This window comes from Siphateles boraxobius, unplaced genomic scaffold (genome assembly GCF_051911475.1).
Source record: "Siphateles boraxobius isolate OS27281-9 unplaced genomic scaffold, OSU_SipBor_1 117, whole genome shotgun sequence".
In the NCBI taxonomy this organism is placed as follows: domain Eukaryota; kingdom Metazoa; phylum Chordata; class Actinopteri; order Cypriniformes; family Leuciscidae; genus Siphateles; species Siphateles boraxobius.
This window is the reverse complement of record NW_027508719.1, coordinates 151,612-223,700: the sequence shown is the minus strand read 5'-3', so window position 1 is coordinate 223,700 and position 72,089 is coordinate 151,612. Positions and strand designations below refer to the sequence as shown.

At 42.9% G+C, this 72,089-nt stretch overlaps 1 protein-coding gene, 1 long non-coding RNA gene, 1 other non-coding gene and 1 pseudogene across 5 annotated transcripts; 1 reads left to right on the top strand and 3 right to left on the bottom strand.

The window, feature by feature from the left end:
- The first annotated feature begins 26,856 nt into the window (after nt 1-26,856).
- On the top strand, nt 26,857-42,273 carry LOC143710631 (zinc-binding protein A33-like; annotated as a pseudogene). Its single transcript, XR_013194612.1, has 6 exons — nt 26,857-27,418; nt 39,129-39,224; nt 39,428-39,658; nt 39,776-39,798; nt 39,880-39,998; nt 40,241-42,273. The product of XR_013194612.1 is annotated as a zinc-binding protein A33-like (transcript).
- A 139-nt stretch (nt 42,274-42,412) lies between these two features.
- LOC143710640 (uncharacterized) lies at nt 42,413-47,035 on the bottom strand. Its single transcript, XR_013194613.1, has 4 exons — nt 46,898-47,035; nt 46,566-46,617; nt 45,953-46,006; nt 42,413-42,858 (listed from the first exon to the last, which is right to left on the bottom strand). It is a non-coding gene; the product is annotated as an uncharacterized LOC143710640 (long non-coding RNA).
- On the bottom strand, nt 46,070-46,269 carry LOC143710687 (small nucleolar RNA SNORA74). Its single transcript, XR_013194621.1, has one exon. It is a non-coding gene; the product is annotated as a small nucleolar RNA SNORA74 (small nucleolar RNA).
- Nucleotides 47,036-51,495: 4,460 nt separating the features above from the next.
- fhdc2 (FH2 domain containing 2) lies at nt 51,496-71,683 on the bottom strand. Of its 2 annotated transcripts, XM_077201663.1 has the most exons (13): nt 71,481-71,683; nt 71,202-71,319; nt 67,176-67,596; nt 65,012-65,073; nt 62,302-62,404; nt 62,079-62,164; nt 60,209-60,309; nt 59,293-59,363; nt 59,106-59,213; nt 58,877-58,947; nt 56,989-57,106; nt 56,739-56,903; nt 51,496-54,388 (listed from the first exon to the last, which is right to left on the bottom strand). In XM_077201663.1, exons 3-13 carry the CDS (start codon nt 67,473-67,475, stop codon nt 52,979-52,981), a joined length of 2,595 nt encoding a protein of 864 aa, XP_077057778.1. In that variant the 5' UTR covers nt 67,476-67,596; nt 71,202-71,319; nt 71,481-71,683; the 3' UTR covers nt 51,496-52,978. The 2 variants fall into 2 exon arrangements, with proteins under 2 accessions (XP_077057778.1, XP_077057768.1); XM_077201653.1 differs by lacking the exon at nt 71,202-71,319 and having other exon boundaries at nt 71,481-71,677.
- Between the last annotated feature and the right edge of the window lie 406 nt (nt 71,684-72,089).

Genomic DNA, 72,089 nt, shown 5'->3' with positions numbered 1-72,089 from the left:
CACTCACTGACAACCAGTTACTCAGAACACGACATGACACCTAGCACATGCTGCGTGCACAGAGCTACATTCTATGTGTGCACCGTCTGACACCACAACGCAAAGACGTGTAATGCAACGGCGCAAAGGGGGGATAAGGCCAATGTACGTCCATGACGCATCATGCGCTGCAAACCACAGCACCAGAGCCACTGACAATACACTGAAGCAAGCGACATGCCAGCAGCAAGATGTGGCAAAACATGGGCCAAGGTTGCTGCTGTGGTTTGCCATGCCGTGCTGTCAGCCATCCAGAGGACAGCTGCCACCGAGATAACGACTGAGACTCCTGATCACCGACTGCAGGACCTACACCCATCAAGCGCATGTTCGACTCATCCAGCCCCACAAGGCCTACAGAGCACACTACCCCAGCACCGTAGCCAAATACAGCTGGGCAAGTGCCCGATGGACAGAGGACTCCCTCTCTCACGCCAAGGCCAAGGTCGAACACATGTCCAACCAACTTGGGAAAGTGACTGTTACACAATCAGGACTCTAAAGCACCAACTAACACTCAAAACGGTTCCTGGGAGCGTTGCTCGGAGCCGTAGCTGCCGCCAGAACTCTGTTCGACACTGGTATGCCAAGTGTCCAGACAGCAAACATAGCCACTGTGAAACAGCATGTGGTTGAAATCCAGACTGAACTTTCACAGCTAAAAGAGCAACTCACCACGCAGAGTGCATCTTTCCAAACCATCGGCAAGACATTGAGAAGAACATGGTCATTCTCAACATTCACAGCGTCCTGCTGAATCAGACCATGAACTGCATGAAACCGCTGTTTACTGTCTTCCAGAATAACTTTGCCCAAACTCAGCTGGTTACAGCCCTGATAACAGACATGCTTGGGAGGTTAACTCCTCAAATGACAGCCCAACCACGGGTAGAATCCCACCGTACTTGAAACCCTTAAGCCTTGTGTTAACTATGCTGGTTTCCGCCATCACCAGGCCAACTGATCCTCTACAAATACACCTGGCCTACTCTCTGGGTAGCGCCATCCTACTCTACGTCGATCACGAGCAGAGGGAAGTGGATGTGCTCTTGAACCAATCCATCAGCGAGTCAAACCAAGTCTACAGACTTAAAGACATTGCCAATGTCAGGTTTTTGAAAAGCAACACCCACAACAAGGCACACATTCCAGATGTGGTGGCCTACCACGACAGCTGCACCTGGCCCCAAACCTGCACATGTGTACCTCACCAAATTCATTCACTATCTCTGCCCTAGCAAACCCTTCCTCAGAGACAACACTTAAGGAACCTGCGGGGTTGCAACCCCTGGTCAGCGACACACGCTGCCCAGCCAAAGCTAAGCCTCGAGCAAAAGTCACAGAGATGCAAGCAGAGATTGTAGGTGACAGGTGGCTCGTTAACACACCTGTGCGTACAGCTACTCTCACTTACGACCAGCATGACACAACCAGCCGTGTCAACATGCTCAACCACAGTACGTGGATTCAAGCCCCGAAAGGTGCCATATTCCACCTGAATGATCTGGCATTGTACCATCTTTCGAGCAAAGAGTACCAGACAGCACTGGAACTCCCATCCTTCAAGAACTACAACTTCACCTTAGATCCAGAACTGGAACTCTGTATCGAGGAAAGGGGGTCCCAATTCATTGACATTTCTCCGGTCAACACAGCCATCCAAGCACTGTCTCGACTGCCCGTTCTGAACACTTCATCTGCGGTCCTAGGCTGGACCTCAGCCGACATTGTGCTGTGCATCTCTACAGGTAATCAGCCACACTCTGACACTATGCGTGGCATTCATTCTGTACAGAAGTCTCCACCAGATGCGACACAGCCGAGCTCACGAAAGCCGTGCCTGGAGGTCTCAGACGGAATCCCCGGAAAGGGGGTGCCAAGTCAGAGACCCCGCCAAACCTCATCGAGCTGAATCCTCAGCTTTAGGTTCCACCTGCCATCCTACCATCAGGTTCCACCTGCTACCCTACTACCATGGTCCACCTGCTACATGACCATCAGGATTCACCTGCCAGTCGGCCATTGTGATGATTGTCGTCCGATGATATTCACACAGGGAATTCATCCGACGAAAAGGGGGAATATGTAGCGACTGACCGAATCCTGTTTTCCTTTCACTACTGAACAAATATGAACACATATATGTTTAATTCACAAAACCTTGAATCATGTGAAATGGTGCCCCAATGTCTGCCAGCCGGTCATTGATTAACTCCATTTATGACGCATTGCGCAATCAAGAAACAGGTCCCCGTTGTTCTCGAAACCCTCACGTGGTGCACACCACGGATGGACAATATGCCCTAAGGATACACACACACACCACACATACCCGCACACAAACGTCCTTTGTGTGCAACTTGGGATAGGAATGTCCTTAATGTATATAACACAGAATTGTATCTAACCTTCCTGTATGCATGCATATCTAATTAGTTTTGTCTTATTCTATAGATGTAATTGGAGACTGGTCTGTAACTTCAAATCTTAAGTGTATTTCTAAAGAAAGATTACCTAACAGTATCATCTTCTGTAACTCGCCCTCTTGCTAGGTCATAAAACTTTATGACCCCCAAAAGGAATTCCAAGGGAATCACAGCTCCCACTTGAATTCTGATAAAGAAAGAGGAATAGACTCTGCAATTATATATTTTCTATAAGTATAACCACTTAAGAAATGTATAAACATGAATTTGATCTTTCCTAGGTCATGGTAGCCGGTATTATGGCTTTATAGTCGTGTGAGTGAACATTAAATGTGTGTAATTCTGCATATGAATGTAACTTTATGTTTCTTCTAATCTTTCCGGCAATTCTTGGTACCTGTTTGACCGTCTTGTTTTGACTAAACCAGTCATACATAGGATATTACAGTAAAATGTATTGTTCTGTGTGTACATGGCTCCTTAGGGAGCATTACACCGCGTTTCTTTTCTTTTCCTTTCTTTACTAAGTTTTATTTTCATTCTTCGCCTCTCTCTCCCGAGGGAGATGAACTCTGAACTATTTCCTTGGTAACTTCACGTTCGGTGAACCTTTAAAACTTCCCGCGAGTCTGCTCGCCCCGGAAGACACGAGATAACAAGCCTATAGCGCCGAAGGACAAACACGCATACGACTCTGCGTTCTTCAGCTCACACAAAGAGAACCATACGCATTCGCAAGTATAGGTTATTGATTTGATTTGATTGATGTGATTTCCTGTTGCCTCTCTAAGGGTTATTGTCTGTGATTTTTGCCATGCTGCGATCACCCCGGTGATCTCTCTCATCCTGACCGTTAGTTTCACTTTCTCATCCTCTATCTCTCTCTCTCTCTCTCTCTCTCTCAATATATATATATATATATATATATATATATTTCACTCTCTCTCTCTCTCTCTCTCTCACTCAATCTCTCTCTCTCTCTCACTCCCGTTGTTATTCGTTTGTCTCGTTAGTTTTACTGTTTATTGTACATACATGTATCCCGGGTTTAAATGTAGAATTCTGTATCCGTAGTTTCATTTTATTAAAACCATTATATTCTTGATTGCTAATTGTCTAAAGTTCTCATTTTTACAAAGTCAATGAAGTGTTCGACCATTTTGCTACAAAGCTTTACAATTCGTTACTATTTCAGTAACCTAAATTTTATAATAACAAGAAGGTGATTTTTCATGGCCAGAAAATAGCTTTTTTTGGAATTATAAGAAAGAGATAATTTTTGTTGAAAATTGATAAGTTAATCTTACGGCCGTTTGCTGGACAAACAGATTGTTCGATAACTAAATTAATTCCATTTAAGGTTATCTCATATAATCGATCTGTAGACTATTGATATATTAATGACGAACCATAACCCATTATGGTGATCATTCATATATACAATCGATCTATTTTCAGGTTCGATAATTTAACTGTAATATGCAATATATTAATCATTCATGATTAATTATTACATTCCCTATATATAATTTGAGCTAATTTAATGTAAGACTCATTGTCGCTACAGTTTGGTGGAGGATGCGGGCATTTCAAACTTTGTTTTATGAGCAAATTCAGTTTCAATCTATGAGTATATTGTGTATTAATATATATATATATATTTTTTATGCGCGCTCCAGTGAAAGTCGCGCAACGCAGTTCATATTATACCTGTCCCTGTAAAGACGAAGCAAACTCTTTGCAGCTGGTACATGTTAATATTATTTAAACGCCTGATTAAGACGAGAAGCAAGACGTAAATCTGATCGAGAGCGAGTTTCCTCTCTTCAGTGGTAAAAGGCCTTCCATAATGTCGTTATTGAATTCGTGGTTAACCCAGTGATATTCAACAAAAACGGTAAACTCCTGGTCAAAATTGGTTTAGCTACCCAATTAAAGATCTGAAACATTTAAATATAAATCTAATACATAAAAATGTTTATGTGGGTAACAACAGACGGAAATTCCTGTTGTTTCAAATCTGCGTGTTTTCACAGCGAAAAAATCCTGTTTCACGCTCTTGTGCAGTACAGCACCGAAAGATCCACAGAGATCTGCTTGTTTATTTGTGATTTATTGCAGGAATTCAGCGCACGACGCGAGCTGAAAGCTCTTAGTTTGAATCACATTAAAGTCGGTTGTAATTCCGCTTGCTAAACACCAGAGGGCGGCCTTTAAGTGTTTTGAAGTCTCGAATTACGCCCCGCCTTCTGACTTCAGCCTGCATGAGCGCAATTACGCCATCTTGTGGCCGTTTCAGATAATGCTCTCTTTACTGCTGAATTCATTTCCCTGTGAATTAAGGGAATTCATTTCCCTGTCTAAATTCTCAATAATTATTTGCATTTAGAGCTTTGCACGTGCGAATATTATTTTGTGTTAGACAAATTTTTCTGCTTTTGACTGGTACATTTACTTTGAGTTTGATTCAAGACAAGATTTGAATTAAAACTTAAACTAAATCCCAGCACAGCCAGAGAGAGCCCAAGTCGGCTCACTGAACTCTCCTTGTCTCTCTGTCCAATTCTGTTTGAATTGCCTATTTCTACTTTTCTCTTTTTATAGTTATTGACGATACTTTACTGTTGTTGTTAATTATTATAAAATTTTATCCTGATTTCTCAATCTCCTTTCACGCTTATTTTAATTTGGTTTTAAACCAGTTTAAATTTACATCGTGTTTGCCTGTCAGTCACTGATATCCATGTGGAGGGAACAGCGCCACCCTGTGGCCTTTCCCCCTAAGTCGGTATCACGTTTTTCCTCCTTTCACTCTGTTTTGAATTGTGCATTATTGAATTGAATTATTTTATAGTTATTAATGATACTTTACGGTGTTATTAGCTATTATAGGATATCATTCTGATTTCCCTTTTAATTCTTTCCTGCTTGTTTTAAGTTTTAAATTTAAACAAGTTTTGAATTTTGAATTTGAATCAAGTGTTCTGTTTACCCAGGCAAAGCACAGAGAAGGAATACGCCCCCTCGTGGTGAAAACCCACTACTGCGGCCTGCTTCTTCTATCTACAGTGTTTCAATCCTGTCTCTTTATATTTTGATTTTAATTATTTTTCCTCTCTTTTGGGTTAGGTTATTTTGATAATTACCAACATTATCATAATTCCCTCTTTTTATTATTATTTAGTAAAACCTTCGACTCTTATTGCTACATAAATAATTACTCAATTTGGTTTAAACAAACAAGCCTTAATTCACTTTAAGCTTCCCTTGTTCATCCTTTTGTGTATCTATTGTAGTACTCCCTTGGTGATTTGAAGTCATCTCTGGTGGTGTTCCGGCCAGCAGGGTTGTCCGACCAGCGTTACCAACACCCTACTGTGCGTGAATCTCGGTTTCTTTTATCTCTGTCCGTCGTTGCGGCCCGCAGTGCTGACATCAGCAATTTGGCACTCCAAAGGTAGTCAACCAGTCCAGCCGACACAAAAAGGCAATTTCTGGGACCAGTACCTAAACCGGGGCCTAAAAAGAGGCCACTCCTCCGGGAGGGTTCTGGGGAACAGCCCAATTTTGTAGTGTTGTCTGGCGGTTGACATCTTGGCTTTGCCGAGTTGTGTTTAAAGTCACAAAGGCTGTTTGGGAGGGCGCAACGCGACACAGAGTAACGGAGGGCCGAGGACACCGCGGTTGAGTGTTTGGGAAGCGCCAGGGAGGTTGACCATGCCACTGGTTCTCACCGGAGTGGATTCAATTCACCGCAGGTAAACTAAATTTAATAAAAACCCATTCCACCTACTATGAGCCACAAAATACTAGATATCTCCCGGATATTTTAAGTGTTTGGCCCATCTCTTCTCCAAGCCACACTTTCTTAGGTTGCTATCTCGACAACCCCACTCACCCGTAGGCCCTATCTTAAACCCTATCAGCGGTAGTCGGCTTAGGCCTCCTTATTCTCCCTAACACTTCCGGTGTTAGTATTTATTCCAGTTCATTTCAGACCTATTCATTTTCATTGTTTCCTTTCACTCTGATCTCTTCGATCTCTGTGTTCTGTTGTGATTTGTTTCTTTCATTTCACTTAGAGACAGTAACCTGTGAGAGCCACCAAGGAAGCTAAATAATAGAATAGAGTGACAATTACGCAGCCGGTGTCATCACGTGACCCGCTAGGCTACTGCCTGTCAAATCCCTAGTTCGGGTCCTTCGTCGACCCAAATCAATTGGCTTCGCTAACTGTTTACATCAGTTAGCCCCCAAATTCTCATGAACGGCATAGCCCGTATGAGTATAGCTTGTTAAGCTTAGAACGGACTTGCATTGGTCTCTTTGTTTGTGTATGTTGTGTTCCTCTCGCCCACAGTGAGCCAGTATGTTCCTGTCCTACAGTCATGGTCGAGAGCCATGACGACCCCCTTCCTGCCCAAGGACGCCAGTGACCTGCAGCATCTGAGCCAAACGCAGCTGGACACCGCGCTGGACAAGCTGATAGCCCTGGATCCAACCCTGAGCTACAACTACAAAAACTGGGCCAGAATCGTCGGAGGCATCGCACACAACCTCGTCCCCCATGCAAGGCTCAGCGAACGGAGTAACATCGACCTGGAGCAACAAGCAGCAGCGCTTCTGCTTCAAGCGGAGGAGGCACGGAAGGACCAGGCCCGAACCCAGAGTCGCCTTGATCAGCTCCTCCTCGAGACCCAGAACCAGCGCGAGAAAGAGGACGACACAGATCCAGAGCTACAGAAAGAAGTAGAAAGACTTCAATATGCCCTGCAAGATCGCCTCGACACAGACTACCGAGAACAGTTGGAAAGAAACGCCAGAGAGGAACTCAACGAGAAACTCCGACAAGGTGAAGTTCTCCTTGTAAGAGCAGAGACTGAACTAAAAGAAAGAGACGCTAAAGCCAAGGCCTGCAAAAACCACTTGCACGCAGCCCGAGCTGAAATCCACGAGCTTACTCAGCAGAGACACGATCTAAAAAAAAACGAACTTGACATTGTTCACAGAGAGCTGAAACACTCTTATAGACTGCAGAATGACCGGGAAGGGGAAACGCACACCACAAAGTTTCCCCTAACCAGCCGGTCCGTACCTTTCAGCCACAAACTCAAAGCTGAAAGGGGGGGTTAAAAGCCCATTGCTCAAGATGTCACCAGCCAGCTTCCAGACAACCCCTGCCGCTAACCACGGCATGGCCCCCAAAGAACTCGACAAGCTGGCCAGAAACATCCCTACGTTCAATCCAGACCCTGCAGGAGGTGATGACATTCACTCTTATCTACAGGACATTGACTTTCACTTGCAAACTGTCGCCAACTTGACAGCTTGGGACAATTTGTATCTGTTAAGAATCACATCCAGCGGTGATGTGCGCAGCTTCCTAGACCGTCAAACAAAGACTGTCAAAACTGACTACCAGCAGCTGCGACAAGCTTTGATCCGAGCATTCTCTGATCCAGAATCAGACCAAGCCATCGCCATGGACCTCAAGCAGACAAGACTTGAAACATCACAGACCTACTACGGCCGATTCCGACAAGCCTACTTCGGAGCACGGAACAAGCCAGGTATGGAAGAGGATTTCAACTTCAGAACTCTGTTTCTCCGAAATCTGCATCCCACAGTGAGTCATCACCTGGCCTGTTCACGGACCATGTCTGCCCAACAGCTACGAGACTTGGCCCACAAAGCTTATGTCAAGCAAAAGACTGTGTCCAACCAGACTGTAAAAAACCACACATCTATGTCTAAGCATAAGAACCGAAACCAACGCCCGGTCTGACTACCAACTGACTGAGCCAAGCACCCCGAACACTGCTCGTCAGCCAAAGACCACAGAGCTAACTGTCACATCACAAGGTGACAGCATCACCCAAGCTCCACAGCTGACAGCTGCACACCCTGAATGAGACAGCACACTTCCTCATATCAGGTACCACTATCCCAAGGTACCAGAAAATGCTGTTTTGGCTATCTGCACCCGCAGACAGCCACACAAAACCGGTCCTAACCACCCATTGATCGTCACACCTGCCCCAATGACAACATTCCTGGGCAACCTGGTCGAAAAGGGGGTGGGCCGGTAACTCCTCCTGAACATCACGTTGGAAAAGGAAGTGAGCAGGGAACACACAGCATCACATCTTACGGTGATCTCATCTCACCTTTTCAAAAAGACTCCAATTTCAAGCTAAGAGACAAGATCGAACTCTTACACCTCAAACTTGTGAACTGAACGTGCAATCCCACAGCCAGAACGACATCCGGCTCAAACAGGTAGCTCCCATCCACCTGACAATTGATTCTATGAGTCTGATCCACCCAGTGCACACCTAAAAAATGAACACTTACCCACTTCTAATTGGCAAAGACGTGCTAGATCGCTTTGAACCGTTACTGGACTTGAAACAGCTCAAAGTCTGGGCTCAAGTACGAGAACTTGACCCCCTCCAGACACAGCCAGACGGTCGATCACAAAGGTCACGGGAACTCCAGCAAAACCAGACTTTCAAGTCACAGAGTTCACGGAAACTCCCACAGCCAGCCATGAAGACACAGACTCAACACCAACTGTAGGTTCGAATCCGCTACCATGCACCTTACAGCTCACCAAAGACTCTGATTCCTTCTGCCCCAAGGTCACAACTGACCTGCAGTTGAATGATGTAACCACTACTGACTTTGTACTTGTACTATGGGCAGACAACTCAGCCATCAGTGTCTCACTATTCAATGCTCTCATTAAGACACACCAGACCTTCCTTCTGCCAGCAAGCGCACCCATTTTCCTTTAAACACGTACCCATCAACCATGATGACGGCCAAAGGTGTCTTCGCTTTGAACCTGAACTGGAACCACCGGTGTCTGACCCATTACTTCCTGGTCCTTCCGGACCCGCCCCATGATTTCTACATTGAGGTAGACATCCTGACTCACCTCAAGGCTCATGTGGACATCATTAATGAGTTAGTGTGGGCCCCATTGACTTTACAGCCCCCTGTTGTTCCAACCAACACTGAGAACCTCCTGTCAGGTCAAACCATTCCTGAGGTTGGCACCCTAATCAACGAATAGGACACTGAATACCAGCTTACACCAAAGGGTTCGCCGTCCGGCTCAACATGCGTTGTGGTCAAACCCTAAAACCACACGCTGGGCTTCTTTCAACCTTCACCCGAATGTGTTGAACTTGGACTCACGCTGGAAGCCACACCCCTTACTGAAGTGTCATCGCGTGTAGTCTACATCCTTTTCAACAACTGTGTGGCGATGGACACCACCATTCCAAAAGTCTATCGGGTGGGATGGCTAGTGAGCCACGACTTCCATGACTTTGAACTCACACTACCAATCATTGGGCCCATCCCATCTTCAATGATACCCGAAGGGAGCACAAACCACACAGTGTTCACAGCAACCTTCAAACTCATCTCCATCACTTCGGTCATGCCAATGGACAAAGACCAGGTATGCAGAACAGCACTGACAGAGGACCAATACCTTGCAGTATACAAAGTCTCCAGACAGCTTGCTTGCGAGACTGACGACACTGCTGCACCTCCTTCTGCCAACACGACAGACGACACACCAACAGAGGAGCCGTACCCAGGATTTGAGTCTCAAGTTCAGCAAATTCTAAAAGACGCTGACGCAATTAAAAATGATGCAGATCTACAAAGACTCAGACAAGTCCTTTACAAGTTCAAAGCATCCTTTGCCAAAGACTCTTTAGATTGTGGTCTCACTGAACCCCACACTGTGCGCATCCCAACGCACCCTAATGCTCCTCCCACTTTTGTCAGGCAGTCAGGCAAGATCCCCATCGCTTCACACGAACCGGTGCGAGAGATCATCGAATCCAGGCTTGAAAAAGGTGTCATCCGTCCATGCAACAGCACCCATTCTGCCCCCATCTGGCCCGTCCTCAAACCAAACGGCAAGTGGCGACCCACCATTGACTGCAGGAAACTGAATCAACAGGTGCCACTGTCCCGATGGCCCATGACCCAGCTGGAGCAAGAAATACCCAGAATCAGAAAAGCCAGAATCTTCTCAACACTTGATGTGGCCTCTGGATTCTGGACCATACCTGTGCATCCAGAAGACCAGCACAAGCTAGCATTCACGTTCGGCAACAGACAATTCACTTTCACCAGGTACCCATTGGGCTATGCCAACTCACCTGCTGAGTTCAACATCTTCCTGAACAAGGCATGCCCAGATGCCTGAATGAGAGGTAACCTTATGTGCGTTGATGATGTTCTCATGAAAAGCACAACAGTGGCTGACCACCTGAAAGAGCTAGACTATGTTTTCAACCAATTATCCACTGCCGGTGCCAAGAACACCCTCCACAAAGGACAGTGGTGTCGAACCAAAGTCAACTATGTGGCCCCACTCATCGGATCACAGGGCATCGAACCGCAGTCCAGCCGTATTCAAGCTGTTCAAAACATCAAGCCACCCACCAACATCTCAAGCTACAAGCTTTCTATGGGTGCGCAATTACTCACGGCAGTTCAGCGAAAGCTACTCAGACATTGCGAAACCTCTAACTGCCCTTCTGAAAACAGACTGCCCATTTGTATGGACAGAAGTTAAAGACAATGCCTTGAATGAGCTAAAACGACACTTATGCACAGCTCCATGTCCGGCTTACTCTGACCAACAAAAAGAGTTCTATCTAGAAGCTGGGTTCTCCAACCACTGTCTCAGTACTGGCCTGTACCAAAGGCATGATCAAGACAAAGGAGTCGTTACATATGTCAGCAGGACACTTCTCCCACCAGAGACTAAATTCTCAGACTGTGAAAAAGCCCTGCTCTGCACTGTATGGGCCATCCAGAGATTCTCCAACTACATTGGAGCCAGTGCATCCGAGATGGCGTGGTCACCAATTCACGCATAGCCACATGGTTAATGGCCCTCCAGGGGCGCAATGTTGAGGCACTTATGCTCAAAATCACAAGTGTGCGCTAGGCCACGGCCTGGCAGCCTGCCAAAACTGCTCTGATAACACACCAGCTGCGACGGTGAATGTAGAAGAACCCCAACAACAACAACTGACCTGTCACAGGTACTTTAAAGAGAATGCGTGTCAAGGTATGCCCACACCCTACATCGATGGATATTCCTACCACCATGAGGGCACCCGTCAATCAGGTGCGGGCATGCTGTAGGTAAATGACATACCGTGCCAACCACAATACTTCAAATTGGGCCCGCAGTCATCACAATATGCTGAGGTAGCAGCCATCCTCATAACGCTGCACATCGCGTTGACGCATAACATCACAGAACTCCTTATGGGCACAGACTTTAACTATGCCAGACTCAGTTTCCCATACCAACTTCCAGGCTGGAAACAAAATGGCTGTAAGACTTCAAACCACATGCCTGTCACACACCAACACCGGTTCCAGGCATGCGATGACATCACAAGAACAAACAACATGATTGTCTACTGGAAAAAGGTGAAAGGACACTCAAGGCAACCGGGCCTTGACAAAGACTTGAATGACCAAACCCATACCCTCACCAAGCCTGGCGCACTTAACGACTAGCTGTGGTCACTTCAAACCCGCCCACCCACCCTGAAGTTTGAAGTGATTACACACAGCATAAGAACTTTACAACCTAAACTGTCTACCTCACAGCAGTTTACGCTAGCTCCGCTGTTTACAAACACAAACATAACGAACATGCGGGCTTCTGACACAATAAAGACTTTGCTTCACCACCTCTCAGACCCCTCCAACCAACCCTTGATTGCCGTCTACACTCACTGACAACCAGTTACTCAGAACACGACATGACACCTAGCACATGCTGCGTGCACAGAGCTACATTCTATGTGTGCACCGTCTGACACCACAACGCAAAGACGTGTAATGCAACGGCGCAAAGGGGGGATAAGGCCAATGTACGTCCATGACGCATCATGCGCTGCAAACCACAGCACCAGAGCCACTGACAATACACTGAAGCAAGCGACATGCCAGCAGCAAGATGTGGCAAAACATGGGCCAAGGTTGCTGCTGTGGTTTGCCATGCCGTGCTGTCAGCCATCCAGAGGACAGCTGCCACCGAGATAACGACTGAGACTCCTGATCACCGACTGCAGGACCTACACCCATCAAGCGCATGTTCGACTCATCCAGCCCCACAAGGCCTACAGAGCACACTACCCCAGCACCGTAGCCAAATACAGCTGGGCAAGTGCCCGATGGACAGAGGACTCCCTCTCTCACGCCAAGGCCAAGGTCGAACACATGTCCAACCAACTTGGGAAAGTGACTGTTACACAATCAGGACTCTAAAGCACCAACTAACACTCAAAACGGTTCCTGGGAGCGTTGCTCGGAGCCGTAGCTGCCGCCAGAACTCTGTTCGAAACTGGTATGCCAAGTGTCCAGACAGCAAACATAGCCACTGTGAAACAGCATGTGGTTGAAATCCAGACTGAACTTTCACAGCTAAAAGAGCAACTCACCACGCAGAGTGCATCTTTCCAAACCATCGGCAAGACATTGAGAAGAACATGGTCATTCTCAACATTCACAGCGTCCTGCTGAATCAGACCATGAACTGCATGAAACCGCTGTTTACTGTCTTCCAGAATAACTTTGCCCAAACTCAGCTGGTTACAGCCCTGATAACAGACATGCTTGGGAGGTTAACTCCTCAAATGACAGCCCAACCACGGGTAGAATCCCACCGTACTTGAAACCCTTAAGCCTTGTGTTAACTATGCTGGTTTCCGCCATCACCAGGCCAACTGATCCTCTACAAATACACCTGGCCTACTCTCTGGGTAGCGCCATCCTACTCTACGTCGATCACGAGCAGAGGGAAGTGGATGTGCTCTTGAACCAATCCATCAGCGAGTCAAACCAAGTCTACAGACTTAAAGACATTGCCAATGTCAGGTTTTTGAAAAGCAACACCCACAACAAGGCACACATTCCAGATGTGGTGGCCTACCACGACAGCTGCACCTGGCCCCAAACCTGCACATGTGTACCTCACCAAATTCATTCACTATCTCTGCCCTAGCAAACCCTTCCTCAGAGACAACACTTAAGGAACCTGCGGGGTTGCAACCCCTGGTCAGCGACACACGCTGCCCAGCCAAAGCTAAGCCTCGAGCAAAAGTCACAGAGATGCAAGCAGAGATTGTAGGTGACAGGTGGCTCGTTAACACACCTGTGCGTACAGCTACTCTCACTTACGACCAGCATGACACAACCAGCCGTGTCAACATGCTCAACCACAGTACGTGGATTCAAGCCCCGAAAGGTGCCATATTCCACCTGAATGATCTGGCATTGTACCATCTTTCGAGCAAAGAGTACCAGACAGCACTGGAACTCCCATCCTTCAAGAACTACAACTTCACCTTAGATCCAGAACTGGAACTCTGTATCGAGGAAAGGGGGTCCCAATTCATTGACATTTCTCCGGTCAACACAGCCATCCAAGCACTGTCTCGACTGCCCGTTCTGAACACTTCATCTGCGGTCCTAGGCTGGACCTCAGCCGACATTGTGCTGTGCATCTCTACAGGTAATCAGCCACACTCTGACACTATGCGTGGCATTCATTCTGTACAGAAGTCTCCACCAGATGCGACACAGCCGAGCTCACGAAAGCCGTGCCTGGAGGTCTCAGACGGAATCCCCGGAAAGGGGGTGCCAAGTCAGAGACCCCGCCAAACCTCATCGAGCTGAATCCTCAGCTTTAGGTTCCACCTGCCATCCTACCATCAGGTTCCACCTGCTACCCTACTACCATGGTCCACCTGCTACATGACCATCAGGATTCACCTGCCAGTCGGCCATTGTGATGATTGTCGTCCGATGATATTCACACAGGGAATTCATCCGACGAAAAGGGGGAATATGTAGCGACTGACCGAATCCTGTTTTCCTTTCACTACTGAACAAATATGAACACATATATGTTTAATTCACAAAACCTTGAATCATGTGAAATGGTGCCCCAATGTCTGCCAGCCGGTCATTGATTAACTCCATTTATGACGCATTGCGCAATCAAGAAACAGGTCCCCGTTGTTCTCGAAACCCTCACGTGGTGCACACCACGGATGGACAATATGCCCTAAGGATACACACACACACCACACATACCCGCACACAAACGTCCTTTGTGTGCAACTTGGGATAGGAATGTCCTTAATGTATATAACACAGAATTGTATCTAACCTTCCTGTATGCATGCATATCTAATTAGTTTTGTCTTATTCTATAGATGTAATTGGAGACTGGTCTGTAACTTCAAATCTTAAGTGTATTTCTAAAGAAAGATTACCTAACAGTATCATCTTCTGTAACTCGCCCTCTTGCTAGGTCATAAAACTTTATGACCCCCAAAAGGAATTCCAAGGGAATCACAGCTCCCACTTGAATTCTGATAAAGAAAGAGGAATAGACTCTGCAATTATATATTTTCTATAAGTATAACCACTTAAGAAATGTATAAACATGAATTTGATCTTTCCTAGGTCATGGTAGCCGGTATTATGGCTTTATAGTCGTGTGAGTGAACATTAAATGTGTGTAATTCTGCATATGAATGTAACTTTATGTTTCTTCTAATCTTTCCGGCAATTCTTGGTACCTGTTTGACCGTCTTGTTTTGACTAAACCAGTCATACATAGGATATTACAGTAAAATGTATTGTTCTGTGTGTACATGGCTCCCTAGGGAGCATTACACCGCGTTTCTTTTCTTTTCCTTTCTTTACTAAGTTTTATTTTCATTCTTCGCCTCTCTCTCCCGAGGGAGATGAACTCTGAACTATTTCCTTGGTAACTTCACGTTCGGTGAACCTTTAAAACTTCCCGCGAGTCTGCTCGCCCCGGAAGACACGAGAGAACAAGCCTATAGCGCCGAAGGACAAACACGCATACGACTCTGCGTTCTTCAGCTCACACAAAGAGAACCATACGCATTCGCAAGTATAGGTTATTGATTTGATTTGATTGATGTGATTTCCTGTTGCCTCTCTAAGGGTTATTGTCTGTGATTTTTGCCATGCTGCGATCACCCCGGTGATCTCTCTCATCCTGACCGTTAGTTTCACTTTCTCATCCTCTATCTCTCTCTCTCTCTCTCTCTCTCTCTCTCTCTCAATATATATATATATATATTTCACTCTCTCTCTCTCTCTCTCACTCAATCTCTCTCTCTCTCTCACTCCCGTTGTTATTCGTTTGTCTCGTTAGTTTTACTGTTTATTGTACATACATGTATCCCGGGTTTAAATGTAGAATTCTGTATCCGTAGTTTCATTTTATTAAAACCATTATATTCTTGATTGCTAATTGTCTAAAGTTCTCATTTTTACAAAGTCAATGAAGTGTTCGACCATTTTGCTACAAAGCTTTACAATTCGTTACTATTTCAGTAACCTAAATTTTATAATAACAAGAAGGTGATTTTTCATGGCCAGAAAATAGCTTTTTTTGGAATTATAAGAAAGAGATACTTTTTGTTGAAAATTGATAAGTTAATCTTACGGCCGTTTGCTGGACAAACAGATTGTTCGATAACTAAATTAATTCCATTTAAGGTTATCTCATATAATCGATCTGTAGACTATTGATATATTAATGACGAACCATAACCCATTATGGTGATCATTCATATATACAATCGATCTATTTTCAGCTTCGATAATTTAACTGTAATATGCAATATATTAATCATTCATGATTAATTATTAAATTCCCTATATATAATTTGAGCTAATTTAATGTAAGACTCATTGTCGCTACATGATGAATAGCTCTGAACAGAAACTGAAAGTATTTTAAGTGATTGTTTAAAAACCATAGCGACGCCACCACCCCTACCAGCAGACCTAGGGGTACTAATGAAACAACAGTTCGGCGGACAAAGTTCCTCAAAAACTGACAACTCACCAGCACTGGCCCAGGTCTCTGTCAGAAATAAAATATCCAAGTCATGTCTGGTTAAAAAGTCATTGAGGATAAAAGTTTTGTTGCATATGGATCTAGCGTTAACTAGGGCCATATTCAAAGGAGGCTGTGATGACAGAGGCAAATCCAAATGAACAAAATCCAGTTGACGTAGATTTTGACAGTTCACTCCTCTCCGGCGAATCCGTACTTGCGGAGAAGCAGAGTATGTAGATGACTGAGAAAAGTCCGGGAAAACAGAAATATGAAAAACATATCTATATTCCCATGAGCGCCGGATCAGGTGAAGACCCTCAAAGTTCATGGTATCCAAGGCACGCTCCGTCGAAGAATTGATTGCCCGTCTGATTCTCACTCGAACACCACCACGGCAACCTCTCTTCCTGAGGCACTTCCTAAGAGCTGGAACGCAGCAAGGAGGCCGGCGAGCGCACTCCACCTCAGGTTGGCTGAACGAGGATCGACAACGAGAATGCATTAATTCTATATTTACAATGTGAATTAATGTGAAGTATTATAAATATATAAGAATGAAAGGCATCTCACTTTATAATCCAGATATATTGCATTATTTTCATGTTTTGCACTTGTTTACAGTTCTTTATTAATATTTAGTCTTGTGCAAAGTAATCGACTTCTAGCTCATGCTAACATTACATTTTTACTGAAATGTAAAGATTGAACTCAGTCTAAACTCATCCATTGACATGTAACTATCCGACCAAAGACACTGACAAACTGATTTCAAGATACACACTTACAAAGAGCAACAATCACTTCAGCCTTTATTTCATATTCATCTTATTTACAAACAGTATAAAAAACGTCTCGGTTACATATGTAACCCTCGTTCCCTGAGTAGGGAACGGAGACGTTACGTCGGATGATGACGAATGGGGGTTTACCAACAGGTTTCGCTTAGAACACCTATCGACTTCGAGTATTACAAAATGAGCCAATGGCGATGAAATGCCATGGGTCAGCGGAATTTGCATAGCGTATCTCCGCCCCACCTCGTGGGTATAATGGAGGACGCCGGCAACATGCAGATATGTCTTCGCTGAGGAGCCGAGACTGAACTCAGGCGTCTACCCAGCGGTACAGCGGAAGTGGCAGGGAGTGGTAACGTCTCCGTTCCCTACTCAGGGAACGAGGGTTACATATGTAACCGAGACGTTCCCTTTCGTAGTCACTCCGAGTTACGTCGGATGACGACGAAGGGGGTCCCCGTGAAATCACGCCACCTTCACAGCTGTCTTCCAGTGCCCTGCGAAAGTCTGATCCCCCTGTCGTGATACTGGCACGGACGAAGGAGTCCTACTTAACACAGGAATACCAAGGTACACTGGGAAGCATATCTCAGAGGAGATATGCCGCAGCATGCCTACCCGTAGGGAGGACTTAAGAAACACATATGGCCGGAGGCTTCATATGGAGGAACACTGGAGTGACCAGCCCGAGGGGTGGCAACTTTCAACTCCAGGAGTGGCAAGGTGGCTTGCCAAGGGAAAGACACATGCTCAAGGAGGCTTACAGTGGAAATACACATGTGGGGGTTACTCAGGGAGGAACCATGCACACGGAGGCACCTAGCCGACGCCCAGGCAATAGACACTGGCGCCAGCGTCAACAGTGCTGGAGGAACTCAGGGCTTCAGAGAGGAAGGCTCACCTGAGGAATAATCGCAAGTATCCAGTCCGTGGAGTGGAATGTCTGCCAGCAAATGCCTACAAATGTCTGCCAGCGAGGCGCCATGCGCTAGAGACCAAGAGGAAGCCACACTCCGGGTGGAGTGGGCTGTCACACCAAGGGGGCACGGTCGGCCTTGCTTTTGGTAAGCCAAAGCAATGGCGTCCACTATCCAGTGAGACAACCTCTGCTTTGAGAGAGCCTTTCCCTTCAGTCTCCCACCATAACAGACAAAGAGCTGGTCTGAGGTCCTGAAACACTGCATTCTGTCTACGTAAGCACGGAGAGCGCGTACTGGACAGAGCAGTGCCAAGGCTGGGTCTGCCTCCTCCCGGGGCAGCGCTTGCAGGTTCACCACCTGGTCCCGGAAGGGAGTGGTGGGAACCTTGGGCACATATCCAGGCCGGGGTCTCAGGAACACGTGAGAGTGACCGGGCCCGAACTCCAGGCACGCTTCGTCAACGGAGAATGCGTGCAGGTCCCCTACCCTCTTGATAGAGGCCAAAGCAACCAGGAGCGCTGTCTTCATAGACAGGACTTAAGCTCAACTGATTGCAGAGGCTCAAAGGGAGCCCTCTGCAGGGCATTTAACACCACTGAGAGGTCCAAAGAGGGAACGAGAGGAGGGCGAGGAGGATTCAGTCTCCTCGCTCCTCTCAGGAATCTGACGATCAAGTCGTGCTTCCCCAGAGACTTACCTTGAACTGCTTCGTGATATGCGGCGATAGCGGCCACATACACCTTAGGGTGGAGGGAGACAGCCTTCGCTCCAGCCCATCTTGCAGGAAGGAAAGCACGACACTGATCGAGCATCTCCTGGGGTCTTCTCGGCGAGAAGAGCACCAGTTGACGAAGAGGTTCTACTTCAACGCATAGACATGTCTCGTGGACGATGCTCTAGCGGAAGTGATGGTAGCCGCCACCGCTGGTGGCAGGGTACTCAACCTGCCTCGTCCCGTCCAAGAGCCACACGTGGAGCTTCCAAAGATCGGGACGAGGGTGCCAAGGGGTGCCCCGTCTCTGAGAAAGGAGATCCTTCCTCAGAGGGATTGGCCAAGGAGGTGCTGTCGCGAGGAGTATCAGTTCGGAGAACCAGGTCCGGGTGGGCCAGTACGGCGCAACCAGAATGACCTGCTCCTCGTCCTCCTTGATCTTGCACAAGGTCCGTGCGAGAAGGCTCACTGGGGGTCGAAGGCCCCGCGGCCAGCTGTGCGCCAGTGCATCCGTGCCGAGGGAGCCCTCGGACAGGGAGTAATACAGGGCGCAATGGGATGAGTCGTGGGAGGCAAACAGATCTATCAGTGCGTCCCCGAACTGGTCCCAATCAGCTGAACCGCTGGGGATGGAGTCGCCAATCTCCAGGGAGGGCTGGGAGCTCGTCGGCTGCACAGTTCAGGAGTCCGGGATGAAAATGGCTCGAAGCGACCCCAGATGCTTCTGACTCCATAAGAGGAGGTGGGGGCGAGTTGCGACATACGGCACGAGCGTAGACCACCTTAACGGTAGATGTACGCTACTGAGGCGGTATTGTCTGATCGGACTAGTACGTGTTGACCCCTGAGCAACGCTCGGAGCGGTGCAGGGCAAGGCGTACTGTCAGCAACTCGAGGCAATAGACATGCCAAACTGCTCAACACTACATGCGAGAATCACTGAGCTTCAGGAGTAACCTTGCTCAACACCTAAATGTGAAGAAATTCACTGAACTTCAGGAGCATTTTGCGAAACATTAGAGTGTGACAGCATGTCCATTGCGCATGGCGCCCCAGCCCGTGGAGGCATCTGTTTAGACAACAACATGCCGGGAAGCTCGTTCCAGGGGCACTCAGGCCCGTAGAAAACTGAGGTTCGACCACGGCGTTGAGTACTGACGGCAGGTCGGAGTAACTGGTACTCGGAGGTTGCCGGTTGCCATGCCCTCCTCGGGACTCGGTCGCGAAGCCAAAGCTGAAGCGGTTTCATATGAAGCAATCTGAGCGGCGGACCGCAGCTGCAGATGCCATATGCCCCAGGAGCCTCTGAAGAAATTTCAGTGGAACCGCACTCTTGCTTGATGGCTGAGTGGAGAAGGTGACCAAGTCCATACCGAGAAAAGAGCACCTCTGCACGGGGCAAAGTTGCTCCTTTCCCAGTTGACCCGAAGGCCCAGACGAGCTAGGTGCCGGAGCACTGGGTCCCTGTATTCGCAAATCTGGTCTCAGGAGTGAGCTTAAGACAGCCAGTCACCGAGATAGTTCAGGATCCGAACCCCGTGTTCCCATGGAGGAACAAGGGCTGCCTCAACAACCTTGTGAAGGCACGAGGAGACAGGGCTAGCCCGAATGGGAGAACAGCGTACTGATATGCGCGCGCCCTGACAGCAGAACGTAGGTACGATCTGAGTCGAAGGAGAACAGAGACATAGGTAGGCGTCCTTCAGGTCGATCGCTGCAAATCAATCCTGTGGCCGCACACATCCAGAAATGCGTTTGGCCAGGAGCGTCTTGAACGGCAGCCTGTGAAGGGAGCGGTTCAGATGCATAGGTCCAGGATTGGCCGTAACCCACCAGACTTCTCCGGGACAAAGAGGTAGGGGCTGTAAACCCGGACCTCATTTCGGCTGGAGGGACAGTCTCAATCGCACCCATCGCCAGTAGGGAGCAACCTCCGCTCTCATGATAGGGGCATAGCCACCGACCAAAGTGGAGCGGTCTCCCGTGAAGCAGGGAGGAGACCGTGCGAAGTGAATCGCATAGCCGAGCCGATGGTTCGCACGACCCAGCGGAACAGATAGGGAAGCTCTAGTGCAGGCTCCCAACTGTGCCAGCGGAGTGAAGAACCACAGACGTCCCCCCGGTGGTGCAGCGAAGCGGAATGACCAGCCCAGACGAGGACGGCATAGCGGCCCGGTGTGGGGGCAAGGTCATAACCGCACCCTGACAGAGGAGGCCAGGGAAGGACCAGCGTTCCACGGGAGCCTGCTCTGTCAGGGGTCTGGCGACAGAGGGGGACAGGGGCGAAGCTGTCCGTGGACGGCACGCCGTGTCAACCACCTCTGGGACAGAGGGGGACGAGGAGAGCACGGCTTGTGGGCGGCGCTCTGTGTCGTCCGAGAACTGCGGGGTGCGGGGCTGGTGAGGGCTGTGGCATCCCCCTACGGTCTTCCAGAGCCAGGCCCGGGTGAACGGGCGGGGTTGGAACCGTGGGAGGGAGCCTTCGGCGGTGGGCAGACTGAGGGATTTGAGCAGACGGCGGGGCCGTCGGGCAGAATAATCTCAATCTGCTCACGGGCGGTTGAGAACTGTTGGGCAGAAGCACTCAACCGCACCGCCGAAGAGGCCGACCTGGGAGATGGGGGTGTCGAGCAGACGGGTCCGCCCGACATCGTGCACATCAGACCGGTCAGCCCCAAACTGGTGAACATCACCTGACTCCGAGAGCGTACGGCCACTTTCGTCGCGCGGAGAGCAAGGTCAGTGGCGGCGCGCAGCTCACTGAAGAGCCTCGGGTCAGTCCCGCCCTCCTGCATGTCCATGAGCATCTGGGTCAGGTAGACCAGCAGAACGGTCATGGGATGCAGTGAGGCAGCTGCCTGTCCTGTGGCACTATAGGATTTCACCAAAGATTACTGTAGACGAAAAGAACTACAGGCTTTGGACGGGTGCTTAGGATTGCGCCGGGAAGCACTCTGAGGACACAGTAGCATGGCAACAGAGCGTTCAACCGGGGGAACCCCAGTGTACCCATGGGCAGCGGCCCCCTGAGGGGAGGAAAGGCGGATGAGATCTACGAGAGGACCCGTGATCTCATCATGCACGTCCGGGAGGAAAGATATTGGGGTTTGCCGTGGACGCGTCGGCGGCCTCAGCCAAAAACCAATCGTCCCGGGAAAGCATGGCCGTCATCTCCGGATCAGACTCAGGCACAGCCGTATGCACACCAGAGGGTGGCAGCTGTGAAGAGTCGTCATTTCCAGAAGAATCAAGCCCACCTAGTGATGCTGCTACAGACACAGCATCATCCTCTGTAGCTTCAAATGAAAACACACGGGCCACCCGAGGGTAGACTCGTGGAATAATCAGTTCGCTAGCGGGCACCGTCATTAAAGAGGGGGGGCTGGGGCGTGGACACAGAGTCGGCGCCTTGTTCCAGACCAACACCCTCAGGTCACCCTGTCCACCAGCCGAAGATCGGGTAGTGGATGAGGGGACTCTCACTCTTGCGAGTTCACCGAGTCTCGACCTATATATGACGTGATGATCACGTTCCCAGAGAGAACATGAGTCATCTACGAGCGCTGTTCAAGCATGATCAAAGCCCAAACACACTAGACAGCTTTCGTGCCCATCAGAGTCCGATACCAGTCCGCTGCAACCAGAAATGCACGGGCGAGCCGTCTTTAAAAAGACGTGCCGCGTGCGAGCTCTTTTATGAGGGGAGAAAAAACTCCGCGATGTTGAAGCGCACAGGGAGACACACACACACACTGGCAGATCACTGCACAGATCAGCAGGCACTGTGAGCTCGCTGCAGATCGCCGTCACACCAACACCGGAGAGAGAGCTCGTCTCGTAGAGCGAAGTCAGAGATGATTGTGGAGTGAAGAAATACTCTTGGCTCCGAAGCGAAAACATATCTGCATGTTGCCGGCGTCCTCTTTTATACCCACGAGGTGGAGCGGAGATACGCTGTGCAAATTCCGCAGACCCATGGCATTTCATCGCCATTGGCTCGTTTTGTAATACTCGAAGTCGATAGGTGTTCTAAGCGAAACCCCCATTCGTCGTCATCCGACGTAACTCGGAGTGACTACGAAAGGGAACATCCGTTCAGTTTATTTAACATTTCATATACTGAAAACACAAATACAGTGATTATCTCAAGTAAATGTGTGTTAACAGCACTGATCATTTAAATAGTCAAAATAGTACAAAGAAAAAAAGGGGGTCAGGACCAGATCTTATTCCTTTAGATCTTCACACACACACACTTCCTATAACGAAAGGAAACACCGTCAAACACACAACATTAATAGTAAATGAATAGAAGTGTAGCAGGCTTCTTTGTCAGATTTTTGTAGACAATCTCAACAAAAATCAGTGCCAACCCTGCAGATGCTCTTCCAAGATTACAGACACCACAGCAGAGGAGCGCTTCTGCTATGATGGTATCAGCTTGGGTCAACACTGAAGAGCAGAGTAAAGGTTATACCTGTGCTAGATCTCCATGGGCCGGTGAATCCGTGTTCATCATCTCTTCCTGCAGAGAAGAGGAAAAGCTGACGTTCTCCAACGGGACAGCTATATGTTGTGCATTAACACTTGTGCTGTGTTGAAAACCCTTAAACACTTCTGATGTTCCCGGCAATGGTCACCAGTTGGGAGTGAGTCAGAGACTGGGATGAGGGAACAGGGGCTTCGAGTGCAACCGAGGGCCACCGAAAGACGAGGACTGCAGAATAACAGGAGGATTCGGGAGCCTGTGCTTCAGTTCCCATCCTCACCTTAAAGATTTGCCACAAGCTTTTGATAGAGTGAGAAGAGAAGCACACATATAGCTGGCGTATTATTACCAACACCATCAAACTTCACAAAATCAGCTTTTTATTAAGGCAGCGATAGTGCAAAAAGTTGTTAGATTTTATATTTATACTTGTATACAGTCAAACCAAAATGTATTCAGACAGCTACAATATTTCTCACATTATCACAGTTTATTCGCTATAGTTTAGAAAATGGTAATAAAATATGACAAGAACTCGGAGTTATCATATCTGTTGATATTTCACTGGTTTTGTCCATCCTTCTGTTAGACTGTCTCACACATGAATTATGTTGAATATCTGTCAGCTGTTAAATTTAACTACACAATTAGATAATACCAGTTTAGCTCAACCAATCACCAAGCAATGCTTCATGTTGTTCAGTCTGTGTTTTACTGGTAGTCACTGTATGAAGAATTTCTGGGTATGTCACAGTTTGGATGGATTAATGGATGCCGCCTTATAATGACATTACCCAGTCCTTAAAGCTCTTCTTGCACCTATAAACACTTTATCCTCATTATTAAATACCTTTTAGGCAGTTCATTTCAACTTTTCATTTTCATTTTTAAATAAACGCCTCTCTGAGCTGATGTGCAATGGGAAAAGGGAGAAGAATGAGTTCGGAAAAGGCAGATTCGTGTCAAAAGCCTTTTCCAGGTTTCGGCCCATTGGCACAAACGCCGGAAGTAGTAGATGATCCGGGTACTTTTAGTTTTATGACTGTTTTATGAATGCAAGCATAAGTTGCATCCTAAATGACAAATTATATACTATGTACTTATATATGTGTATATAATAATACTTTTTATTTAAAGGCGCCTTTCTCTGCACTCAAGGACACCATACAGGGATACATAAAACATTTAAAAGCACAAGAAATAAATAGAACAACATTAAAAAAACAACAGAAAGAGGCAAAGCAATTCGAGTTATGATGCGGGCAGCAGATTTCTGGACCAGTTGAAGTTTATGAAGGGATTTGTAAGGGAGGCCGAAAAGGAAAGAGTTGCAGTAGTCCAAACGGGAAGTGTCAAGACTGTGGACAAGGACGACAGCAGTGTGGGGGGTAAGGGAGGGGCGGAGGCGATTAATGTTTTGTAGATGGAAGTAGGCAGACCGGGTAATGTTATTGATGTGGGGCTGAAAAGATAATGTGCTGTAGAGGATGACACCCAGACTCCTAACCTGGGGAGGGTGAAACGGAGGAGTTATCAATAGTGAGAGAAAAACTGTCGGTTTTGGATAAAGTGGATTTAGTGCCAATGAGGAGAACCTCTGTTTTATTACTGTTTAATTTGAGGAAATTTTGGGTAAACCAGGTTTTTATTTCAGAGATACAGTCAGTAGGGAGGTGGGTGGGAGAGTGGACGAGGGTTTGGTCGAGAGGTTTGGTGTCATCAGCATAACAGCCGAATTGAATGTTAAATTTGCAGAAGATATTGCCCAGGGGACGGAGATAAATGATGAAAAGTAGCGGCCCCACGACAGAGCCTTTAGACACTTCTCATTTTAAATTTGTAATTAATTTACTACTTCCTGCCAACTTTTCTATTCACAAATGTTAATTTTCAAAGAAAAATCCATCCTTCCTTTTAATGTTTAAGAAAGAGTTTGCTCATGGCCGGTACCATCATTCCTTCCTCCTCCCCCGCCGGTGCAGGATTTTTCTTTGTGAAAAAGAAAGACGGCTCCTGTGACACTTGGATATGAGCCTATTCCGCCTAATAACAGCAAACATTTATCTAGGTTAACATTAGAGCGAGTGGCCATACCAAACGGATAAGTCTTCTTATTTGACAAATAAACTCATGCATTTTCTGCCGACCGCGAGTAAGCGCTGCTCCAGTTTGAAAAAGGCTGCTGAGGCGAGATTGTAAAAGCATAACCAGCGTAATGAGAGAGGGGGCCCCACTAACGGAGATGCAGAGATGTTGCTGCATCTTTATATGAACATTTCCGATTGTGTGAATGATCAGCCCTCGGGGGCCCCCTTAAAATGCGGGGCCCCAGGCTATTGCCTGGCTTGCCTGCTCTATTGCGTCGCCTCTGGTCGTTCCCCGGGGTGCCCTGAGGGGAAGCTATTTCTCGTTAAGGTTGCTTGTCCGGCTGTTCTTCGTTGGAGTCCCTCCTCTAAATTGGTCGCTCACCCGGGGGTGGGGCGTATTCTGGCAGCTGTCCGTCAGCGATTCTGGTGGCCTTCCATGGAACGTGAGGTGCATTGATTTGCTGCGTTGTGTTCTGTCTGTGCCCAGCAGAAGTCCGGTAATTCGCCTGCTTCGTCCCCTCTCTATTCCCTCCCGCCCTTGGTCCCATTTTGCCCTGGACTTCGTCCTCACTTTGGCCCCATACGCAGCAGAATGTGATGCACTGTGTCTTGTGACAAATTCCTCCCATGTAAAGCGACCTTGAGCTATGGAAAGGCACTATATGAATAAAACTTCTTCTTCCCATAACATCATTAAAGTTGTGTGTAACTTATGCCACACTAGACCTTCTGTTGGCTCGGACCAGACGGGATAGCCTTCATTGTCCTCGTCCATCGATGAGTCTTGTGTGTCCAACACCTTGTCACCGGTGTGTGTTCGTCCCTCCTCGGACACTGTTGGTAAATCCTCACCGCTGCTGACCGGGAGCGACACACAAACCTTGAGTTTCAGAGATACTCTGAGCCAGTCACCTTGCCGTAACAAAAGTCGCTCAGATCTTTATTCCTGCCCATTACACTGACAAAGATTTTAGCATGACAGAAAAATAATGTTGAATTTTCTAATTGGTGTTTTTGATGTAAACTCCCTTTGCGCTCTTTTTTTGTTCTTTAGATATTTATTCTGTTGTACAGCACAATGGGCAACTACTGTTGTTTTTGTTGTGCTACATAAATACAATTTGATTTGATTTTATCATGACAGACCCTGGAGAAACTCTCTGACAAATAAAGGGCAATAAATAAAACATGTATAAGCATTTGAGGTTGTTTGTAATTAATAGTTTTGTATTTTAATTGTTCTTTTGTGTTTTATTCAAAGTTTCACAGCATTATTTTTTAACATTTCAATGCCAGGTTCAGTTTGAATACATTTTACCTGAAGAAATCCTGACGTTCCTGTTTGAACTGTTTGTACACCCAAAGATTATTATAAACTCCTCCTCCTTACAACACTAACCAGGAAGAGACTGACTTGTTATTTCTCCTTTCTGTCACACCGACTTTGTCTCAACAAAAGCAATAAAGAACAAGCAATCAATGGAGAAAAACTTTACAGAAGGATTTTTGTGATGTTCATTTCTGAACCGACAGCAGATCTTTGATTCTCATTGTGATCCATTTGTGAAAACCGTCGTTCAGAAAGTGAAAGTAAAGTTTAGTTTGCAGGACTCAAACGGTGAAAATGGCTTCAGCAGCAGAAGATGATTATATTTGTCCTGTTTGCTGTGAAATCTTCAAGGTTCCTGTTTTTCTGTCCTGTAGTCACAGTATTTGTAAAGAGTGTCTACAACAGTTCTGGAAAATTAAGGGAACTCAGGAGTGTCCTGTCTGCCGGAGAAGATCCTCCAGTTAATCTCACATTAAAAAACTTGTGTGAGTCGTTCCTGAAGGAGAGAAATGAGAAACGTTCATCAGGATCTGAGGAGATCTGCAGTTTACACAGTGAGAAACTCAAACTCTTCTGTCTGGAGGACAAACAGCCTGTGTGTTTAGTGTGTATTAATTCACAAAAACATGACAATCATAAATTCAGACCCATCAGTGAAGTGGTTTCATTATATAAGGTAAGACATATGTTTCTTGTTTCACATGTAAAGAACAATAATTAATCAGTGGTGGGCGTCAGGGCCAGCAATGTCTTCTCTGCTGGCCTAAACTTAATTTCATAGCTTTTCTCTTGGTTTTGCTACTTCCAGTAGTGTATGTTTATGTTAGAGCTTTTATCCAATTATATTTCTGCCATCATGTGTTGCCATGGCCAAAGAAATCTGCCTTGAGGCCTTCAGAAATAGTGCGGGCGCCTGTAGCTTACAATGAATGGCAATGAAACTGTTGCTTTAACCAATCAGATAATCAATCAGATTTAATCAGCCAATCAGATTTCGCTTTAACTACACTGGGGCCATCTAGCACATCTAGCAGGCGTACAATAACGTCAGCATTTTCTCATGCTTTGATTGGATGGTCAGAGCGCAGTACACGTATTACTGTATTGAAAACTATCTAACCGCATCTGTAGCGAACTGCATAAACTAAAATATATTCCTGTAGATTTAATAGTTTCTTTCCCTCCTCGACCCCCAGCAGGTTCAAACGTACCGGAAAAAATCCCTTATTCACTATTATCGAGCTTAACGCATAATTACTGCACACTATTCGATCTGTCCAGGTAATAACAGAACTGAATATCTGTAATGTATGCTTCAAATCTCAGTGTGAGAGCATGGGTCAGCTGTACACATCGTCATGTGTGTGTGTGTGTGAGCATGGGTCAGCTGTACACATCGTCATGTGTGTGTGTGAGAGCATGGGTCAGCTGTACACATCGTCATGTGTGTGAGAGCATGGGTCAGCTGTACACATCTGTCATGTGTGTGAGAGCATGGGTCAGCTGTACACATCTGTCATGTGTGTGAGAGCATGGGTCAGCTGTACACATCGTCATGTGTGTGTGTGAGAGCATGGGTCAGCTGTACACATCGTCATGTGTGTCTGTGAGAGCATGGGTCAGCTGTACACATCATCATGTGTGTGAGAGCATGGGTCAGCTGTACACATCTGTCATGTGTGTGAGAGCATGGGTCAGCTGTACACATCTGTCATGTGTGTGAGAGCATGGGTCAGCTGTACACATCGTCATGTGTGTGAGAGCATGGGTCAGCTGTACACATCTGTCATGTGTGTGAGAGCATGGGTCAGCTGTACACATCTGTCATGTGTGTGTGTGAGAGCATGGGTCAGCTGTACACATCTGTCATGTGTGTGTGTGAGAGCATGGGTCAGCTGTACACATCTGTCATGTGTGTGAGAGCATGGGTCAGCTGTACACATCTGTCATGTGTGTGTGTGAGAGCATGGGTCAGCTGTACACATCTGTCATGTGTGTGAGAGCATGGGTCAGCTGTACACATCGTCATGTGTGTGTGTGAGAGCATGGGTCAGCTGTACACATTGTCATGTGTGTGTGTGAGAGCATGGGTCAGCTGTACTCATCGTCATGTGTGTGTGTGAGAGCATGGGTCAGCTGTACACATCGTCATGTGTGTGAGAGCATGGGTCAGCTGTACACATCGTCATGTGTGTGAGAGCATGGGTCAGCTGTACACATCTGTCATGTGTGTGAGAGCATGGGTCAGCTGTACACATCTGTCATGTGTGTGAGAGCATGGGTCAGCTGTACACATCGTCATGTGTGTGTGTGAAAGCATGGGTCAGCTGTACACATCTGTCATGTGTGTGTGTGAGAGCATGGGTCAGCTGTACACATCATCATGTGTGTGAAAGCATGGGTCAGCTGTACACATCTGTCATGTGTGTGAGAGCATGGGTCAGCTGTACAAATCGTCATGTGTGTGTGTGAGAGCATGGGTCAGCTGTACACATCGTCATGTGTGTGAGAGCATGGGTCAGCTGTACACATCGTCATGTGTGTGAGAGCATGGGTCAGCTGTACACATCGTCATGTGTGTGAGAGCATGGGTCAGCTGTACACATCTGTCATGTGTGTGAGAGCATGGGTCAGCTGTACACATCGTCATGTGTGTGTGTGAGAGCATGGGTCAGCTGTACACATCTGTCATGTGTGTGAGCATGGGTCAGCTGTACACATCTGTCATGTGTGTGAGAGCATGGGTCAGCTGTACACATCGTCATGTGTGTGTTTGAGAGCATGGGTCAGCTGTACACATCTGTCATGTGTGTGTGTGAGAGCATGGGTCAGCTGTACACATCGTCATGTGTGTGAGAGCATGGGTCAGCTGTACACATCTGTCATGTGTGTGAGAGCATGGGTCAGCTGTACACATCTGTCATGTGTGTGAGAGCATGGGTCAGCTGTACACATCGTCATGTGTGTGAGAGCATGGGTCAGCTGTACACATCTGTCATGTGTGTGAGAGCATGGGTCAGCTGTACACATCTGTTATGTGTGTGAGAGCATGGGTCAGCTGTACACATCGTCATGTGTGTGTGAGCATGGGTCAGCTGTAAACATCTGTCATGTGTGTGTGAGAGCATGGGTTAGCTGTAAACATCTGTCATGTGTGTGTGAGAGCATGGGTTAGCTGTACACATCTGTCATGTGTGTGAGAGCATGGGTCAGCTGTACACATCTGTCATGTGTGTGTGTGAGAGCATGGGTCAGCTGTAAACATCTGTCATGTGTGTGAGAGCATGGGTCAGCTGTAAACATCTGTCATGTGTGTGTGAGAGCATGGGTCAGCTGTACACATCTGTCATGTGTGTGAGAGCATGGGTCAGCTGTACACATCTGTCATGTGTGTGTGTGAGAGCATGGGTCAGCTGTACACATCGTCATGTGTGTGTGAGAGAGCATGGTCAGCTGTACACATCGTCATGTGTGTGTGTGAGAGCATGGGTCAGCTGTACACATCGTCATGTGTGTGTGTGAGAGCATGGGTCAGCTGTACACATCGTCATGTGTGTGTGTGAGAGCATGGGTCAGCTGTACACATCGTCATGTGTGTGTGTGAGAGCATGGGTCAGCTGTACACATCGTCATGTGTGTGTGTGAGAGCATGGGTCAGCTGTACACATCGTCATGTGTTGTGTGTGAGAGCATGGGTCAGCTGTACACATCGTCATGTGTGTGTGTGAGAGCATGGGTCAGCTGTACACATCGTCATGTGTGTGTGTGAGAGCATGGGTCACTTGTACACATCGTCATGTGTGTGTGTGAGAGCATGGGTCAGCTGTACACATCGTCATGTGTGTGTGTGAGAGCATGGGTCAGCTGTACACATCGTCATGTGTGTGTGTGAGAGCATGGGTCAGCTGTACACATCATCATGTGTGTGAGAGCATGGGTCAGCTGTACACATCGTCATGTGTGTGTGTGAGAGCATGGGTCAGCTGTACACATCGTCATGTGTTGTGTGTGAGAGCATGGGTCAGCTGTACACATCGTCATGTGTGTGTGTGAGAGCATGGGTCATTTGTACACATCGTCATGTGTGTGTGTGAGAGCATGGGTCAGCTGTACACATCGTCATGTGTGTGTGAGAGAGCATGGGTCAGCTGTACACATCGTCATGTGTGTGTGTGAGAGCATGGGTCACTTGTACACATCGTCATGTGTGTGTGTGAGAGCATGGGTCAGCTGTACACATCGTCATGTGTGTGTGTGAGAGCATGGGTCAGCTGTACACATCGTCATGTGTGTGTGTGAGAGCATGGGTCAGCTGTACACACCGTCATTTGTGTGTGTGAGAGCATGGGTCACTTGTACACATCGTCATGTGTGTGTGTGAGAGCATGGGTCAGCTGTACACATCGTCATGTGTGTGTGTGAGAGCATGGGTCAGCTGTACACATCGTCATGTGTGTGTGTGAGAGCATGGGTCAGCTGTACACATCATCATGTGTTGTGTGTGAGAGCATGGGTCAGCTGTACACATCGTCATGTGTGTGTGTGAGAGCATGGGTCAGCTGTACACATCGTCATGTGTGTGTGTGAGAGCATGGGTCAGCTGTACACATCGTCATGTGTTGTGTGTGAGAGCATGGGTCAGCTGTACACATCGTCATGTGTGTGTGTGAGAGCATGGGTCATTTGTACACATCGTCATGTGTGTGTGTGAGAGCATGGGTCAGCTGTACACATCGTCATGTGTGTGTGAGAGAGCATGGGTCAGCTGTACACATCGTCATGTGTGTGTGTGAGAGCATGGGTCACTTGTACACATCGTCATGTGTGTGTGTGAGAGCATGGGTCAGCTGTACACATCGTCATGTGTGTGTGTGAGAGCATGGGTCAGCTGTACACATCGTCATGTGTGTGTGTGAGAGCATGGGTCAGCTGTACACACCGTCATTTGTGTGTGTGAGAGCATGGGTCACTTGTACACATCGTCATGTGTGTGTGTGAGAGCATGGGTCAGCTGTACACATCGTCATGTGTGTGTGTGAGAGCATGGGTCAGCTGTACACATCGTCATGTGTGTGTGTGAGAGCATGGGTCAGCTGTACACATCGTCATGTGTGTGTGTGAGAGCATGGGTCAGCTGTACACATCGTCATGTGTGTGTGTGAGAGCATGGGTCAGCTGTACACATCGTCATGTGTTGTGTGTGAGAGCATGGGTCAGCTGTACACATCGTCATGTGTTGTGTGTGAGAGCATGGGTCAGCTGTACACATCGTCATGTGTGTGTGTGAGAGCATGGGTCAGCTGTACACACCGTCATTTGTGTGTGTGAGAGCATGGGTCACTTGTACACATCGTCATGTGTGTGTGTGAGAGCATGGGTCAGCTGTACACATCGTCATGTGTGTGTGTGAGAGCATGGGTCAGCTGTACACATCGTCATGTGTGTGTGTGAGAGCATGGGTCAGCTGTACACATCATCATGTGTGTGAGAGCATGGGTCAGTTGTACACATCGTCATGTGTGTGTGTGAGAGCATGGGTCAGCTGTACACATCGTCATGTGTTGTGTGTGAGAGCATGGGTCAGCTGTACACATCGTCATGTGTGTGTGTGAGAGCATGGGTCAGCTGTACACATCGTCATGTGTGTGTGAGAGAGCATGGGTCATTTGTACACATCGTCATGTGTGTGTGTGAGAGCATGGGTCAGCTGTACACATCGTCATGTGTGTGTGTGAGAGCATGGGTCAGCTGTACACATCGTCATGTGTGTGTGTGAGAGCATGGGTCAGCTGTACACATCATCATGTGTGTGAGAGCATGGGTCAGCTGTACACATCGTCATGTGTGTGTGTGAGAGCATGGGTCAGCTGTACACATCGTCATGTGTGTGTGTGAGAGCATGGGTCAGCTGTACACATCATCATGTGTGTGAGAGCATGGGTCAGCTGTACACATCGTCATGTGTGTGCGTGAGAGCATGGGTCAGCTGTACACATCGTCATGTGTGTGTGTGAGAGCATGGGTCAGCTGTACACATCGTCATGTGTGTGTGTGAGAGCATGGGTCAGCTGTACACATGGTCATGTGTGTGTGTGAGAGCATGGGTCAGCTGTACACATCGTCATGTGTGTGTGTGAGAGCATGGGTCAGCTGTACACATCATCATGTGTGTGAGAGCATGGGTCAGCTGTACACATCGTCATGTGTGTGTGTGAGAGCATGGGTCAGCTGTACACATCGTCATGTGTTGTGTGTGAGAGCATGGGTCAGCTGTACACATCGTCATGTGTGTGTGTGAGAGCATGGGTCAGCTGTACACATCGTCATGTGTGTGTGTGAGAGCATGGGTCATTTGTACACATCGTCATGTGTGTGTGTGAGAGCATGGGTCAGCTGTACACATCGTCGTGTGTGTGTGAGAGCATGGGTCAGCTGTACACATCGTCATGTGTGTGTGTGAGAGCATGGGTCAGCTGTACACATCGTCATGTGTGTGTGTGAGAGCATGGGTCAGCTGTACACATCATCATGTGTGTGAGAGCATGGGTCAGCTGTACACATCGTCATGTGTGTGTGTGAGAGCATGGGTCAGCTTTACACATCGTCATGTGTTGTGTGTGAGAGCATGGGTCAGCTGTACACATCGTCATGTGTGTGTGTGAGAGCATGGGTCAGCTGTACACATCGTCATGTGTGTGTGTGAGAGCATGGGTCAGCTGTACACATCGTCATGTGTGTGTGTGAGAGCATGGGTCATTTGTACACATCGTCATGTGTGTGTGTGAGAGCATGGGTCAGCTGTACACATCGTCATGTGTGTGTGTGAGAGCATGGGTCAGCTGTACACATCGTCATGTGTGTGTGTGAGAGCATGGGTCAGCTGTACACATCGTCATGTGTGTGTGTGAGAGCATGGGTCAGCTGTACACATCGTCATGTGTGTGTGTGAGAGCATGGGTCATTTGTACACATCGTCATGTGTGTGTGTGAGAGCATGGGTCATTTGTACACATCGTCATGTGTGTGTGTGAGAGCATGGGTCAGCTGTACACATCGTCATGTGTGTGTGTGAGAGCATGGGTCAGCTGTACACATCGTCATGTGTGTGTGTGAGAGCATGGGTCAGCTGTACACATCGTCATGTGTGTGTGTGAGAGCATGGGTCAGCTGTACACATCATCATGTGTGTGTGTGAGAGCATGGGTCAGCTGTACACATCGTCATGTGTGTGTGTGAGAGCATGGGTCAGCTGTACACATCATCATGTGTGTGTGTGAGAGCATGGGTCAGCTGTACACATCGTCATGTGTGTGTGTGAGAGCATGGGTCAGCTGTACACATCGTCATGTGTGTGTGTGAGAGCATGGGTCAGCTGTACAGATCGTCATGTGTTGTGTGTGAGAGCATGGGTCAGCTGTACACATCGTCATGTGTGTGTGTGAGAGCATGGGTCAGCTGTACACATCGTCATGTGTGTGTGTGAGAGCATGGGTCAGCTGTACACATCGTCATGTGTGTGTGTGAGAGCATGGGTCAGCTGTACACATCGTCATGTGTGTGTGTGAGAGCATGGGTCATTTGTACACATCGTCATGTGTGTGTGTGAGAGCATGGGTCAGCTGTACAGATCGTCATGTGTTGTGTGTGAGAGCATGGGTCAGCTGTACACATCGTCATGTGTGTGTGTGAGAGCATGGGTCAGCTGTACACATCGTCATGTGTGTGTGTGAGAGCATGGGTCAGCTGTACACATCGTCATGTGTGTGTGTGAGAGCATGGGTCAGCTGTACACATCGTCATGTGTGTGTGTGAGAGCATGGGTCAGCTGTACACATCATCATGTGTGTGTGTGAGAGCATGGGTCAGCTGTACACATCGTCATGTGTGTGTGTGAGAGCATGGGTCAGCTGTACACATCGTCATGTGTGTGTGTGAGAGCATGGGTCAGCTGTACAGATCGTCATGTGTTGTGTGTGAGAGCATGGGTCAGCTGTACACATCGTCATGTGTGTGTGTGAGAGCATGGGTCAGCTGTACAGATCGTCATGTGTGTGTGTGAGAGCATGGGTCAGCTGTACACATCGTCATGTGTGTGTGTGAGAGCATGGGTCAGCTGTACACATCGTCATGTGTGTGTGTGAGAGCATGGGTCAGCTGTACACATCGTCATGTGTGTGTGTGAGAGCATGGGTCATTTGTACACATCGTCATGTGTGTGTGTGAGAGCATGGGTCAGCTGTACACATCGTCATGTGTGTGTGTGAGAGCATGGGTCAGCTGTACACATCGTCATGTGTGTGTGTGAGAGCATGGGTCAGCTGTACACATCGTCATGTGTGTGTGTGAGAGCATGGGTCAGCTGTACACATCGTCATGTGTGTGTGTGAGAGCATGGGTCATTTGTACACATCGTCATGTGTGTGTGTGAGAGCATGGGTCATTTGTACACATCGTCATGTGTGTGTGTGAGAGCATGGGTCAGCTGTACACATCGTCATGTGTGTGTGTGAGAGCATGGGTCAGCTGTACACATCGTCATGTGTGTGTGTGAGAGCATGGGTCAGCTGTACACATCATCATGTGTGTGTGTGAGAGCATGGGTCAGCTGTACACATCGTCATGTGTGTGTGTGAGAGCATGGGTCAGCTGTACACATCGTCATGTGTGTGTGTGAGAGCATGGGTCAGCTGTACACATCGTCATGTGTGTGTGTGAGAGCATGGGTCAGCTGTACACATCGTCATGTGTGTGTGTGAGAGCATGGGTCAGCTGTACACATCGTCATGTGTGTGTGTGAGAGCATGGGTCAGCTGTACACATCGTCATGTGTGTGTGTGAGAGCATGGGTCAGCTGTACACATCGTCATGTGTGTGTGTGAGAGCATGGGTCAGCTGTACACATCGTCATGTGTGTGTGTGAGAGCATGGGTCAGCTGTACACATCGTCATGTGTGTGTGTGAGAGCATGGGTCAGCTGTACACATCGTCATGTGTGTGTGTGAGAGCATGGGTCAGCTGTACACATCGTCATGTGTGTGTGTGAGAGCATGGGTCAGCTGTACACATCGTCATGTGTGTGTGTGAGAGCATGGGTCAGCTGTACACATCGTCATGTGTGTGTGTGAGAGCATGGGTCAGCTGTACAGATCGTCATGTGTTGTGTGTGAGAGCATGGGTCAGCTGTACAGATCGTCATGTGTTGTGTGTGAGAGCATGGGTCAGCTGTACAGATCGTCATGTGTGTGTGTGAGAGCATGGGTCAGCTGTACACATCGTCATGTGTTGTGTTGACTGTCCCTGTGTCCACTGCTTCTGTCGAGTGGACACTCTCAGCACTAAAGCCAAGTAAAACTGATGCCAGAAATGCGACGGGACAGACTCAGCATTAGCCTCGATGGCGATAGAAAAGGTTGTTGGGACTGAAACGCACAGATAAGCTGTACAACAGAGTAATTGAAGTCTTTTTGAGGAAAGAAATTAGGATGGATTTTGTGTAAAAAAAATAAAAATAAACTGTTTTGGTGAGTATAATGCTTTTTTTGCCCCCGTTTTTCCCGTGGTGAATCTGATTTTCTTCTTCATTTTTCTTGGAAATGTATGATCGAAACTTCCTTATTTATTTTTTTCAAAACATTAATACTATTGTAACATCTGAAAAGGGACTTTAACCCTTGAATGACAAGACAAGGGAGGCTCCGCTTCTGAAATTATAATCGTGACGCAAGAACAAATGAACACTAACTCTACCGGCCTTTTCCCAACTCACCGCATTAACCCAATAACTGCCGGTGCAACATAAAAACAGCAATTTCACAACAATTATAGAGAGTCTGTGCGCTGCTACACTATTAAAAGTTATTAATTCAGGTTGGACACCACTGAAGGCCTATGTGTGAAATGCACGACCCGCCACTGACAAACAAAGATATCCTGACATTCATGCATTACTATTTCAATTTCATTTTACTCAACTTTATATGACATTAACTGTGCTGTATAAGTATTTGCCCATCCTGATTTCTTATGTTTTTGTGTCTAATACTAAATGGTGGGGCCTTTTTCATAGATTTCATTATTTTGCAAGAAAAGAGTACAATTGAGCGGACAACTTTAGTTCAGCCTTATTGGAGGGTTTTCAAGCATGAACTGCCTGTTTAAGGTCCTGCCACATCTTCTCAATTGGTTTCAGGTCAGGCCTTTGACAAGGCCACTCCAAAACTGTCATTGTGCTTTTTTGAGCCGTTCAGAGGTGGATTTACTCACTATTCTTTGAATCATTGTCTTGTTGCTTGAGCTTCAGTTTGCAGACTAAAGATAGGACATTGTCCTTTAGCATTTTCTGATAGAAAGTAGAAAAATTTGGTTTCTACGATGTTGTTCTGACCCTTTGGTGACTTTGAGCCACTTCTGGGAAGGTTTGCTACTGTCCTGAGTTTTTCCCATTTGGATATAATGGCTCTCACTGTGGTTCTTTGAGTCCAAGAGCCTTTGAAAAAGCTTTGTAATCCATCACAGATGTATTTCAATCACCGTCTTCATCATTATTCCTGGAGTTTCTTTCACCTTTGTCAATAGTGTGTTACTGTTTAAGACGTTTTAACCCTAAAACAGGCAACATGTCTCACGAGATACATAGTTTTTATTGTCTTTTTTGGGGCATAAGAACGATTTTTTCATCAAATTATTTTATCACTTATGAAAGCCTGGTCTGTCTTGAGTATGCTGGTCACATGCTTTGCTTCAAAAAATTTTTTTATCAATTAGTCAGCCTGACCTAAATCCAAAATGGCTGCCAGTGGTGCAGAACATTCAGATTTTGAGATAAGTATATATATATATTAAACCTACATTTCTCCTGAAAAAAAAAGATTACTGCTAACATTAATTGTGAACATTGTCTTAAGGTGCTGAAGGAGAAAATTAAGTAATATGTTGTTCATGTTGTTATTTAGCACGTTTTGAAATGTATGTGTCTCCTGAGACACGTTGCCTGTTTAGGGTATAAAAAAGGGATTAAACCAGCTCTATTTAAAATGCACTATTCAAACTTAAATGATTGTAATTCAAGAATGCTTTGGAATATAGACCTAAGTTTGGTCTTATTTTAAAGAAAACAGTCAGCAGATTATTGCTGAAGTGATAGCACTTCAAAAAATGAAAGTATGAAAAAGTTAAGGAAGTTTAAAACTTACATTAAATCAAATATACTGTACTTAATATTTATTCTTTTTTATAAAATATGTATTTTACAAAATATTTTTTACTATAAAATTACTATAAAATCAGCCAAAAGCCAAAAGCCATATATCTAAACAAGTTGTGTTCCAAATTTGAAGTTGATATCACAAAAATTGAAGTTCCCATGAGATTTTGTTTAGGCATAATACCAAAAATAGCCACCGGGTGACTTACATTCTATTGAATTTAATTGTATGCATTCTGCCATAACAAATTAATACATTTCTGTCCAAATATCACTTCTGTCACAAAATATAGAACCTTGAGACTCAGACCTTTCTGACAATATGTGTTTTGTCAAGATTAGAAAAGGTTTTGATCATAAATTATGAAACATGACGATGCCCAAAAGGGGAGGAGCCCATTAAAAGAATTTAAAGTACCGTTTCTATGGTAACACAACGTCCAATTTCAGAACGGGGTTTCACACGCTGAATCTTGAGTTCGTAAGCTTTCGAGTGATATATAATTTGTCAACCTTAGATCAGGTGAAGTATGGGATTGTTTTAAACATACAGTGGCAGTAACAGTTAACACATTAATGACTTGGTCCTTTTTTATACCCTAATCAGGCAACGTATCTCAGGAGACACAAATCATAAAATCCAAAATACATGAAATTTAAAAAAAACTTATTTTGGATATGTTTTATTTAAGTCCAGATGATATAAAAAATTAAATGAAATTATTTTTTGCTTAAAATTTTCCACTCTTGCCTGTTTAAGGGTTAACCAAGTTCATGCTGTTGAAAAAGTCCTATTGAAGTGTTTATTTGATGAACAGGACTCCAGTGATCAGGACTGACTGTGTTTAGTCCAGTTGAACAACATTATAAATACAGTTACATAGATTTGAAGAATTAGTAATTATGGAGCCAAATACATTATCACGCAGGCCCAGTTAGTATTGAATAACTTTTTTGCTTCAGTAAATAAGATTATTATTTACAAACTTTACTTTGTTCACTCAGGTTGTCTTTGTTTTATGGTAAGTTTTAATTTCTGAATCAATTTAGTATGATATTTACACACAAACAGAAGAAATCAGGGTGGGGGTAAATACTTTTGCACAGAATTGTATGATCATATCACTGTATTTTCTTCTCTTCACTGTAATCTGGTTTTTTATGTATTTTTGTTTAATTCTAGGAGGAGCTCAATACAGCACTGAAGTCCTTACAACAGAAACTTCAACACAATGAAAAACAGAAAGGAGAGTTTGAGAAAACCGCTCAACACATCAATGTGAGGAAACAGAATCAAGAGTCATTTTCATTACAGCTGTAGGATCACTTTATACTGTTATGAATCAATATATTTAATATAATGAATTCCAGTTGATTATTTCTGTAAATGACAAGCAGCTTCTGCTTCTGGATCTGTTATATGTCGGGTATCTGAGATTTGTGTTGATTGAGATGATTGAAGTGAATGTGATTTGATTTCAGTCTCAAGCTGAGCACACAGAGCGTCAGATTAAAGAAGAGTTTGAGAAGCTTCATCAGTTTCTCAGAGACGAAGAAGAAGCTACAATCACTGCACTGAGGGAGGAAGAGGAGCAGAAGAAGCAGAGGATGAAGGAGAAGCTGGAGGAGATGAACACACACATCTCAGCTCTTTCACACACAATCAGAGACATGGAGGAGATGATGAAAGACAATGACGTCTCGTTTCTAAAGGTGACAAATCAATCTGGCTTCATTCTTTGTGCATAAATCAACTTGTATAGAGAGACTCATTGACAGTGAGAGTGTTTGATAAGATATTAAAATGTTTTTAAACTCTATATTTTCCAGAACTATAAAGTCACGATGGAAAGGTAAGTGAGCTGCTCGTATCTCTTCTCTCAGTGGATCTGAACTCAAATTCACTGCAGTTCTGACTCCTGAATGTTCTTCAGAGTCCAGATCTCACAGCCGGATCCACGGATGAGTTCTGGAGCTTTGATTCATGTGTCGCGTTATCTGGGTAACCTGCCGTTCAGAGTCTGGAAGAAGATGCTGGAAATTGTCCAACACAGTGAGTCTCGCTGATCTGACACAGTGCATATATATATATTAAAAATCACTTGAATTACTAAGTGAATCTGAACTGTATTAAAGTAAATCATCTGATCATACAGCGAACTCATAATGAAAAGTCTATTCTTCATGGTCTCTTTTTATGAATTAGGATACAATAGTGTTTATTCTATGTGTTTTACATTTACATTTCTAATACATCATATTTCATTCTGTAATCTGATGTTATTGTCTTTGCAGCTCCGTTGACTCTGGATCCAAACACAGCACATCCTCGTCTCACACTCTCTGCTGATCTGACCAGTGTGTGGTTCAGTGATGAAGGTAAAACACTTCCTGATAATCCAGAGAGGTTTGATGAGTATCCATGTGTCCTGGGATCTGAGGGCTTTAACTCAGGAACACACTGCTGGGATGTGGAGGTTGGAGACAATACATACTGGGGTCTTGGAATAACCACAGCATCAAACCAAAGGAAGGGATTGGATTTCTCTAAGTCTAATGTCTGGTATGTGCAGTACATAAACAGCAAATACGGCTCAAAATCCCCAGAGCAACCCGGCACTGTCTTCACTGTTGAACAGAAGCTTCAGCGTGTGAGAGTTCAGCTGGACTATGACAGAGAAACAGTGTCATTCTCTGATCCTGAAACTAACACACATTTACTCACATTCAGGACATCCTTCACAGAAACTGTCTTTCCATTCTTATGTAATATCTGCACAACTTCTCCTCTGAGGATCTTACCAGTTAAACTGTTTATTACAGCAGAAAATCACAGTTAAATCTCATTCTGCTTCTAGATAAATTTAGTTTTGTATATTATTCTTCAATAATAACACTGTAATCAAAGGGTCTCATTGATCAGTCACACTTCAATGTACAATTTAGAGCCAAATTTACCCTTGTGTTTCCTTGAGGACATGTTTGTCTCTTTCAGTTTTTTTAAAATCATTTTTTTCTTTGTTAATCCCTAATGCATCAATTTTGGCACAAGTGTGTATTTTTATTTGAATTTTCTTATTTCCTTTCCACATTGTACACAAAGTATTTACACTCAGGACCTTAAGGACAAAAATGTCCCCATTGAAACCCATTAAAACTGCCAATTTCTTTTTATCCCAGGGCCATTTAACTATACAATGATGCAGTCTTTGTTAATATACTTTTGTTCTGTTGGCAAGGCTTTAAAATTTTTTTTTTTTTTTTTTTTTTACAAGATGTGCCGTTTTCTCAGGTTTGGCCTATAAAGTGAAGTTTCCTGTTTTCTGCATAATTAGTCAATTGTATACATTATTGTGTAATAATTGTGTTTGTGTTGGTCTGAGGTTTGTGTATATGTACTAAAACATACAGTATTATTAAATGGGGACATTTAATTTTATATTTGACAATATTATTACAGCATTATTTTCCTGTTATCTCTGTAAAGCTGCTTTGAAACTGTTTTGCAAAAAGCACTATATAAATATAGGTGACTTGACAAAAATTGTATTTGTGCATGTAATAGTTGATAAAGAAAAATTATTGTATTTTAAATCCCAAAGAAATTATTATAAATGCAATACCATTAAACAAGTCATACAATAATGAAAGTATGTTTAAATTCATGTTTACAATATGTAAGACAAGATAAAGTGTCGACACATTTTAGTAATCTACTCGCCAGTGAAATCCTCATATGTTCATATATATATTATTATATAACTCGAGCTCTGAAACATGAATGCACTGTGAGGACAGCAGCTGTTTATATATTCATGCATAATGATTGACAAACTAGATACTAAATACTGTATATATAAGCACATAATCTGGATCTTCCTGCTTTCATCATGTTTCCAATATTTAATCCTTATCACATGAGAGTGCTGTTGATCTGAATATCAGTACGGTGGCTGTGATGATCACATGACTGATATCCTGCACTACAGCAACACACACACTCTCATATTGATCAACAAACAAGAAGTTTATTTATATATCACTTCACACAATTACAGTGTTTAGAGATCATTTTAGCATTCATGTTTTCAGGCTAATTATTTACCAATTTTCAAGTTAATAAAATATAATTATATTTCTATTCACTGAACCAGTTAATCTCAAACATGCACAAATGTAAGTTTTTGTAAAATAAATTTCAGGTTAAATGATCATTTATCATTATGTTCATGTTTTGCTCTTGTTTAGTTCTTCATTAATATTTAGTCTTGTGCAAAGTAATCGACTTCTAGCTCATGCTAACATTAAATTTTTTACTGAAATGTAAAGATTGAACTCAGTCTAAACTCATCCATTGACATGTAACTATCCGACCAAAGACACTGACAAACTGATTACAAGATACACACTTACAAAGAGCAACAATCACTTCAGCCTTTATTTCATATTCATCTTATTTACAAACAGTATAAAAAACATCCGTTCAGTTTATTTAACATTTCATATACTGAAAACACAAATACAGTGATTATCTCAAGTAAATGTGTGTTAACAGCACTGATCATTTAAATAGTCAAAATAGTACAAAGAAAAAAAGGGGGTCAGGACCAGATCTTATTCCTTTAGATCTTCACACACACACACTTCCTATAACGAAAGGAAACACCGTCAAACACACAACATTAATAGTAAATGAATAGAAGTGTAGCAGGCTTCTTTGTCAGATTTTTGTAGACAATCTCAACAAAAATCAGTGCCAACCCTGCAGATGCTCTTCCAAGATTACAGACACCACAGCAGAGGAGCGCTTCTGCTATGATGGTATCAGCTTGGGTCAACACTGAAGAGCAGAGTAAAGGTTATACCTGTGCTAGATCTCCATGGGCCGGTGAATCCGTGTTCATCATCTCTTCCTGCAGAGAAGAGGAAAAGCTGACGTTCACAACCCGTTTCACTTCCTCTAACGGGACAGCTAAATGTGTGTATTAACACTTGTGCTGTGTTGAAAACCCTTAAACACTTGATGTTCCCGGTCAAAAAATGACCAGCCTGCAAAAATCTGCCTATAAATCTGTCATTATGCTCAATCACCAAATATTGACTTCAATCTTTTTGTCAACTTGTTCTAATTAAGACAGTTTTATTTATGGAAATGATCAATCGTAGGCCTCATTTATCCAAGCTAATTTTTTGAGTGAAAAGTTATTTGTGGATGTCAGTTTTACATAAAATATTTTTTTAAATTCAGTTCATCACTAGTGTGCTTAAAAGGTGCAGTGTGTGACTTTTAGCGACATCTAGCGGTTCGGTTGCGAGTTCACACTAAGGGCTCAGCCCACCGCTCACCCGTCCCTCAGGGTCAAAATTAATACCTTACATTAGGGGTGTGCAATATTGACAAAAATATGTCTCAATATTTTCAAAGTTGTGTTGATAATTAGATGATATTTATATTGTGTTTATTTACTGGTAACCATGGCTGGTTAAGGCCTGTTGTTGACAGCTGACTCACGAAGATATATATATTTTTCATAATCTATGCAGTGGTCAGTTCACAGCAGTGAAAGGAATTAATTTTTTATTAAAGGGCAATATTTGCAACCTTAAATTGAGTTCCAGGGGCATTTTCACCCATATATGGACTTTTTTTTACTTAGAGGTATGCATCACCTTTTATGTCAAATTCTAACATTCAAAATAAATTATATTAGAATAATAACACAATGCCACTGTTACCAGTTAAATTAAATCATTAAATCAAAATCCATCTTTGCAGTGCAGAGGAGACACAGAAGCAGCATCAGAACTGGCATTAATATATTTACACCATTTACAACTGCATAAATAAAGCTATGAGATATTCAATTCTTTAATTCTTAATTCAATATTTCAAATATCTCAGGGAGTCACTCATTCAACCGATTTGTTCAAACTGCTGATTCATTCAGGAAGTGCAAGTGATTGTTCATTGAATCGTTAAAATGATTCGTTCAAAACGTGGATTTCAGTCAAGAAATCATCGCTGTTGTTGCATTGAGACTCTGCTACGGTTTCATTTTGAAATTCTCGTCAGTGAAAAAAAAGGGAAAACAAACAATATTGACAATATTATTTATAAAATGTAACTCACAATGTTCATTTAACTGTTATATAAAAGAAATACCATATTTGCTATTGTGCACGGGAAAATAGCCCTCTTGCTGATTAAATATTGTATGATAATAAAATAAAAAAGCTTTATACGTCTATTAGGGAACATACCTATAACTGCACTGACACATCACGCAGTGAAAGCAAGCATGAGAGACAAATGCGATGTCAGCTCGCAGGGCGACCTCGTACATAAAGTAAAACAATGATTACAATATCATAATAGACAATACACATCGCACACCACTACACACATAAAGAATGAACTTACAATTGAACTGAAATTAACCAGCTTTCTCCTCCTCTCCTGCTGTTTCGCGTGCAGGAGACAGACGTAATGCTGGCGCGAATGTGACGCGAAATGTCACGTGGACGAGCAAATCCACAAAGAACGAATAAATAAAAAAGTACGCTAATTAGATAGTTTTAATTTGGAAAAACATTTAGATATGTCTAAGTCAAATTTCCATTGAAAATTTAAGACCTTTCATAAGTAAAAATAAGACTTTAAGACTTTTTATGGGCTTAAATTTTTAAAATCTAATTTAAGACTTTAAGGACCCGCGGACACCCTGCTCCCTTTCGAAGAAGCTACGGTGTCTAAAACGGGACAAACATCGTCGTCTGAGACGGCAGAGAATAGCCAGAGTAAACCAAGTTTCTGTACCAGTCCATTATAAACCACATCATGGATAAAGTTTACAAAGCCATAGTCAGGTGAGGATCAAGGGTCTTAATACGTGATATAATAGTAATTAGTTGATTGTCTCTCGGACGTAACCAGAACATTTCTCCCCACATAGCAAACCCATAATACAGCGAGGGAGAAGAACCGCATGAAACTATGCAACTATATATTGTTTCTAACAGGAAAGTAAAAGTTTAGCTGGCTCAATATGAGCTGTTACTGTGGCTGAGCTGGTTAAAGCGTTAAGCCTTGTTTATACTCGACGCGTCCGCATGAACCCAAAGGTGCGCGCGGCAAAAATGACGTGATTGTAACACACGCGCGCCCCTCCTCATCCCCTAGACACCATTTACTACACACAATAGGCTTTTTTTCTCTGATTTTGGAAACTCGATCGACTTAAAATGCTTCCAAGATCGACGGGTTGGTGATTCCTGTAACTGTTTTACAGTCAATGACAAGAGTACTAATCAGCTGTCTCACGAACGTAACCAGCACATTTATCCCCACATAGCAAAGCCATAACACAGCGAGGGAGAAGAATTAAGTTACATGAAACAATCCAACTACATATTTTACAAGGGAAAAGTCACTACTCACGGTGTTTATGGCTAGCTTCTAGCTTTCTACGGCTTCTCTTTCAAGGTAGTGACGAAACGCGCTCTGTAACGCTGTTTGTTCGCTGTCGGCTACGGTAGAAACATGACGTCACAATATGTCGACCTTCATAGAAGGGGATTCCTGCGGTTATGTAGATATAAATGCCTCATTCTAAGGTAATAAAAACATTACGGTTTATTAAGTAAGTTCTTTATACACCACTGAACACATAGTTATGGATGTCATATTGCATTTCTGTTAATACTCAACATTCTCAGTGTTTAATCAGCTTTGATATATTTAAATGTGCATATTGTAATGTATGCATATATTTTATGCACATTTAAAGGGCATGAGAGATTCACAAGCAATTTTGGCAGGCCGGTCATTTTACTGGGAACATCAAGTGTTAGTCAGTAACCTGAAGTCTAATTCAACACCATTAACTAGCATTTTCAGGTACAGGAAAATCCTCTAGGTCAAAATGACACAAACACAACATGAGGGCTGAGGAAAGGAGTTATTTTAATTTCATGCGGACTTTAAAATGGCCAAAACTAAACACTCACCCGTCTCAACACAACTGGCCGTCTGGAAGAAGGTATTCTGGGGTCTCCTGTGACCTGTAACAACAGCATTAGTTAGACTCAGGATCGAGAGTGTGACTGAAACACACGTGTGTGAGGAGTGTGGGCCCTCAGACTAGGGCTGGGTCACGTGATGAGCTCAGTCCACTCTCAGAGGGCCCGGTCTGCCAGTGTGCCAGACCCGCAGGATTCACTAAAACAGCCAAACCTGCACCAGCAACAGACGGCAGAGCCTTTCTCTCCCAGCAGAGTAACACCGGCTCAGGCACGGGCTGGCCTGTCAGCTGACTACCGCTGGGTCTACCACACACACACACACACACAGCAGAGTAACACCGGCTCAGGCACGGGCTGGCCTGTCAGCTGACTACCGCTGGGTCCACACACACACACACAGCAGAGGTAAAACTGGCTCAGGCACGGGCTGGCCTGTCAGCTGACTACCGCTGGGTCCACACACACACACACAGCAGAGTAACACCGGCTCAGGCACGGGCTGGCCTGTCGGCTGACTACCGCTGGGTCCACACACACACACACAGCAGAGTAACACCGGCTCAGGCACGGGCTGGCCTGTCCCCTCACACACACTTACATTAGAGACGCTTCATCTTCATCTGGGGTCAGCGCACGACACACTCAGCCACCTGAAATCACAAAAGACCAACATACATGATCAATAGTCAGTATTGCTGTTTTCACACACGAGTTTCATCTTCAAGCGCCACGGGAGATCTGTGACTTCTAAAACACTGTTTTAAGGTTGTTAAATTTCACACGGCCAACCAAAGTCGAGGAAAGCAACCACGTGCTGCTGAAACCCGCGCGCGCCCAAACTAGCATTTTTCAAACGTCATAGATTACAGCGTAAAACTGTCCGAACACTTATGTAACTCAACACATTATACAAAAAAAAAAGTTAATTACCTTCGTGTAGCCTTCTGACTTTCTCATCATCTCCGTGTGTTCTGGCTCTCTTCCACTGAGACATCGCGAGGGAGAGAGCGAACTGAAGAGTGCGCCGCTATTTATAGCGCTCCTACATACCAGCGAAGAAGAGCGAGCGTGACGTCACGTGGTGACGTTGATTCATTCGGACTCATGAACTAACTGATTCATTTGAATCAAATGATTCGCAAACTCTCTACTGTAGCGATGACTTTACCAACGTCCAGATAACCATATAGATACCATTATGTATTGAAATTGGCGAAGTACATTCAGTAGCTTCAGGTACAAGTATATTTTCAGACACAAATCCGTGTCTACGCACACAGTCCCTGCATCAACACCATAGATAGATCAACAAAATGTTCATAAACCTGGAATTTAGAGACTGAAATTACAGTCGAGACTATTTGTATTGTCAGAGCCCGTCTAACGTCTATTAGACATTCTCTGGTATTGTTCATTTTCAGACAGTAGGTGGCGCTGTACCTTTAGATTTGGGTTGAAGCTGCACAAGTAGCAACAGATATTCACTCAAAGTGTTGTCTAGCTGTAGGCTATGTATTGTTTGTTAAAGTCCCCCTGTGGTGAAAATCCAGCTTTTAATATTGTTTATATGTCAATGTGGTGTTTTGATATGTTACATATGTTACATGTAGCCTACCATAGTAACAACAGTAAATTATGCATAATTGCATGCAACCAGGCCCGGATATATTACGCGGTTACCTGTGGAGTTGCATATGGAGTGTTTTAGGGAGCGCTGCATTTAAAAATCTGTCGTTCCAAAGCGAGGTGTGTATTGATTGTTCATTGATGGTATAAAATTAAGCCCCCTTAACAATTTCACATTCAGTCATTTCATCCTGCAGCCAGGCCTGCATGCAACTAAACCTTAACCAAATCATACCCTCACCCTAAAGTAGCCTACATGTTGTTGCTTAATATAACTCAGGCCTACTTAAATATATAATTACACTGTCTGTTGTAAACCTTTTTTCTTCTCAAGTGTAGAAAAGATAGAGTTGCAGATTAGGAGATTGTTGAGGTATAAGTTCTTTATTTCGTCGCTGTAGTCATCTCAATTAAGTCTGACTTCTTGAGTCAAACATTGTAATATATATACATTATAAGAGAGAGGGATTACATTGTGATGGTGGAAACTCGTATACCAGTTTAGTAACCTGTATTAAAAGAGAGAGGAAAACACTTATTCAAACCCTGAGACTCCAGAACAGGAGTGACAGGACTCTCTCTTGCTAAGACAAAAGCTCGCGAGAGTCTCCAAGAGTTTCATTAACATGTTTCATTTAACTTACAATAGAAAGAAAACCCGTCTGACAGCTGTAGCCTATATAGAGACACAGAATAAGACAGGAGTTTCGTGCTCCACAGCTGAATGCTAAATTCAAGTTACAGAACTTTCTCCGTTTCTGTCTATAATTTGAGAGTGAGTGAATAATTGAGGTAGAGATGAATGGATATTTGTGTGTAAAACAAAAGTCTAAATTCTTGGCTCAAAAAACGAGGTTAAAAAATTCAGAGCACTATTTCTACAGAATATTCGTTTAGGCTTATACTGAGCAAATTATGATAATTTTATGTTGGACAAAAATAGCTAGATGACCTATTATTAAAATGTGCAGCACAGTACACAGGGTGTAATGCTGTATCCCACAATGCAGTGCATCTGACTATACCTGCCACAATAGTGAAAACCAGCCATTTTATTATTAATTTTTTATAATTTTTTTTTTTCAAAAAACTTTTTTGGACACAAAATATGAACTGCTTCAGTTTTGACATAAGCGAGTACTTATTTGTACATATTATGAATCAAAACTAAATAATATTTGAGTTAAGAGAGGTCTAATGCCTCTAGAAGTCCTATTGTATTCTAGTCGTGACTTCTAGAAGCGTCATTACATTTCCCGCACAATAATGATGTCACTGACGACTGATCAAACCAGCGACGGCCAGAATGACACACAGCAGTTTATTGCCTTTCCCAAGAGTCCCGGCGTCATTCTGTCCTATATAAGGATCTTTCCCACTGAGAGCCAAGACCAGCTTCTTCCCCCATCCCGATCCCGCTGTTCGGATGTGGATTCCTGACCGAGTTGAAGCATCACCATAGCAACGGTCACCAGTTGGGAGTGAGCCGGAGACTGGGATGAGGATATGGGGCTTCGAGTGCAACCGAGGGCCACCAAAACACGAGGACCGCAGAATAACAGGAGGATTCGGGAGCCTGTGCTTCAGTTCCCATCCTCACCTTAAAGATTTGCCACAAGCTTTTGATAGAGTGAGAAGAGAAGCACACATATAGCTGGCGTATTATTACCAACACCATCAAACTTCACAAAATCAGCTTTTTATTAAGGCAGCGATAGTGCAAAAATGTATTAGATGCAATTTATACTTATACCGTCAAACCGAAATGTATTCAGACAGCTACAATATTTCTCACATTATCACAGTTTATTCGCTATAGTTTAGAAAATGGTAATAAAATATGACCAGAACTCGGAGTTATCATATCTGTTAATATTTCACTGGTTTTGTCCATCCTTCTGTTAGACTGTCTCACACAGGAATTATGTTGAATATCTGTCAGCTGTTAAATTTAACTACACAATTAGATAACACCAGTTTAGCTCAACCAATCACCAAGCAATGCTTCATGTTGTTCAGTCTGTGCTGTAAAAATGTGCATTAGCAATTAAAGAAACAAACTTCAGCAAAACATGATCAGCTCAAAGAGTCTTTTTTAATAAATTTTACTGGTAGTCACTGTATGAAGAATTGTTTGGGTGTAATATGTCACAGTTTACTTTATTTTGCTCTCCCCACTTACATAAATGAACTACAGTAGGCTATAGTGTCCTGCACACACTAAACATATATCACAAATTATTTCTGGTGTCTGAATAATTTGTGGTTTGACTGTACAGTATATAGTGCAAATATTGGAAGATTTGCTCCTCAGTGTATTGTAGTACATTATAAAACAGTATACTGAAATATTCAGTGCTTATGATTATATTTATTAAATTCATAAATGGATGCCGCCTTATCATGACATTACCGGTCCTGAAACCTCTTCTTGCACCTATAAACACTTTATCCTCATTATTAAATACCTTTTAGGCAGTTTATTTCAACTTTTCATATTTATTTTAAAATAAACGCCTCTCTGAGCTGATGTGCAATGGGAAAAGGGAGAAGAATGAGTTCGGAAAAGGCAGATTCGCATCAAAAGCCTTTTCCAGGTTTCGGCCCATTGGCACAAACGCCGGAAGTAGTAGATGATCCGGGTACTGTTAGTTTTATGACTGTTTTATGAATACAAGCATACGTTGCGTCCCAAATGACATATTATGTACTCTGCACTTATAGTGTGCACTGTGTACTAAACCATTATTTCCATCGCCGGTTTTGATCTAATCGCTGTCGCGAGTGATGCAGAAGAAATCTGATTTGAGCAGCCAGAACATTCAGACTGAGATGCAAGTGTAAAAATTGTATTTCAATTACATTTCAAACCATTTTCATGTTTTATTTATTTATTTTTTGCTGTACACACTTTCAAAAAAACATCTGGATAAAACTTGGATATGCAAAAAAAAAATCTGATTTTGTCTGTCAGTGTGAACATGGTTAGTGGTTTAAAGGTCGTCCTCCAGCATTGGGTATTTGCAGTGCACTTTTTCTTGTTGTAATTTGCAGTGTGAACGTAGGCCTACTACTATATATTTTCTACAAAATGGCATAATAATGCTTAAGTATGTGAATTGGGATGCACCAATCTTTAATCTAATATAGTTAGGAAGTTTGCGATTTCAGATGCAAACTGAAACTTGGTGCAACAGTCATTTACTTTCCATTTTACTTTTAAACAGGAAGATAGAAAAAAAGGACTATTTGAATACTGGCCTTCCACAAACACTGAGGGACTTTTTGACCAGGACATGGAGGGTAAAGCTCAAGCTCAACAGAGATGCATCTCAATGGAAATGCTTTTTGTTTTTACTAATCTACCCTTGTTTGTGGTGAAAATCCAGCTTTTAATGTTGTTTATATGTAAATGTGGTGTTTTTAATATGCTTTAAGACAAACCATGTGTAAATTCATAAGTCGACAGCATTGCTGAGTATTTTCTGCTTAAAACTGCAGTGAACCAAAGACAGTCTCAAAAACACGGTTTGAAATCGCTGGTGTTTCTGACGTCACAAACTACCTTGTAACCAATCAGATCAACGTGTGATCGTCAACGAGTGGATCTCTGAGTGAGTGAGTGGAGGCGGGGCTCATTTGCATATTCATAGAACCACCTAAATGAGGCAAGGGTGTCGAATTACATTCAAGATATTTCAAGGAAATAACATTTAAATATGTCATTTATGTGATCAAAGATGAATTTTAAGGGATACAATTATTGACTTCAGGGGGACTTTAACCTTCATTATATTATCCGGCATTAAATCACCAATAAATTATAACTATTTGGAAGAATTTAAAAAGGATAACAGCAGTAGACTAGAACTAGGAGAAGCAAATAATGTCTATGAACAGAGTAACAATCTATTCATTCTTTATTTCAAAGTCTTATTTACAATACAAATATTACAAAGGTGTTTTTGACTGTTAATTTAACATTTCATACAGAGAAAACACTCATGTACAGCAGATTACCGCAGAGATCTGCCCGCATTAAATCTCTCTCATCTGTAAAGTGCATCAAACGTTGAAGAAGCTCAACATGTACAAGTGGAAACTCGCACAATTTTACTTAAACGTATTTGCTTTGGGATCATGAATTTTAACATATTAGTTTTGCGTCATTATTTCTGTACCTGTGACTGAAGTACAAAAGTCAATTTGACCTGAATCAAATGGCCAGTTTAAAACCAGGCAGACCTCAGAGGGTCATTTACTGAGGTGTGTTTGACCCAAGCTGTGTTAGTTTTGACAATCTAACATCAGAAACCATATACCCGTATTGACAGCCGGATCTGTCAGAGCACTCGAGCGTTCAGAGGTAAAGCGTTTCCATCAAAGTCCTGAAATGCGAGGCGAAACTCAAAGCGACCTGAGCTCTGAGAGTATCGGTCACTAAGCTTGGGTCACTCAGCTTGGGTCATTACAGCGCCGGACGGGCCGTTCTGGCCGGACCCGATGAATGGATCCTTTATTTGCAGGGAGACAACAGTTGACCGTTCACACACCTTTAGTTCCTCATGCATCCAGGTTGGGAATCGGCAATTCTGGAATCCAATACTTGTTATAAAATTAAAATTTTGATTCTTCTTATCGATTCCTTTGTGACCATTTCAATATGAGTTTCAAGCGTGAGACGACTCGCTCGCTGTTTTCATGTGTAACTATATTGGGCAACTCTTAAAGTGACAGCACTAATATTCCTGCTGCCATCTCATAACACTAATCAAACAACTAAAGACAGAGAAAATTCGACTGAATAACTTTAGTAACTGAACTTTATAAATAAAATATAAATTACAAATATAGTTGTTGTTTTACATTTGACTACAGTGTCTGTACCTGAAAATCTTAAAACACTGTTTATTTCAATCGTGTCTTTGTTCAGTTGTGTCTACTTGTTGCGTTCGCTAATTTTTTATTTGTTCTTTTTTAATTACTAAGTGTTTGTCATGTCTTTAATAATGCTTGAAATGTATATTACTTAGGCTCGTTGGTTTTCTATGGTATTTTTAAACCGCAGGCAAAGTGTTCTTCAGCCTGTTGATTTATGTTCATGATATTTAGCTACGATTAAATGTTTTGCAGTAAAACTAAATGTGAATGATTTTCCATATTTGACCCAAACATGGGTTGAAACAACCCAGCATTTTTTAGAGTGTACGTTTTTTTTCTTTCTTATTACGATTTGAAATTAGGAATCTATAAGAATCGGAATCGATAAGCAGAATCGAAATAGTAATCGTTAAAATTCAAACGATACCCAACCCAACTCATGCATGTAACGAAATTTCATAAATGCACAGATAATGTAAACTCAGGAGTTGAAGGAATCAGATATCATCTCCACATGGGTTGGGCGGCAGCTCTGGGGATTTTAGGGATTCTGGTGTTTGTCTTGGCTTTGGCTGCACTTATGATGGCCGTGCGGATGGTCTTCGCAGTCGTAGCCGTGGTGGGACTGTGTATGGTATGGTTAGCCGCGGATTCAGAGTTGGGCGCTAGCCGTTTGGGCACGCGAAGTGGCGAGCCCCTCACAAACTGCTTGTCTTCGTCCGGCTTCGACTTTTCAAAGGCGTTAGCTTTTAGTTTCCCCGTATCAGACGGTGCGTTCACTTTCTGCCTCGCACTACTATTATGTTTGAGCTCATTTTGGCCTCCGGTGAAGCGTTTCATTAGCGATGTGCGTACGGATGCGGGACGCGATACTTGACTAGCTGATAAACTATCAGCGGGAGTCTTGGTGTGAACTCTTGTGGTCCCGCTATAGTTAGTAGGCACTCCTCGGGGAACCATCAGTCTTTTAGTCGATCCTCGAGTTTGAGTTTTTAGACGGCTATCATCCTTAGCATGGGGTGAGCTACCGCAATCCCGCTCCTCAGCTTCCCGCTCTTTCCTCCATTTTGAGCAGTGATTGTTTGTGGCTGGTCGTGTCACGGTTGGAGAAAGGCTCTCGTAGGAGCGAAGGCCCTTCACTAGCGTGTGGCACTCCAGCGTTTCTCCGACACAAGGATAAACATTCTCTCGTTCTGCGCTACACGCCTCCCGCGCAAGAGGACTAGCTTCAGATGCGTTAGTCCACGTCTTTCCCAACCGAGTGTCCGTTTTGGCGTCTGTCTCTAGTGTTGCACCTCTTTGAGACTGAGACTCTTTGCCATTTACACAATCCTTCTTCTCAGGATTCTTCTCAGCATCGGCCACAATCTGCGTCAGCCTTTCAGAGGCGCCTTGAACCCGTTTCTCAACTTTCAACACTTTGTTAGGGGATATTCCTGCGAGCGGGAGGACATTCACTGCCCCCTGCTGATGTGACGTGATACTTGTTTTTCCCAAAGCAACAAAAGCGTTATCACTGGGGACTGTCCTCGTATTCAACTTAGAATGGCTTTTCACGGTGTCTGTTGAGTCTTGCTGAAGGCCACACGTAGAATCTGTGCTTAAACCCTGAGTTTCCTCATTCTTATGCAGTGAGTGTCTCATAAGCTCTGAGTCTCTCAGGGATGAGTTCGGCTGCGGTTGGATGTCAGATGTGATGTTTCTCTCGCTGGATCGGAGGAAGTATTGTGAGAGTCTACGCAGGCTTCGCCGGCTGCCCGTGTAACTCAAACTCCTCTGCAGAGCGTGATGCAGGTCGTCGGACTCGCGCTCCTCTTCCAGGCCCGTACACAGAGCCAGGGAACGTCGCTTTCCCACGTTCTCACGCTCGCGGGCCACGCGCCGCTGCTCCTGCAACTCCCTCTCTGTGTTCTCCTGTCAGGACACAAGTCACATGTGTACACTTCAGCTTGACACGAACATTTCAATATGCTGATTCACACTCACTTAATGTTCATGGAAGGTTTTACATGTATAAAAATATAATACATGCAAGTAAATATAGTGTATAACCACATACTGTTGATGGATATTAATAAAATATATTCAATTTGATCAAGTTAAATGCATGCCTTTATTTGGCATTTTAATCTTTATGGCCTTTTAATCTTTTAATCTTTATGTTTTGCCTATTAACATGCCTTTTATTGCCATTATCTGTAACTTGCTTTTTAATATGTTTTAAAATACTTGTTTTATATATTTAATATTAATACATTTAATATTTCAAACTTAACATTTAAGGGACTGCATGGTTGATAATGTTGCAATGGTAATTGTGACTTTATCTCATAATTATGACTTTTTCAAATTGCGAGAAAGTCAGGTTTGAAATGACCAATTCAATGATTCACAGATCTGTGTCACTTAAAATGTTCATGGAAGATTTTACATGTATAAAAAAATGTTTATCACATGCAAGTAATTAGTAATAATTTGTTACATTTATAGAGCGCTTTATATATTTATATATACTTTATTTATACAAGTAAATATAGTGTATATAACCAAATACTATTGATGGATATTAATCAAATGTATTATATTTGATCAAGTTAAACGCATGCCTTTATTTGGCCTTTTAATCTTTATGCCTTTTATTGCCATTATCTGTAACTAGCTTTTTAACATATTTTAAAATACTATACATTAAACATTTGAATAACTGCATGGTTGAAATGATGGTTCTTCTGATTGGAAGAAAAATCTTGCAATATGATTGGCATTTACAGATCAAACGAAGTTGCTGTTTTCTAAGGAAGCTTGTTTTCACCACAAAATAAAAAATAAAAATTGCGACTTTTTATCTTACAATTATTTTATTCTCACAATTGCGAGTTTACATATCGCAATTGACTTTTTATATCAGAATTGCGAGAGGAAAAAGTCAGAATTGCAAGAAAAAAAGTCAGAATAGCATTTTTTTTTTTCGTTGGTGTAAACAAGCTTTCATAGTTTTCCTGTTGGTTAGTAGCAAATATTTTTATTATATCAATAATATTACCAAACAATCTAACCAATTAAAGTTCAGTTAAGTGGTTGCTATCAATCACATTTACACAAAAATGTCAAGTTAAACTTTGTGTGTGTTTGTAATAACACTTTCAGATTCAGATTTTTGCAGCTCTAGATTCAGGCAAGTACTTTTAAAGTCCCCCTGTGGTGAAAATCCAGATTTTAATGTTGTTTATATGTCTATGTGGTGTTTTTAATATGCTTTAAGACAAATCATGTGTAAATTAATAAGTCGACAGCATTGCTGAGTATTTTCTGCTTAAAACTGCAGTGAACCAAAGACAGTCTCAAAAACACGGTTTGAAATCGCTGGTGTTTCTGACCTCACAAACTACCTTGTAACCAATCAGATCAACACAGGGGTGCGTTTCCCGTACAACTACGTAACTCGCTGCTTCACTACTATAGTACGATGAATCGTTGAAGAAATCAACTAGCTAGTCACGACTCTTTCCCGAAACCGTACTGTCGCAAATTGGTCGTTCAACCACGTTGGTTAATGATGTCACACAGTTGTTGGAGTAATAACTTTCTTTAATGAAGCTGTTTGAGATCAAATTAATGCTAGATGTTTTGTTATAAATTACAGACATTGCATCTGAGGACTATTTCTCATTTTTCTCAGTTATTTTGCTTTATTTCCAGATTTAATAATAAGCTCGTTCTTACGCACTAGCGCACGTTCACACATGCCACTCTTCAAAAACGGTGCTTTAAATCTCTTGACAAATTAAAAGACGTAAATTACATTTGTATGTATTCTAAATAAAAGACACTGAATGTCAGCTTGCGTATTTTGCTCAGGATAAGGATGTGTTGAGTCCACATGTCCTGTAAACTAGAAACTGCTTCTAACCGCAGCTCGAGATCTGTTGTTACACACACACACAACTCTGCGATGCTGTTTGCAAATGCTCGTTACAACGATGGTTTCGGGAAACACACCTCTGGTCAACGAGTGGATCTCTGAGCTGAGTGAGTGGAGGCGGGGCTCATTTGCATATTTATAGAACAGCGCATACTAAATAAGACAAGGGTGTCGAGTTACATTCAAGCTATTTTAAGGCATGAAGAATTGTTTTTCAAGGGAAAGACGTTTAAATATGCCATTTTGGTGATCAAAGATGAGTTAAGGGATAAAATGATTGACTTAAGGGGGACTTTAAACTTCATTTGAGTAGTTTCTATTTAAAGAGACAGCGCTACTCACCCTCACGGCTCTCTGGAAGCGATGGCAGAAGCCGTGGAAGATCAGACAGGCCTCCTCCAGTTTGAAGGTTTTGTCATCTTCACAGAAGAACTCCAGTAAAGACTTACTGCTCTCCTGTAAGCTTTCCAACTCATCCTGCGCTTCGGTCAGCCTCACCTCCGCAACCTGAAGGAAGAAGTGAGGGATTTACACCCTGAACAGGAGCATCAGCATCTGTGAGCATGATCTGCAAACACACACACACACACACCTCTAGAAAGGCTCTGGTCTGCATCTGGATTTCAGCGTCGGCCTGAGCTCTGACTCTGAGCGCTGAGACTCGGCTTTGCAGTCGAGAAAGATCCTCCACCACACACTCTTCTGACAACCTTAACACAAAAATACTTGATCATTCACGCTTTTATATTATCCATTGAGGAACATGACATGCTACGTACATGGTGTTGTGTACAGCTGTCACAAGAACCAACCATGCCAAATTTAAACCAACATTTCTTCATTAAATGTAAAATTTACTTTTTGATTTTGGGCTGAAATATGACCCAGACATAGCCTAGAAAACTAGACGCACCCTAGCGGCAGCAAAAATTATTTTGCAGAAAGGGTGGTCTAGCAACTTTCCATAGACTTGAGCTGGAAAAACCAAACTCTGGTCAGGCCAATCACATCGTGTATAGAGTTGGTGGGCAGGCTTAACATAATTTCATAATTCTTGAAAAGAAAGAAGATGCAGCTGGCGAACAGCGGTCTTTCGAATCGGCTTTGGCCGCAACTCTGGATGACTTGGAGTAAAGAGAACGTCACTTGAGTCATTCTTAAAAAAGGAAGATGTGTTCGGAGTTTTGACGATCAGATACGGCCAAAGTTTAATATATCAACTAGCTCCACTGGTGGAAAAACACATGGGACTCACTCAGCCACAGCCGTCCGTTGCTCTGGTTGGTTGTAGCGCTGTCCTATTGCGTGCAGAGGGAATTTGAAAGACAACCGAGTATCCCGCCCCTCGGATTGAGGTATGCCAATTGTGAGTTCCCAGACCCATCATCTTGATAGGTCTGGCTTGCCAGGCTAACCCAGACAGGCTTCATGACACTCATCCACGGATATTCTTCTAGAATTTATTTTTACTAGAATATTTCCTAATGGCTTTCAAATTACTTATAGAATATCTATTTTTCACAGTGTTATTCAAAGGCCGGACGTTATTGTGCCATTTTACTGTTTCTACAGATTAGAGTCAGCATCGCATCAAAACAATGGTTCACCGCCGCTCTTCACAACACAAGCACTCAGGGTTGTTTATGGTAATGATCTTTGAGAGCTACGTATATCCATATATTTTTATCAAGAGCTAAACACTCTCTTTCTCGCTCTCTCTCTCTCTCTCAACAGATATTTTCACTAAAACACTGCGGAAAATGATAATGCAGCTAATACAATTAATTTTATTTGTCATACAGATGACTCTGACCACTTAGCTAAACCAGGTTTCAGACAAGTTAATGCGTGGCGATTTTAGATGTTTTTTTCATACATTTAGCATTATTAATTAAATAAAAAAGTATTTAGAGCTGGTAAGAGAAGACAAAAAGACTTTGAAATTACTAGTTAACTTTTGTCCATGATGAGAGTTTTGACTATTAGATTATGTACATTGTTTGTTTTTAAGTAGTTTATTGCTTTAAACCAAATATAAAAATCAGACTTTTCTGAAGGGGTAAACCTGCACCTCCTGTAGGGTTTCTCAGTCCCAAGGCCTTCTGTGTGCCATACACAAAGGTGTATACATTTCAAATAAAAATAGCCTAGTAAAACATCTGATCTAAACTTTTTATATTCATATCCAGTTGGGAGAAATAATTTTTTTGTACACTTTTTTTTTTGTTTTGGCTTCCTGGGCCCAGGATTCTCATCTTTGATGACAATTTTGAGTTTTTTGAGTGATCTTTTTTTTTTTTTACAAAGTATACTACGGTCTGCCTCAATGGATATGAATAACCGTTTCAAAAAAGTATTGTCCGGACCTACGCTGGGAAAGAAATATAGAGACCGGACCTTTTTGAACTTTAATTGAATACCCCTGTTCTGGACTGATCTAAGAGAGCTTAACAACTCTCAGAAGGTGTTTGTCTCCTGACCTTGAAGCTGGACCCACGTGACTCAAGCGGCTGGGAAACATCAGCAAGTCTTTATCCTTCTTCACTGCCTCCTGTAGTAAAGAAGAAGAAAAAATCCCTCATGCTGAACCTTTTTTAGAATTTTATCCAACAGATTCCATTCTATCATAATGACATCATCATGTGGTTTCCTTTCATGTGAAGAGGCATAATGAGAGTCAGGCTCTTGTGACATCATCACGACACTCACCATGGCAACAAAATGGAGGAGGTTCATGCCTGGTTTGTTAGCTTTGGTGTCGGCCAGTTTGAGCAGAGAGGAAATCCTGAATCCAGCAGCATTTCCAGCGTAACCACCCTGAAAGCACAAGAGACCTCAGTCTGACTTCATACGAGGACACGGCTTATCAAAAACAGCGTGTTAATCAAAGACTCACAGCGTTCATGTAGTTTCCGGCCTTGAGCACCAGTCGCAGGATATAGTGAAGCTCGGGGCAGCTCAGCAGCTCTGCACAAACACATGAGCATCAAGCACTGATGCACAGACAATATCTATCTAAGACACTCACGTCACGCCTTTAACTCTTGTGCATCAATTCAAAAAAGTTACACATAGTCCATAGTGGACAAAAAATCCTGTGTCAAAAAACTGTCATAAAAATGTGAAGCTTAGGAGCAAAGACTTAAGTTTGGTCTCATTTTAAAATTGGCAGATTATTGTTGAAGTAAAAAAAACATTGAAAAGTAGACCAAAAAAAGCGTTATATAGGTTTACGTTTATTAAAATGATTAATGAACATTATTTTATATGAAATGTATATGAAACATGTTGAACTGATATAAAAACAAAGCCCTAAATCTAAACAAGTCATGTTTCAAGTTTGAGATTGATCTAAATAAATTGGCTTTCAGTGAGAGTTTGAGCTATAATAAGCAGAAGCAGAACACAGGAATAAAGTGAGTTTTTGCTTTATAGGCCAAACTTGAGAAAATGTCGCCATCTGGTAAAAAAAGAGTTACATTTTAAATTTTGAAGCCTTGCCAACAGAATGCAAGCCTATTAACAAAGATTGCGTAATTTTATAGTTAAATGGCCCTGGGATAAAAATAGAAATTTTAATGGGTTTCAATGCGGACATTTTTGTCCAAAAGGTGCTGAGAGGAACTATTTTGTGTTAGTTACACAGGCAAAATGATTTTAAAAAAAATACACTGAAAAGGACAAAAATGTCCGCAAAACTCAAGCACAAGGTCTCTGATACTGTGTGACTTGATTTAGGAGTCGAGCTGAAGCTTTCAGAGCTGCAACCGCTTCAAACCAACCCAGTGAGAGGCGGTTGTGTGAGCGTTTACCTCGAGCCGCCTCCCGCAGACATCTGGCCGCCACACAGAGAGAGGTCACCGCGGGGTCAAACTCCTGCTGGAGGATCAGGACGTCCAGACGCATGCGGAAGCTAGTGATGATGATGATGATGATGATGATGATGATGATGAGGAGGAGGAGGAGGAGGAGGAGGATTAATCAGGGCTCAGTGAAAGACACACGATGTGTTTATACTAGTGTTGTCAAATGTACAGAGTCCAACTTCTGTACCAAGTCGGTACTGAAATCTTAAAAATGTGACGATACCAGCATTTCCTTCTAGCAATTCAAGCGCTGTTGAACGGATTCTTAAACGCCTCTGATTGGCCATTGTTTTCACATCTATCAGCGGATCTCTAATATATCCACTATAGATTGATCAGCTGATAGATGTCTACTTTCAAACGCTCCCGTGTGTATCAGTGTAAACGCTCAATGAAGACAACATGTTATTGAAGCGTTGATCATTGTAGCCAATCAGAGACTTATATGTTGAGCGTGTGAACACAATGGCCAATCAGAGACATATATGTTGAGTGCGTGAACACAATTGCCAATCAGAGATATAAGTTGAGCATGTGAACACAATGGCCAATCAGAGACATATATGTTGAGTGCATGAACACAATGGCCAATAAGAGACATATATGTTGAGTGCATGAACACCATGGCCAATCAGAGACATATATGTTGAGTGCATGAACACAATGGCCAATCAGAGACATATATGTTGAGTGCATTGAACACAATTGCCAATCAGAGACATATATGTTGAGTGCATGAACACAATGGCCAATCAGAGACATATATGTTGAGTGCGTGAACACAATGGCCAATCAGAGACATATATGTTGAGTGCGTGAACACAATGGCCAATCAGAGACATATATGTTGAGTGCGTGAACACAATGGCCAATCAGAGACATATATGTTGAGCACATGAACACAATAGCCAATCAGAGACATATATGTTGAGTGCATGAACACCATGGCCAATCAGAGACATATATGTTGAGTGCATGAACACAATGGCCAATCAGAGACATATATGTTGAGTGCGTGAACACAATGGCCAATCAGAGACATATATGTTGAGTGCGTGAACACAATGGCCAATCAGAGACATATATGTTGAGTGCGTGAACACAATGGCCAATCAGAGACATATATGTTGAGCACATGAACACAATAGCCAATCAGAGATATACGTTGAGCATGTGAACACAATGGCCAATCAGAGACATATATGTTGAGTGCGTGAACACAATGGCCAATCAGAGACATATATGTTGAGTGCGTGAACACAATGGCCAATCAGAGACATATATGTTGAGTGCATGAACACAATGGCCAATCAGAGACATATATGTTGAGTGCGTGAACACAATGGCCAATCAGAGACATATATGTTGAGCACATGAACACAATAGCCAATCAGAGATATACGTTGAGCATGTGAACACAATGGCCAATCAGAGACATATATGTTGAGTGCGTGAACACAATGGCCAATCAGAGACATATATGTTGAGTGCGTGAACACAATGGCCAATCAGAGACATATATGTTGAGTGCGTGAACACAATGGCCAATCAGAGACATATGTTGAGCGTGTGAACGCAATGGCCAATCAGGGACATACATGTTGAGCACATGAACACAATGGCAAATCACAGATGTATATGTCGGACGCATGAACACAATGGCCAGTTAGAGACATACATGTTGAGTGTGAAAAACAGCGCTCAAAATGCTAAAGGGAAATGCTGGTATCGTCACATTTTTTAAATGGTATGGTACCGAAGTCGGTACTTTAGTCAACACTAGTTAATACTGGATCCTTCAGTCCTGAACTCTTACCTGGGTAACTCCACCAGTAGGAGAATGAAGAGATCCGGCTCTGCCAGTAAACTGCGGTCACCGCTGAACTTCTTCAACCGGGCCTCCTGGACAAAATGAAACGCAGTGACTTAATATTCAGCACTCAGTCCAACAGAAAGAGCTGTGATTGGAGATCATGTGGAGTAACAAGCAGCATCACATGTGATTCTCTCTAACAGACGTGTGTCGTGAGAGACGATACCTCTTCATTATCAGGCAGAAGTTTGCAGAGCTCAGACAGTTTCTCCGCTCCGTAACGCTCTCCGGCTCCTCGTCTCACGTCCTCCACGATCTCCTCCACAGCACTGAGAAAAGAGGAGACCACTGACGAATCACTTTCAAGCTTTTTCTCTGTCAATCTGTAGTACATTTAGTAGTCTTAAGATCTATTCGGGCAGGAATTGTTTCTTACAGGGTCGTATGGTATTTTCATAATTTTCAGGGGTTATTCTGTGATTTTACTGCCGTCCGAATCCAGAATTTCAGTGTTTTTGTCCCACAACCCGCATAAAAATCCCCGGCCAAAATTGTTTTTACTGTTTTTTGACGAACACAAAAGGTCATGTGGGGATTTAATTGCCGTCCGAATCTACATCTCTGAGTTTACAAGAGATCACTTCAAAATTCACTGTTTAACCTTTTGATGACTGCCGAGACCTGTACGTACGATAACTGTAGTGCTTCACTGTAATTTGCATGCATTTTATTTACAAGAACAACATTCATCACCGCTACACTGTAGCAACAAAAAGGAGAACGGGAAAAAGGCACGTAAACATTTGTAATGGGCCGTTATTGTGATATAGTAATATATGATTCAATTTTAAAACACGTAGGCTATTATACACAACAATAAAAATACGAACAATGCTTTATTATTTATTATTACCTCATGTTAATAAGAGGCTGCATTAACTTGTTTCCGCTAATTTCCATATTTTTAAAATGACATCTTTTTGAGATAAAATGCAAGAATATAAGCATTTCAAATACACGTATACGCGTGTCAGTCCCATTTTTAAAAATGAGATTAAAATATATAATAAATAGAACATTATTTTCCTTGGAATAATATGAATAAATTCTTATTGAATTTAATCAAAGCATATGACATTTTATTTACTGCAGACGTTCATGCGACTGACCACATGAGCAGTGTGTTATCACTGAGGCGCCATGCCGATTTATTTTTACGGACATCCACATAAGAAACAACGACCGTCCGAATAGGGTTTTAGTTGTATCAGGACTAAAGCTCAAGGGTTCTGGGTTTTATCCCGACCACCTAGACAAAAAAAAATGCAATCCTAAATCAATGCATTTTAACATCTCGCCAGTGCAACGTCTGGTCCGGTTGACCTAAATGAGGTCATATTTGCTCGTCAATCCAGTTTCACTTGGACATGTGGATGTGTGTCAAACACACAGCTGGTTCTTTTGCTCGTCTCCAAAAGGGTTTACAAGACCCAACTAGTTTATGTTTTGTATTTTTATGACATGTAATTTATAATGTCAGAAAGTATTGAAGGCTCTTGTGGTTTCTTCGTGGCGTTCAAACTGAAATAATGAAAAGGTATTACAGAACAAAGAGTTGCTTTGGCCACAGCGAGTGTAATTCATACTCATACACTTCAAAAGTGTGCACTTATGTTAGGTTACGGAAATGTGTTTGTCTGCGTGAGCACTTCTCCGTAATTTCCCCACATGTTCTGACAGATATCAGTCCCATGGTAGAGGTTTTCAAACTCAAATGGGAACTCCCATATATTTACTCAGAGAGCAAGTGCCGACATGAAAACACCAACCTTTTTACATTAAACAATGGCATTGAAAAGGATGAATAATGATTTATGAACTGCATCACTAAAATGGATCACATTTCTTTGGAAACACCTGAATTGAAACAGATATATTTAATCTCAGAGCATATTTTGAGAAGTTGCTGCAGAGATCAGCTTTCAATCCTCATCACGGCTCACTCGGGCACAGACCAGGTGTGACCTTTGACCTCCTTCACTGACCATCAAAACCAGCTGTTCTGATTGGACGGCATCTCCTAAACACTTGTCATCTGCCCCCCTTTTCATTCACACATCTCTCCTCCATCTCAGGGCAATCAATGACTCAAAATAAACACAGCGTGCAGACACTGGCCGTCTAAAGTGTTAAGACACTTCCTCCAGGACACCTTCATTTCCTATTCGTGACAAATGGGACTGTAACAAAAACGGCCAATACAAATATCTAGAGAGCAGGGTGGCCAATAAAATACCAATGCATATGAACAAGGGGTGTAACAATATATCGTGTCACAATATATCGCAATACAAAAATGCATCAATATGTATTGTGTATTACTATGTGAGAAATGTGTGTCAGTACTACATTAAACTACTACATATAATGTTGAATATAATGTATAATAATGCAATGGGAAATATTTGTGGGTTCTGATAATGCCAAATGTCTGATATTATCAGTAAAAAGTGGCCAATATTATTTTAAATATATCTAGTCAGTGAAAGAGTTCAAGCATGTTCATCTAAAATAATTCAGTATTTTCATCTTCAGAATCATGAATATTGTTATTCTGGTGTCTCTATTGTCCAGTGCTTTGGGTTTCCAGCATCAAGACCAACCCTATTCATTTACACACACAATGTAACACAAAATTTACCATTTTAATCAACAGTACATTTTTTGTCAATCTTTTACCGTATGTCTTGGAGTATCGCAATAATATCGTATCGTGAGTTCAGTATCGTGATATGTATCGAATCGTGACATGAGGGAATCGCTACACCCATAAAATGAAAACAAAATAAATTTTAGAAATTAAATGAAGACTTCTTTTACTTATTTCTCCTTTTAATTGGCCTGGCTAATATATATAAAATTAAACCAAAACTTACATTTTCAGCTGACGAAGAAATATCCCAACATTCATGCTGCGTTTTGAGTCGAGCAGTGTAACCTGCAAATACAGATACAGGTAATCAGCTCACAAACCCAGACAAACTCATCGGAAAACTAACAGTTAAGTCCATTACCTTCAACAATAAATTGAGACAAATACTCCACGTATGTCATTCTGTGAAAGCATGAATATATGGGGGTCTTTGGCCATTGAATCTCCCTGTTTTTCAGCATCTTGAGCCATAAACATTGCATTTTTGTCAGGTTAAGTAAGATAAGTGAAGTTAATACTTAAACGCATACCACAGGTATTTTATGACCCGTGACGTCGTTCACTACCCTCGCCCTCATTCATCTTTAAAGTTAGACATCAACCTTCTTAGTGCTCCTAAATATATTAATTATAAACAAACAAGAAAAAAAAAATTATCAAAGAATTCCTGTATTTGAATAATTTTTTGGAAAAAGTGTATAGGGTTGCTAGTGCATTTTTTTTCCCTGCGCATCGATTGAATCTTTTAATGACTTTAAAGTGCGATTTACCTTTATTCCTGAAGGTGGGAATTTCTGATTCACAATGATGACGTGAAGCTTCACTCATAATTACCGCAGGCATAACACAAAAGGATACACAAGTATCATCAGAGAAACTCAGTAATTTACTGCAGAGCAAGTACTGTGTGCAATCAAATATTGGTTACGATAGTTTTGAGAATATGATTGAGATTGTGAATATGAGCCAGAAGCTGAATGTATTGGGTAAAAGAGCTCTGACGACGACAGGGATGATGGTAAACAGCATCTGCTCAAATTGAACCCTGCCAAGGTCCTAAAATGGCTGCTTTATTTTGTTCTTTTGTAATATCAGGAGACGATGTAGATCTGAAGACCCGAATATGTAATGATTGGTGAAACAGCCATGCATTTAAGGCTTTAAAAACTTTTATAAAACTCTGGAAGCTGTTCCATTGTTGTGTTCGATCCAGCTGAACACAAGAACATACTGTAAAAACTGTTTCTGAATGTTGCCTGACGGTCATGACAGGGCTTGATATTAACTATTTCACTCTGCAGTAACTGTGGCTATTGGTTTTCTAAAGTTACGAGCCACTCAGCGTTTTCACTGGCCTCAATTTTGAAATCGATACCATTTGGCAGCAGGAATATTAGGCTGCTGTCACTTTAAGACATGACGCACTGATCCATTATAAGCAGCAAAAAAAGCTCAATTTATTACTGAGAGGCGGCTTTATGTGTGTGAACTTTAGGTTTGAGCACAAAAATCTGCAGGAATGAGTAAAATTATGCTCAAAACACACAATCCCACGCTGAAATTCAAGCCCCAACAGCAACAATATCCATATCCTGTATATAATCTGCCGGAAATTAGTGTTTCAGATATTTCAGTATCGGTATCAAAAAAATCTATATTTTTGACAGCACTACATTGCACTCAGTTTATTATTTCAGATGCTTTTTAAAAGACTACAATTGAAAAATGAGGCCTATATAAAATTCAACCAACTAAAGTAGCTAATAAGAGTGACTGCGTTACACACCACTGATGAAATACACACATGTGTGCTAATGTCAAACCCCGGTCATGACCCTACACAGCAAAAAAAAAAAATGTTATTTTTTAACCCAACCGTCGAGTTACACATATTAGGTCACTATGTTGGTTTATTTTCCAAAAATGTTGGGTCATTTCTCAAATCATTGGGTAATTTCTAGTAATAACCTGGCTGTTGGGTTAACTGTTGGGTTACATGTGTTGTATGTACACTCGTGCATTTAAAATTTTCGTACACAATTATGTGTATTTACATTAAATTCTAGACTGCCCAATATTTAGTTTGTAATCTAAAAATATAATTGCTGAGACATATGTATTGTTTCATACAAATAAAAAACCTGTATTTGAAAAACAGTGTATTTTATTTATTAACATAATGTCATAAAAAAAAAGTTAATTTAACTGTTGGGTTACTTTTAACCCAATGCATTGGTTTAAAATAACCAACAGTTAGGAAGGTGCTATACCACCCCATAGCTGGGTTACCCTTTGGGTTATTTTTAACCCAACATTATTAGGTGAGTTTGTATATATAGTTTTGCAAGAAGCATGCATGGCGGATAATGAAAATGACGTGCTCTTACTTTGTCCACACTCATCTCTAGTGGAGAGCCGCACCTCAGCACACTGCGCCGGAAGCCCCCGGCCCGGTCCGGCTTCACGCCCTCCTTCTGCCCGAAGAGCTCGTCCAGAGAGCGGAGGTCGATGGAGAGGTCAGTGTCCTCGTCCAGGGAGCCGCTCCACACACTCTCACGCCCCTCCACGCGCTCCTTAGGGATACGCTCCCAGTTCAGATTGCGGAGCCGGTGTTTGCGGCCAGAGTCTGTGCGGCTCAGAGGAGGAGGAGGAGGAAGAGGGGGAGGGGGGAGCGGGACGGTGGCCATGAGTCTCACTTCCGGCTCCTGGGTGTCATCAAAGTATGAGCCGTGAGAAGTTAAAGACTTTAATCTTCAGAGAATGGACCCAGCACAGCAGGAGAAAGATGATCCGCTCGCTCGAGTGAATCTGCAGTGGGACAGAAGATCCACAGACTCAAACTACTACTTCTTTTACTCTGAAAACTCTCTGACAGCTAAAGCACGGCACACAGATTAGCGCTAAAAATATAAAAGCTAAATATATTAGAGGAAAAAAATCTAGAGCTGAATTTTCAGCATCATTACTCCAGTCATAAATCATTCTAATATGATGATTTGATGCTCAAGAAAAATTTATCATTATTATCAATGTAGAAAACAGTTATGTGATGCATTTTAGGATTCTTTGATGAATGAATAGAAAGTTCATTTACTTAAAAAAAAAAAAAAAAAAAAACAACAATACAAAGAAAACATACATAGGCCGGCCAAAAAAAAAAAAAAAAGTCGCTGTTTGGATTTAAATAGGCAAATGTTAGAGTCTATAGCCGCTTCCATTACAGATTTGCCCAAAACTTTTACAATGTTTTGTATACGTAAAATAATCTTAAAAAACTTTTTTGCGATATATGGGAGTTTTTGCAAAATTGTTTCCATTGGGCGCATTTTCAGTTAGCAATTTCAATTTGCGCAATTTGAAGAATAATGGAAACCCGGCTTATTATTGGATCAATATTGCAGTGATTATGTTTCTAGCATGTTACATGTTTGCCAACAGTTCTTCTAACCATAATTGATGGAGTGTGTAGCTTTTCATTTCTTAAACAACCGTGTAGGAAGAACATCATGGCCATATTCCAGGACCAAAAACTGATGCAACTCTGGATGGAAATCAACATCACATCAACTTTTGGTCAAGATCTTGTATTGTCAAGAGTCCAGCACTCTGTAAAGTCTCCTCCAGCACATCCCAAACACTTTAATGAATTTAAGGAGCCGATTCATGTGTGAAAATGATTCTTCATGCTCCTCACAACCATTCTTTCACAATCTGAGCCTGATGAATCTTGACATTGTCATCCTGGAATATGGCCATGATGTTTCTTCCTACATAGTTGTTTAAGAAAAGAAAAGCTACACAGGGTTATAGAAGAACTGTTGCCAAATATATAACATGCTAGAAACATAATAATCACTGCAATAATGATCCAATCATAGACTCTTAAGCATTTGCCTATTTAAAGGTGACATATTATGCCCCTTTTCACAAGATGTAATATTAATCTACGGTGTCCCCAGAATGTGTCTGTAAAATTTCCACATAAAATACACCCAGATCATTTATTATAGCTTGTCAAATTTGCCCCGTTTTGAGGGTGAGCAAAAACAGGCTGTTTTTGTGTGTGTCCCTTTAAATGCAAATGAGCTGCGGCTCCGCCTCCGTTCAGAAGAGGCGGAGCCTTTCAACGAGCTTCAGATACTCATCCAGACTCTCAGAAATACCCAGCGATTGCAGCCTTGCGGAGAGACTCAGGAAGAGTTCAACTTTTAGACGCACCTGGACGTTTCTGTATGTTAGTGGATGCATCATTTATGTAGTTGTTGTGGAGTTACGTTGATTCATCTCATCGACTTGCATACCGTTATGTTTAACTTGTACACAAGTTGACAGTCCTTGAGTTGTTTATAAGACAGCGGTGACATGTTTTGGTCAATAGTGTTCAGTGCTCGTCTGTGCTCAACGACAGAGAGTTTCATGCTTTGCTCGATCTTTTGTCATTACGCTGTGGGTGGAAACATGCAGAGGGCCAGCAATATTATAATAAGATGCTCTTCATACATCAGAAGGGGAGCGAAATCTGATCGGCTTATTTTTTGACATGCTTGCAGGGAAAGGATCAAGTTACTGGGTTTCACTTTTCACATTCTCTGTGTTGGTTAGATGCACAGGGGACCCGATTACAGCACTCAAACATGGAAAAAGTCAGATTTTCATGATATGTCCACCCTCTAAATCAAAACAGCCACTTGTTTTTGTCCGGGCAGTGTATATTTTATTACAAAGGCTTCAATAACCAATCAGCACCACGGTAATAAGATGACATCATGCAAGTCGTCCTCACTTGCGTGCTTTAAACACACAAGCTCCGTTCATCACTGTACAATGAGGTTGTTTACAGCCATGACCCAACGTGAGCCTGTGGGGTCGGGCACCTGGCAGCTCTTGTCCCCCAATTAACACGAGTGTGTCTGTAATGAGTGTGTGCTTCCACGCAGGACTTGTGCTGCTGCCAGACGTGTTTAACCTGAGGTTACTCTTTTAAAAGGGCCCGAGGTGTTGAGACTCAAGCACTTTGTGTTTTCTGAGAAACTCCTGCCACATGTGTATCTACACACACCCTACGTGCTGTTCCTTCCTGCAGTCCAGTTCATTAAAGCCAATGAGGCCACAGGACAATAACAGATAAAAAAAAAAAAAAAAAAAAGTGAAGCTGACACAGATTCAGGATTCCTGGCAGAGCAAACTAGAGGTTGTGCTGCCAAAAACATGCGAACGCTGTAACCCATGTACTTATGATTACTATCTGCACCATTTTCCACACTAATAGTAATCAAAATGAAGATAGAATGTAAATTAAAGTATGACCCAAACTGTTAAAAATTAGACACTGTTCATTCCCTCAACCAACGTCATGGTCATGGGCTAAATCCTGGGATGCTTTAAATAGTTTTCAAGGAGTTGATTATGCTGGATATGTATCCGAGCTGCTGAGACATTTTCAAGAAACGACTGAAGATGCATCTTTTTCAGCAACACTTGATCCATTAATAATACTTTCTTTTCTCTTCTCTTTAAAAAGAAAATTATACTGCGTTAGACTGAACTGGGAAGGGTCACAGCACTTACGTATTGTTGTCCTATTGTAAGTTTAACTGCTTATATTGCTCTCCTAATTTGTAAGTTGCTTTGGATAAAAGCATCTGCTAAATGATTAAATGTATATATATATATATATATATATATACACACACATTTAATCATTTAGCAGATGCTTATAATAAAAAAAAAACTCTTTGGTTATCAACTGACAAGGCAATCGGTAGATGTAGTGTTTAGAGGGTTAGTTAGGGTTATTACTCATCCTCATGTCGTTCCAAACCGGTAAGACTACCGTTCATCTTTAGAACACAAATGAAGATATTTTTAATGAAATCGTTCTCCATTGACATTCTACGCAACTACCACTTTCTAGCCCCAGAAAGTTAGTAAAGACATCATTAAAGTAATCCATGTGACTCCAGTGGTTTAACCTCAATTTTATGAAGCGACGCCAGTGCTTTGGGTGAGTAATTATTAATGAGGAAATTTTCATTTTTGGGTGAACTAGCCCTTTAAGAGTTTTCACATCATCATCATCATCGATCACCTCCAAAAGCCCCACTAAAGACCCATAACAGTCACTTGATAATGAGAGTGAAACCGAAATAGAAATGGAATAGAACTGTAAAAAACAGGATTTTCCTGGCCAGAGAAGACCAGCTGAGCGCGCTCTATATCACTGTTACACGTTAAACATTGGAGGAAAAACAGCAAATGATCAAAACAGAAAATCAACATAATTCTGCTCTATCTACAGCCAGTTCACGGAAGATTAAAGCCTTTTAAATCACTTTATGAAAGGCTTGGAAAGTTCTGCAGTTACGTCTTTGTTGTACGAAAATTGTTTGAACTCTTTTTCATGCTATAAAAACCTGGAAATAAGCTGATTCTTCAAACACTAGCAGATATGAGCAGAACAGAAGCACATCATTTCTCAAACACGGGAAGAACATGTTCAATTAGTGTCAGTCTGCTTTCAGATAAATCGCTCTGCAAATAAAAATGACAAAGGAACCGGCTACGATGAGAAATACTGTTCGGATAAAGACATTAAATAGAAGACTTGAATTCAGTTGACGAGGTCAGTCTGGTGTAACGTTAAACATTACTGTGCAGAAGAAACACAGAAACACAAATAAAACACTACTTACGTTTTACTTCGTATCATTACGGATGTAATCCAATTTAGAACAACATAAAATAGAAAATAAAATAATTTCCCGTCCAATTTGAGGAATTCTCGCGTGCGCCTATGAACATAAAACAGTTACAAACACTTATAAAAGCCGGGAGTCCCATTAACAAACTCAGTAGACTGGAGAAAAACTCCCAAACTCTCGGTGCGCTCTGTAACAAGCGCACGCGCATGCGCAACAGCACCCGATGCGCTCATTGGTTTCCCCCCGCTGGATTCCACCAATCCTGATACGGGCAAGGATTAGCTCATGAATATTTAGTAGGTAAAGCGCATCTCGCCTAGCAGAAGTGCAGTAGTGGAAATTCCTGATATTACATTATTAAAACTATTGATTAAATGACCTTGGTAGACGCTCCAGGACTGTTAAGAAATGTCAAGGTGACTTAATTAATATTCATTAGCTCGGCCTTCTCCGTAGTAGGATTCTAATTTCGCTACCAAGAAATAATTTGCTGTGATATGTACAAGATAGATGTTATATAATTTCTAAATTAAAATCTACAGTCTTGAAATTATGATCATTAAATTAAGACAGACAGAAAGACAGACGGAACTGATCTCA

What these genes read in the sequence shown, in the direction of transcription:
- fhdc2 (XM_077201663.1), bottom strand. Translation starts at nt 67,475, where the DNA reads ATGGCCACCGTCCCGCTCCCCCCTCCCCCTCTTCCTCCTCCTCCTCCT. An exon ending in TTCTGCCTGATAATGAAGAG is followed by an intron (nt 62,165 to 62,301) that starts GTATCGTCTCTC and finishes CATTTTGTCCAG; the next exon opens with GAGGCCCGGTTGAAGAAGTT. An exon ending in GCTTCCAGAGAGCCGTGAGG is followed by an intron (nt 54,389 to 56,738) that starts GTGAGTAGCGCT and finishes GTGTCCTGACAG; the next exon opens with GAGAACACAGAGAGGGAGTT.